Here is a 72,089-nt window from a genome sequence, read left to right on the forward strand (position 1 = left end):
ATTACAGAGGTGTGACTCCACCATCTTCTCTTCAGAGGGATGAGGCTGAATGGCATGAAGACAAACAATGGTAGCGCGAGCTGGGAGACCTGCCTGTGCAGCGCCGAGCCTAAACAGCATTGATTGCCGCGAGTCGCTCTGAGTGGTTTTGATAACATTTCAATAAATATTGAAATGAGCACGACTCTCGGAGGGCACTCTAGCGCAGCTGGATTGACAACAGTGTGGAGAGGAGTTTCTGTGCAGCAGCACCGGGTGTGCTTGTGACAGAACAAAATGTCTTTTGGCACAAACACCTCAGGTCACATAAAATGCAAATGGAACAGTTACAGCTCATGCAAAAGTGAGCATGGCAGCGATTCAACAAGATAATGTTCAGAATAGTGTTAATAGAGCTGGAAGGGTAGCCTCTGAAAGCATAGTGACCACAAAGCATCAAATCCAAATCTTTCTGGGCAACTTTTCTTCACTTCTGATCATTTTCTGTTGACAGGCCATTGCCTGGATGCTTATCTCCTGCCTCGCAGTGTGCACACGGCTCTGCATGTTCAACTGGTTTGGCAGCCCTGAGGTCATTGCCAGTTACTGAACCATGAACCTCTCCAAGCACTGCATGCTTAAATAAACCACACACAGTCGTTTCTAACCCATAGAGCTGTGGTGTAGTGCACTTTGTTGTACATGTGTCTGCACAACATTTTCATTCAGTCAGTGGTGTGACTGTGATTTGCAGCTTGGCCAGCATCCATGACCGCCCTCTGCTTTAGCACTGATCAAATAGCCTCACTAATGGCTTGGGATGATGACACTGGATGAAATTTCTTTCACTGCTGTTCCAAGACAACTTCTTTTAAGACAACAATTACTTGTAGCTTGCACTTGTATTATTCAGTCAAACAGTAGTTTAGATAAAAGCTGTTGGAGGAATTCTGCTGGAGTGATCTCTACTCCGCTACGTGACAGATAACATGAAGTTTTTATCCGCCAGGTCGATTTGCATTGATCCTTGCTGTTTTGGTAGCATGGCTGGTGTTGGTGTGGGGCCTTGGAAAACCAGGGAGACACTGGTAAAGCAATGAATGATTGATGACAGTAGAAAGCCAAGCTTTGATATGGAATAAGAAGGAAAAGGCAGCAATGAGTCAAAGATTACAGGTCTGACCTGCAGGGATTGGGGAACTCTGATCTTGGATTGTTGAGCAAAGTCTATATTTTGTGACAAGACAAACCAAATCTGCTGCTTGTTTATTGATTTTCAAGTCAGCAGCTGAAAGAGGGGCCTCAATAGTACCAAAATTGCAGTTCAGTCCTTACCTAGGTTTCGCTTTTATCTGCAGATTGCGGTGCTCTTTCCAGCCTGAATGGTGGAATTAGAAATCTAATAAAACCATGGCACACAATTGCTCCTCTAAAGCATGTTCTCTCAGGAGTTGTGTGCCTCTGGCAAAAACATCACAACAAGCAATTTCAAGAAATTATTTCCCCCAAAAATATGCTTTGCAAGAGGTGAAAGTTGTTCTGTTTGGCACGAGCTTCACCTTGAAAAGGAGCTCTCAATCACTTTATGTATCTGTGTAATGAGAATTTGTTAAGATTATTTCTCACCTTTCATTTCTTTGTTAAACTAGGACCTTCTGCATAAATACCTTGATTCAAAGTAGGCGTACTGCCAAAATAAAAGATTGTATGAGTCCTAATGTAGAAAGCACTGGTCTGTATGACTGTCAGTATGTAATATTAAAGGAAAATTCAAAGAATTCATCAGTGCTAACTTTTGTTTGATTAAAGTCAGTGACACTAACCTTGATCCCAGATCTATGTTTTGCAGTGGCACTGCAGTCAAATTCTTATCCAATGAAATGCGTGGTTTTGAACAAAGTGGATTTTACCTTCAACCCTGCTGCTGACCAAAAGGATTCCAAGTTCTAATTCTGAAAGAAAAACTAACATCTGTGCTCACGTTCTGTTTACCAGTTCATAAGTTTATGCATGTATCTCAAACAGAATTTTGGGGAAAAAGTTCAGAAAATTACGTGCAAGACATCCACGAATATATCGAGGCACCAGATTGATGCATAAACTACAATAAAGAGAACAGAGTATATTTGATGCTTTTACAGAATATGATTGTTTCCCTAGCAGACAAAGACATTTGAGAGGGAAATGTAACTGGAGAATGTGTTAAATTTTTGCATCTTCTCCACTGGTTGCCTGGCAATTTCATTTACGCTGTCGTTTTTGGGAGAGATTAAGCAACCGACGTGTCAAATGCACCCCTAACGTGAGCCCTTAGGAGATTATAGGATTTGGACGGAACCAGGATGGCAGATTTTATCCCATTTCCATCCTTTACATAGAGCTAAACTAAGTGGCTGCTCGCTGGAGCTACATATTTACCGACAGACATGCGAGTGGTATTGATTTTCTTGTCTGACTCTTGGCATGGAGCGATTCCTCTGAAGCACACATTTACTTTAATGTAGGTTAATTAAAGTGGAGAGGAGGACTTGTGATATTATTCCTTCCAAAAAGCCAAACTTCACAGCCGATGCATGCTGCTGATTTCACTGCGATGTCGGCAGCTTCATATTTTTTCCCGTGTTCCCATACAGCGGTAGACTTCTCATTTTAAAGAACTGGGAGGCTGAAGTGTTCATTGAGGAAAGCTATGGCAGTAGATCAGTCATATTCATTCTCTGGCAACATTTTGTGGCTTGACCCTTCCCTGACTCTACTTAATGTCTGAACAATATAGAGAGATGGGCCATAAGAGTCACTGCAATCACACCGCACTGACAACAACGGGCCATAACTTCACCAAATGACCGGCCATTTGGACCAATAGGGAAAACCTTCCTTCGGTGCTGTATTTTTACCTTCGGAAATGGATGTTGCAGAACAACACAGATTGCTGCTGCAGCGAACAAAGCCCGACCCAGAAGCTTGACTGGTCAGGACGACATCCAAAAATATTCGAGATAATGGAATATTTTGTCAGGGATAATGGGATTACGAGGGCAAACACAGCCTGGCCGGGTGGGATAAACATTAATTGTGGAACTCGGAGGTCTGGTATGGCAGGTTAATCTGCCGAAATGTGAAGTCCAAGTTCAATTGGAGGATAGCTTTAGAAATCTTTATTCACCCCCCTCGCGAGTCCTTGTAATGCACCGAAGTATTGCACATAAACAAATTGAACAAGACACACTACAGTGCACCAGAACACAGCAGAGGACATAACACTCGCTGCACAGCCTTGCACTTGCCTAATGGCTGTCATGTCATCCCTCTCTCCTTAGCCGAGTGTATGTGTGTGTGTGTGTGTGTTTTTTTTCCCCCAAGTCGTGAGAAAGACTCATCCCAAAGCATTCACTTGGATGGCCTTGGCACACTCCCCAGGTGCTCGGATTCCTGTGCACCCACTGAGGGCCCCTGCTTGCTGCATATCCACTAAGCTTGTGGAAAATTACAAACACACACAAGGTCACAGTGGAGCCGAGCCAGCCTCCCACAGAGCCCATCTGATCCAGCCTGAAACGCAGCAATTACCACCCTCTGTGTGCCTCCGTGTGGGGCTGCAGCTATTTCATTATTTATTTGAACAAATAGGATTACGGTTGGTCTGCGGTGGATTGATTGTGACGAGGGATGAGAGGCTCCGGAGAGGGCTGGGTGCCGCGGCCCGGATTTTTTTTTTTGCCGAGCCGCTCTGCTGTGTCAAGCGCACGGTTGATCTCCCGCCTCGGTCTCGGCGACTCCTCCACTTTTCCTGGACAGTGGAGCGTCGCAGTGTTGACATATGCCATCCGCTCTGCTGCGTCCTCCCTCCTCCCGCCACCGATCGACGTCGCCTGCTCGGTTTGTGGGGAAATATACGTTTATGAGACCATAAAAAGGACCTATCTGTCATATCCTCTGAGGTGCTGCACTCACATTCGAAGGAATCAAAGTGTTTTTAGGTGCTCTTAGAGAGGTTGTCACTCACAACATGGGCGGTTTTAATCTACTTGAAAATGAATTTGCATCTAAATAATGAGGGAACAAAGTGACACGACAGAAGTTTCAAATTACCCTCAAATTAATTGCTTTAGAAGAGCTATTAAGTTAGCGGCTAAATGAAAATGCCGTGATTGAAAGGGAAATATGAACAAAATGTGGATTTTTTTTGGCTTCTGCATGGCTTATTTGCCGAATACAAATGCCTTCCAGCCACATAGCACTTTGGCTTCCTTTAGGTCATTATGTGATGATATGTTAGGGTGCTAACATAAGATTAGACTCAGGTGTGTGCGATCTCATGGTATGGGAAATCAATAATGTGGGGTTAAGGGAGAAAATTACAGAAAAAATGTAGATGCTGCTGTTTTGGGAAGCATTACCATCAGTGATCATTTTGATGCAGTACAGACTGTGTGGTCTCTAATAGCTAATAGCTCATCCCAGATGGAATTTGACCGGGCATCCTCCCCCTCTAAAATACCCTCCTTTGAAGTGACGAAGCTGTGGGTCTCTGAGGTAGACTTATCTGCTTCTGGAGATTGATCGAAAGTTGTTTTTTTTTTTTTTTTGCCCCAAGATAAACCAGGGAGGAACATGATAGATAGCTCAGCCCCTCTATCTCCCTGATGGCGATATTAGTCCTGATTAAGATGAATGGGCCTCCTCTGCCTAACCATGCAAATGCTTACTGCTGCTGCCATTTATCTAAGAATGTGAAATTGCAGAAACAAGGAAAGTATGCTTTTCTTCACCTGATCTTTGGCTAGGAGCTGTTCTTGCCAGGTTGAATCGCACCAGCTTCTGCCATCACAACAGAACTGCTCAGATAGTCTTAAAATATGAGCGGTCATGTCTGTGCGACTTGATAACAGGGGATTTGAGGCAGAACAGGAAACAGGGCTTTTATCCTTGTATATATGAGCATCTATCCAGGCATACGGTGAAGAGGGCATTTAGTGGGCTCTCCCTGCAGGCTGCCCTAAGCTGCTCTAATTGATGTTGATTAATCAAATCAGCTGTAGAGAGGGCAGAAGGACGACCTCATCAAGCAGGAGGTGTGACCTCTGTGCTATAGAGCAGCTTAATGAATAAACAAAGACAACAGATATGCTACAGTAAGCATGCTATGGGCCTATATGCTAAGTGAATTGAACTGCAAAACACAACAAAACGTGTTAATTGATGTTAAGCACGATTGATCCATATAACAATGAAAATCACTTGGACTGCGCATTTTTTTTAATAGAGTATTGATATTGTTAATTACACTGCAGTCTTTGAATCTTTTTAGCAGTGCTAGGCTCCCTGTAGGGATGGCAGTTTACTACTCTGGTCCAGACTGAAATATCTCAGCAACTACTGGATGAATTTGCACAAAGTTCTGAACAAACATTCAATGAATCCTGATAATCTGATAATTCCTTGTATGTCCCACTATAAGGTTGACATTTATAGTTTTAAGTGAGATGTTTTGACAGCTATTGGATGGATTTCTATGAAATCTGTAGTCTCCCTTGTGATAAACTAGAATATCTTCAGTGATCCCAAGTCTTACACTGCCAGACTTTTCTCCACAGTAACAATGCAAACACCAAATTATGCTCCTATACAACTAAATCACACTTACATTTACATCATTTTTTTTCAGTTTAAAGGAGCGTCAGTACTGCAATGAAATCAGTGGTGAAGATATGTTGATTGGAAACATTTGGAATACTTCACGAACAAAAGCAATCCAGCTAAAATACATATTCCTGAAAACATAAATGGAAATGTTTAGTTTAGCTGTTTAGGAAAGCAATTATTGGGAATTTCTTCACAGTGCTGGAGAATAGTCTGACTGCATTTTATTAACATTCTACTATATGGAAAAAAAACACTGCAACAACAAAAACACATCTTGTTTGTAATTCTTTAAAGGAGTCATAGTCGTCTCAGGAGGTATTAACCCCAGGAAACAGTGACGGTGCCCCTACAAAACTGTCAGCGGAGGACTTGTTTTAATGGATTATTTGTAAGCAGGGAGGATTGTTATAATTTCACTAAAATTATCAAGCAGGCCTGTCTTATCCATATCTTTGTCAAAATTTGCCATTTCCAGGATGTAGGTTGTTTCTGTGGGTTTGCTGGGACTGTCTCCACTAGTGAAGCACATTTTTAAAACAGAAAAACAGAAGAAAGAAGAAATGCATTGTGGAAATGTTAAGTTTAGAACCCACAGTCTACATTTAGTGAGTCAGGCTAGCCCCAAAAATTATCATCCAGTGCCAGTCAAATAATCCTCCAAACCCCATGTAGTATCTTTGTGTTTTCTTTATTCCGGTCACATTTTTGCTAACTTTGGACTCATTTTTCACTATATATAAAGTCCTACACCTCTAAGGAAACAGAACAACCGTTTCTAGAAGTACAGAGAGCTCAAAAATGTCTCTTGTTCCATATAATGAAGTTACACCAATGAGCCACAACATTAAAACCACTGACAGGTAAAAGTGAATGAACTAGATTTTTGACTAGACGGTCATGCAGAGACTGGAGATGATTTAACCTATACCTTCTGTTTTGCAAAACTGTTATTCTATTTGAGAAAGTGCAAATGCAGTAAATATTGGTGACGTCACTGTCTTCTTTTTAATGCAGACCACACTGAAACAGGTCCAGACCAAAAACAAGTGAGTTTAGGTTCATCGAATCATAATAGATTGCTGTACAAAGGCTAATGACTGTATCAAACCTAATTTTTGATTTGGAAAACCATTGTTTTTTTGTGTTAGAATGTAAAACATGGAGATTTTAGTGCGTTTCTTTGCTTCTGAACCACTTTAAATTCAGGTTCATATCAAAAACCTCTGGACTGGCACAATCCTGATCCATGAAGGCCCCTTCCAGTCACCCAGCGGACCCAAGGGATCCACTGTCATGTTCCCAGTGCCAGACATTACAGAACACCCACAGAGGTCCCAGTGTGCATGGCCCACCGATAAAAGCTGTTTTGGCAGCAGGTGGTTTTAATGTAGTGGCGGATGGTGTATATTTTCATAGTTTCTCTTCCAAAAACTCCAAACACCTGGGATCAAACATTTTCCAAATGCCCACAGCTTTTACCAAGACTGGAAAAAACTTAAGGCTCCTTATGTTAAAGATATTTTTCTTCATCTAAAAACGAGATGTTTTTCACAGTACTCTGCACATCAATTTTTAAAAAGTTATTTCACCATGCTGAACATATCTTCCAACTCTCTTCTCTGGTCTGTTTAAACTCTAGCTGCAGTTCACCTGAAAGTTTTTGTCACATTACAGAATAAAAGAACTTCTCTGTTGCAGGAGAACTGCAGAATTTTAGGGGCTTTTGCTGGATCTACAATTCTACAATGACATTTCTTATCGCTTTTATCCAAAGTGACGTACATTTGAGAGTAGATACAACACAAGCAAGGATCTAGTCAGGAGAAAACAACCTGGATAAAAGCCATAAAACAAGTCCAAGAGTGATAATAGGACTGTGGTGTCTACAGGCAATGCAGATGTAATAGGATTATTTTTTATTTTGGGATTTTTTGCAGTCTGTCAAGTGCAAAGGTGTTCAGTGAAGAGCTGGGTTTTTAGTCTTTCCTTAAAAACTCAGAGAGACTCTGCAGATCGAACAGAGTTTGGTAACTCGTTCTACAACCGGAGAACCACCGAAGAGAAGAGTCTGGCTATCGACCGGCCCTGTTTTGGTGGTTGTATGAAGCGCCTTTTGGTGGATCTAGCACAGATTTTTAAGTTTTGGTGAAATTATATTACCATTTTAAGCTTAGAGTTGCCTAATCTGACTCTTGATGTGTTTGCTCTTTCTTCCTAATTAACAGGGATGTGATTTTTCCGCTTTTTATCAGGGATGGGAATTTACCGCGGATCCGCGGATTTCATTTATTTGAACACTGATTTCACAAGTTTGAACACTTTATTGTCGCTGATACTCCCGCGCGATGTTAATGATAGCTTGTTAACGACGATTGTACACGGCCCAGCGACTAGAAGTCGCTGCGCCGCCGCACCCCCCCGCCCCCCGCCCCCCACGGTCAACAACTTTCCGCTAGAATCAGAACTTGCTGATCCCATCCCTGAATTAAATGGCGTCATTTTGGCAGTTGTTTAAAGATAAAATGCCTTTCAGATTAGTGGGTTTTGTGGTTCATTGGGTTAAAGAGGAAATATCTGCAGAACCAATGACATTTAATTCAACATCAGATTTCCCTTGTGTTTTGGCGGCAGTTAGCAAACATTAGCATACTAATATGCTAAGCTAAGACGGGAACGGTGGCAAACATTAAACCTGCTAAAACTAGCGTATCAGGATTGTCAGTGTGAGCATTTAGCTCAAAGCACTGCTGTGTCTGCCTCACAGAGCTTAGCATGACTGGAGACTGTTCATGTTCCTATTTTATATCAGTATGCTATAAATGCCATATTCCTCCCTCCAAATCATTTGCATTTCCTGCCAATAACCACATAACTCTCCCTCTTAGGTTAAAAACTCCTCTCCGAAACCTCCCATCTGCAACCTGTCAAGCTTTTGTTAACTAAGAAATGCCTTGTTTGTTGCTCGAGATTCTGTGGATTCTTAAGTGGTGTAATTAGCCAGAGTTGCAGAAGCTCTCAGTGCAGAGGGCTGTGCAATGTTTCTGTAGAGGTTAACGCGTGAAAAGCATCAAATGACCTATGTGACATTTTCATAACAAAATGCACTGATGCAAAAAATTTTAATTGTGCTCAATGCCTGAAATTTCCCCATCAATGCAACCATATCAGAGCGCCTCCTTTGTACACGAGCTTGCAAAAGCACAATGCTGGCATCCATTATATACCTTGCTTTGTTATTGCAATTATGTCACTTTTAGGTCTGATAATGTTCCTTCCCGCTCCACGTTGAGAGAATACGCAAAATTAAGTCAACAAATACTGGGATCATTCGAAAAAATGTGTGTTTTTTGCTGCAGAATCTCACAAGGTTGCCAAAATGCTCAACTCCTCTCCCAATACACAGCCGAAATGACCTCAGTGTCCTCATCGGTAGCTGCAGTCCTGATGATATGGAAATGTTCATAGCAATATCCCAAACCTGGCTGCATACATTTTTAAATTTCGCCCAACTTTTCCCTGTCCTCGCTGTGGTCTGAGGAGCTCAATCAGCGGAGCACTTTGACACACGATACTATGTTACCCTGCTGAGTGGTGCAGAATTGAAGCTGCCAATCAAGAGGTAGGAGCCCGAAGCTAATCAATCCAAGCAGGCCATGATGTGATTTTTTTCCTTGTCAAGGCTTGAGCAGTCTGACAGCCTGTTGGATGGTTGGATTCACCCACCTCCTGCAGTCTGTGTAAATCACAGAGCTATTATAACACATGTAAATGTCTCTTGCAGGCTCTGTTTAAAAGGCCGCCTTCGCCGTCACTGCCAAGTTTACATAAAAATGAGAAGTAAATGATAAGCGCAGACTGTTATTAACCTAACAAAAACACTGCCTGCTTGAATGGGACCGGGGATGGTTTGTTTGGCAAGAAATTCTAATCACATTGCTTGCCTTTTTCATGCAGAGCTGAATTAGAGATCCATGTTTATTTAAAAAAAAAAAAAAAGAAAGGGAAAAAAAACCTGTCTACAAGCATATGAAAGTTTGAAACATTGGCACCTCCAAACGTCGCCGCAGAATTGAGCAGAAAAACCTTCAAGTGAAACAAAAGGCATGCCAGAAAGAGGACTAGGGTGTAAAACAGAGATGTTCATATAAAAGATCTAGAATTCAGATGACTAAAGCGAATATTCCTGTTTGACTCCAAGAGCGGAAAAATGTCCTGAATGTGCCATCTCGTCTTACGCATAATCACACCCAAATTGCATTTTCATGTTTTATTTCCAAGGAAAATAAGGCAATTTCGTAGAAACAGTGTTCCTGCTCTGGACTTTGATGAGTGCTTCTGGTTGGCATATAAAGGACATTTAGAGAAACAGTTAGGGAATTTGGAAACAAGCATAGTTTCTTTTTTGCTGAGGGTTAGATGAGAAGCTCAGCATTCTAGCAAGCGGCGCATGAAGATGTAGCAGCCACTTCGCTTCGTTTAGCATAAAGATGGCGCCAGCTAGCCTGGCCTCTATCCATCCATCTACTACAGCAATTGTATTAACATGCCAGGACATGCTCATGATGTTTTCCTTAATCCTTCCTCAAATCAATGTTACAGCTTTGTGCTGAGTGCAGGAAATGATATGCTGTGTCATGTTTGATATTTTCATAACGAACAAAAGAGCAAATCGACATCTTGTTTTTGCTCCTACTTAGTGCTTTGATTTCTCAACTTGCTGCCGGGACTTAGAGAAGTGTTTGTCGGCATGTTAGCGCACTGTAACCAGTGTTGGGATGACATTAAAGTTACTGATCAGCTACAGTTATTTTGCACATGTAGTTCATTCTTTTTCTCATTGCAGTATTTTAATGTGAAGTTCTCTTTCAGCTGGTTTTCGACTTTGACTTTGTCCTAATACTTTTCTAAAAAGCAAAGTACAAATATGGTGTTTATATCCTCTGTGTTAGGATGAAGATTTGTACCTGCATGTGGGGATATGTGAAATAAAATGAAATAAAAGTAACATCTAGAACAGGCCATCAGTCATTTCAAAGACTGGTATTTGCCAATATAGTCATATTTGAAAAAGAGTTTCCAAGGGCGACAGATCGTGTATCCATTCTATGATTTATTAAATCTAAGTCAGTCTGTCTGCTCTTAACACAATGCAGTCAATCTCCGAAACTCAACTCTTCAATTACGTCCTTATAAGCATTAAATGTACCATGTTAAATGGCTCGTAGGTCTGAAAAAACCTCTATTGTCTGAACCATTTCTGCAGTTCTGAGGAGATTCAGACAGACAAATCATAATGTTGCATGCACTGGGATTTTATGTCTTTTTCTGGGGCAGTGAATGAGGTACAGAACATTTGGAGAACTGTTATTGTCAAATGTGTGTGTATCTACACCCCGTATGGCTGATGACAGTAACTTTATCACCTCTGTTTGCATGAACTTCACAGTGACTGTAGCTACATGCTGCTAAGTTACTTCACACGCTCGCAACTCCAACTGCTAGTTCCTGGCAGTGAACACTTTGAACTGCGTTTTACAGGTTAATTATGTGCCGAGCTGAAGAGAAACAGCTAAAATTAGGTGCATAAACTGACAAAAACCTTGGATTAAGCTAACAGGAGACAGCGACAAAACAAGTGTCCCATATGTAAGGTATAGTGTAATATTGATAATTAGAAATGAGGTAACAGTGATGTGTTATTCCTTGTGCTAAGGCCAGGATTAGTTCTCTGGATAAATCTGCTTTTCGACAACATGTACACCTGCTGCTGAAACATCACTCTGAACTTCACCATTTCATGATTATAATGATTTCGTGTGAACTGTTGAGCCATTTTTACTCGTTTTGGCGTATTATTTACTCAATATTTACTCATTTTACTTCTTATTTACTGAAAGCATGCCTTTAGCTGATGATAATGGTTGTTGCTAGAGGTACGGACCCGTACCCGTAGCCTGTGGGCTACGGATACGGCACTTGCCATTTGCCAATCAGATATGCGAGATCTGGTCACGTGACTCCCGGTAGACGCTAGCGGTACGGACCCGTAGCATCGATACTACAGGTATGGACCCTAAACCTGACAGTAACACTAACCCTAACCTTAACCTTTGCTTACCTTTCAACAGTTTGCAGTGGTTAGCAGCTTCTTGACTGGCGAGACTCACGTACCGGTCCGTATCTGTCTGGCAAATGGAAAGTGCCGTATCCGTACGGGTCCGTATCTGTAGACACTACCGATGATAATTAGTAAATGTCTTGACTAGTGATTGCTATTGATTACATTCTCATTTAACCTTTATGATGGTTTGATGTTCATATTAGCAATTTAACTCATGTTGTGAGGCTTAAGTGCTCACAAAGGACGGAATATGTAGTGGAAAATAAAATGCTTCAGAATGCTTTGTTGTTGCACATATAATGCAACATCTGTACAAAACTCTCAGTTTACTGCTCTTGCATTTAAATGTGTCTTAATTTTGCTGTACCGTCAAACAAGGACAAGAATATGATCTGTGGAGTTTGTGTAGTCTTCAAGGTCGTTGTGTTGGCTATCAGCTAAGGACACAGAATAACTTGTGTCCTAATAACCTTGATGTATAAAGCCCCTTTGTACTTCTCTCTTTAGTTATTCCACTCAGCTCAGTTTTAGCTGTTTGTGTGTGCAGATTCTGAATTAAACTTACAAAAAGACAAACTTTTTGAGCTTTGCTCAGCAGAAATCGCTGCCGTACATCTCAGGCGATGCCGCAGTAACACTAAAGTATTGCAATGAGCTTTGTGACGAATGACTTTCTACAGCGTCCAAAGTTAGATTTCAATCTATTTACTAGTATGAAGAAATCCAGCAGATTTAAAATGTCACATCTGACTCCTATTTCGTTCCTGATGGGAGGAAATGTCTTGGACAGCTTTCCTGTCAACAAGGCACAAGTGGCCGTCCAGTGAAGAGCTCAGCAAAAAAAAAAAGTAAAAAAATAGTCAGAATTTGCCAAGAACGTTTCAGCAACCAGAACTGAGCATTTGTACATTTGTGTTTGTGTTCGAGGCAGCATTTCTCAGCTCGTGCTATCATAAATATGGAAGGCCCATCTCTCCAAGTCATTACATAAGTTGTAATTAGCACCAGCTCTGCTGCCAGGGACGAGTGGCAGGAAGAGCTGCTGAAGTCATCTGCAATACAGATCGCTGGTTTATTCATCCAGACACTTCAGTGTATCATTGCACATTTGTGGCAGCCAGCCACTTACTTTAATGTTTAACCTTAAGCATGCACTGACAGAAACTTTTCTCATGTGTGGGCACCATAATGCGGTTAAATCGGATCGGTGGCATTTTACGACTGAAGACATGCCCTTAAAAGTCACCGTCAAACGGATGTTCCCTGCGAGGGGAAAGTTTCCGTGTTTTTAAAAGAAACTTCAGAATTAATTAAAAATCACATCAGGAGATGTCAAGGGATTTACTTCAAGGCTCAGGAAGGCAGCTCTTTTTCTGTGGAGGCATCCTTCAGTGAGGACAAGCCTGTGTTCATAATTCCATTTTTCATCAAAGTGTGTTTTAATCTCAACATTCTCAGTATGCTGCAGACACATCTTTACAGGGAATCCACTGTCCTTATCATTTATTTTATTCCCTACCGGCCTTGCCTAAGCAATTTTAAACTTCAAAAATTATCGATTTTCTCCCACAAATTGCAAGACAAGACTGCTTACTGTGCATAATTATTTCTCAAATGTTCATCATTTTATGATTTGGCCGCTGAAGCGTTAAGCATTTCAAGTATTTTCAAAAAGCATCACTTAAAGAGCAACGCGCTGCATTCTTGAGAAAAGCAGTAACAAGGACGCGTTCCAGACAACATCACACTGCCTCGGGGTCGGGCTTGCAACCTAAACAAAGCAGGGAACATGATGGCTCAGGCTTGCCAGAAAATTATGCAGGGAACATTCAGCTACTGGTCACTCCTAATACAGGCTCCCTTTGAAGTCAGAGTCTCTGTGGCCTGCAGAGCTGCTTCTTCAGGCCTGGCCTCTGAGCGCCATTCTGTGTCTGCCAGGCAGGAAATTATGGAAGTCTGACAAAAAGGACAAGTTGAAAACCTCAGAGGACAGATGGAAATGAAAACAGGTCGATGGGTTTTATGCTCCAACAGGCTCACACGTGACAGAGCCAACACACCGGTGCAATGTTTTGGTTTAGCATCTAAGCTATTTGCTAATTAGCTCTAATCTAAAAGTACAGCTGAGGCTGAGGGGAATGTCATTAGTTATGCAGCTATTTGGTCATAAACCAGAGTTTTAAGCAAAGTTTTGATCTTGGATAGACAGGCAGAAAAGCAGCTCAGTATGAGCCACATTTTAAGGAAATCCTTCCTATAATTGTTGAGACATACCAATAAAATCTCTGAAAGTCAGTCTCATGTGTAAGAGGATTACCAAAGTCAACGTGATACAACATCTGGGAAAAAACTTAAAGCCAATTCATCTAATATATCTTGAGATATTTCATAAAATATATGAAAACTTAGATTTGCTGCTGGTGCAATTCTAGTAATAGTCAAGAAGGGAATGAGTTCTTGTTATGGCCCAGAATCATAATGTGTGATTTGGATTTGACTATGTGATTTTCTTTTGTGCTGTATTTCTTCCTCCCGACCAAAGGGTGGTGATGTTCACCTCAGACCATATGACTAAAACTTCCAACCTGAAGTCTTAAGATAGAGTTTTTCCACATATGGTATATCACAAGAAAATCTTGACTAACTCTAGAAATTCTAACTTATCTTATGACGTCCTGTTTTTTCTGACATTAAGAAATCCTGAATACTCAAATACAACACTGGATCTCAACTTTTATGTCTGTTACTGAGCAGTCAAAGCAACTTTTCTCATGTCAGCTAAACAGCTTAGGAGCCTTTGTCAGTTTTTCCCATTGAAATACATTTAAAACACCGGGCTAACATTGTGTAGATTCCCTCTTACTCACCAAAACATTTCTGACGCGTTGGGTGTCCTGTGCTTCTAGAGACCAGGATACTGGCAGAAGATCCTTAAAGCTGCTGTCCGGAGTTTGAATCGCAGCATCTCCCAAAACGCTGTTGGTCCCTCCCTCCCTCTGATTTCGCCCCTTTATTTGTGCACGCGCACAGTACCTGAGAGTGGTGCCCGGAGTGCTGCAGCATCTCGCCTGTTTTGTTGTTTTCCACTCTTCTACATTTAGTACATTTAGTAAATAATAAAGGAATTACGTTAGAATGCTGTATTGAGTCTAACTTGTCCTAATACCAAAATAACATGAATCTGCTAGGACGAACGAGTAAAGTTTCAATATGTGATTACACTCGTGTATCCCTCTCGATGACGTTGTTTATCAAACTTAGTGCATTTACGCGTGTATATGTGTTACATTGTTTATTTATTTCTATCTAGAGTTCAGAATTGCATGACTCCTCTGAAGAAGAGTATGTCCCAGACGCCCCAACATCTTCCTCCAGAGGTCGGGCATCTAAACGAAGCCGTCAGGCGGGCTATGGAGGCCGTGGTCGGGGAGCGACGCGAGCACCCCGAGCCAAAAACGTCCTGCAGTCTCTTGGCCTGACAAGCCGTGGGATTGGTAACTTTTCTGGAAGTTGCTGATCCCTGATGCTCTCTCCTCCACAAGCAAAACAAATGTGCGCGCGGTTGCGTAGTGCGTAGCTCGCCCACCTCTGCATGGGCTTGCTTGCTGTGCGCGTAACCGTTGATTGACAGCATGACAAAGCTGAAGCTCGAACTTGATTGGTCGGCAGCGACCGGCGCTTTTTGGAATAACATGGGGGTCTGGTCTATGAGAGGAAGGCGGAGCTCAGGAATAAATTTTCATATCGCGTTATACTAACTTTATATTACAGTATCGAACTAGACTAACACATTCAAGCTTTGTTAAAAAATGATACATAAATTGAAAACAAACGGAAACTCCGGACAACAGCTTTAAGATTTAGAGTCAGCCACCTGATCAGCTTGGGATTCGGTCAACACCTTCGGTCTTTTGCTGTGTTCCTCAAGCTCTTCCTGAGCAGTGCTTTTCGGTGTAGCAGGGCGTGTTCTCCTGTATCAAAAACACAAATGGACACCTAACTTTAAGACAGATTAATGGTACACGTTCACACCTATTGGCAAGTTAGAATCACCAGTTAGCCAGAGAACCCGGTGAAAACCCACAGTGCACAAGAAAAACATGCAGACTTCACACAGAAAGGTCCCTGGTTCTTCTTGCTGTGAAGCAATGGTGCTAACCACTGAGCAATTGTGTAGCTCAATTCAAAGAGCCTCTTACAGAAAATTTAGAAAACACAGGAGGCTCCTTCACTGACCTCACCTGAAATCTGAGGGTCTCTTCAAGAAGGAAGCAGCCATATTAGCTCATTCAGTTAGCTAATAGTATGTGGTGGAAAAAAAGAGGTTAATGGTTATCCTGAAGTCAGAGTAGTTTCAGTAGGGATGTACAGCTTAGAAAGTCTCTGTGATATGTGATATTCTGTGTGTTGAGTTGCAGGTGGCATCTAGTGATTGTACTGGAGACTGATCAGAAAGACTGACATGCTTTAAAATTGGCACCTGCCTACGTTGGCTTCATGCCGCCTCCTTCCTGGCTCCCAACCAGACCATGCAATGCTGAGCTGTGACGTGCCGTGCTGCCAAGTGATCGTCATTTTAGCAGCATTACATTGATCTGTGTTGTAAATAATGTAAATACCTTGTAAAAGAGCAGCCCAGGTAGCTGCAAGGCCGGGAAAGCCTTTTTACCGACAATCTTTTCTCACGTTTATATTATAGATACCGGTAAAATCCCTGTTTTCTTTTTTTGAGGTAGGTAAGTTAGTTATTAATATCTCAGTTTGTTTTGTTTGTTGCTCACCCCAATGCCCATTCTACATAGAATGATGAATAAATCAATTCTGTTTGGACTGCAGATCTGTTGTGGCACAGGTCATCTTTGGTAGTAGAAAAAAAAAGGGGGAGTAATTGCAGTCTTAAAGCTGCTGTCCGGAGTTTCCGTTTGTTTTCAATTTATGTATCATTTTTTAACAAAGCTTAAATGTGTTAGTCTAGTTCGATACTATAATATAAAGTTAGTATAACGCGATATGAAAATTTATTCCTGAGCTCCGCCTTCCTCTCATAGACCCCCATGTTATTCCAAAAAGCGCCGGTCGCTGCCGACCAATCAAGTTCGAGCTTCAGCTTTGTCATGCTGTCAATCAACGGTTACGCGCACAGCAAGCAAGCCCATGCAGAGGTGGGCGAGCTACGCACTACGCAACCGGCGCACATTTGTTTTGCTTGTGGAAGAGAGAGCATCAGGGCTCAGCAACTTCCAGAAAAGTTACCAATCCCACGGCTTGTCAGGCCAAGAGACTGCAGGACGTTTTTTGGCTCGGGGTGCTCGCGTCGCTCCCCGACCACGGCCTCCATAGCCCGCCTGACGGCTTCGTTTAGATGCCCGACCTCTGGAGGAAGATGTTGGGGCGTCTGGGACATACTCTTCGTCAGAGGAGTCATGCAATTCTGAACTCCAGATAGAAATAAATAAACAATGTAACACATATACACGCGTAAATGCACTAAGTTTGATAAACAACGTCATCGAGAGGGATACACGAGTGTAATTACATATTGAAACTTTACTCGTTCGTCCTAGCAGATTCATGTTATTTTGGTATTAGGACAAGTTAGACTCAATACAGCATTCTAACGTAATTCCTTTATTATTTACTAAATGTACTAAATGCAGAAGAGGGGAAAACAGCAAAACAGGCAAGATGCTGCAGCACTCCGGGCACTTCTCTCATGTACTGCGCGCGTGCACAAATAAAGGGGCGAAATCAGAGGGAGGGAGGGACCAACAGTGTTTTGGGAGACGCTGCGATTCAAACTCCGGACAGCAGCTTTAAGGATTCACCCTATGGGGACGATGAAGGTCTTTTCCAAATTTCATGGCAATCCTTCCAACAGTTGTTGAGATATTTCAGTTTAGACCAAAGACCAAAGTGGTGAAAAGATCACGCAGAGCAATGCTACTGGCATGACTGAAAAGGAGGAAGGAATCTACAGGATGTGGTGATATTCCCTGACGGACAACACCACCTAAAAATCAAGATACAAGAAACACAAGCTGAGGTTTAAAATCTCTGCAGCATGACTATGCACTTAAAGAATAATTTTCTTGAAGGGAAAGATTATTCGTAAACCAATAATTTTGCCCCGTAAGGCCACAGCTCAGAATCCGCTGGCTGTTACAAGAACACAGGAAATCAATGAGACATTTTGCTGTGAACTGCAGATGAACTTGCACTTCACTTGTTTATGGATTTTAATTAGGGCCAAACAGTCTCATGAATTTATGTAAAGCTCTCATACACACTGTGTGTACATCACAGACGGAGCTGGGGGAAAAGAGGCAGCGGTGCAGGCTGTGGAAGGGGTCTGTGCTCTCCTGCCAAAACGCTGCATGATGTGAAGTACACAGCTGCACAGTGCAAGGTTATCTCTGCACTCCGTCTCATCTTTTAGTCCCTTTACAGAGACACTGCAGTTTCCCACCGGATGCTGCCGTGAGTGACACTAGAAACTCATCTCCTATTCCCCTGCTTCACACAGACACGTCAGCCGCAAAAGCTGACAAGATGTAGAACCCAAACCATAAGAAGCAAGTTTGCCCATTTGAATAATGTGCACCTAGGAGAACAGAGATTCTCTTCCAGCCTCTTTGATGTGTTTCTGTGGAAAGATGACTGCCGACAGTGTCAGATTAAACCCCAAACTCTCTGAAAAACTGAGAAATAGTGAGAAGAAGAAGAAGAAGAAGAAGAAGAAGAAAAAAAGTAAATCGCCACAGTTGTAATCTCACCCTGCAAAGACCTAAACCACAACACTGGCAGTAAACGATCTATCAGTCACAGTGGGATGTTTAATTTGGCGCCCTCGGAGAAAATCACATGTCACTCTTTGGGATTGGGAATTAGTTTAGAGGGCTGTTTATTCACTTCTTTACAGAGTCAATGTGTCGTGTTACACAAACCAATATCTGCATGGCTGGATCAGCAAAGGGGGAAACAGAACAAAATCAATTCTAGCATAAAAGTGTATTGTTATGGCAGCAGGGAAGAGGAATATTGTGGGCTTCAATTGGGTGTATGTTTGGTTCAAGCTGTTTTTAAATAGATTTTACAGTCTCCATCTCTTTCCCTGTCACCTCTCATAAAAGTGTGCCTCTTTAAAATTCAAATTATCCTTTGGGATGCTGAAATTAGCATCTTGAAATATTCATGGCAAGTTTCAGAACTTGTATTGTACACCTCGGAGGAGTTGAACAGGTACTGTATCAACACAGCCTGTGTTTGTAAATTTTTTATGGCCGCTGTGGAGCGGTGGATCTCAGATCAGTGAATCTTCAATGTTACTCACACGTCAGATACATAAATTTTCTGCCTTCCTTGTCAAAATGAGCATTTATCAAAATCTTAAAGTACCACAGCCTCCTCAGTCTGTTTTAAAAGGACGATTCCAGTTTGTTATAACTTGTGTTGAATTTTCTACACTTTGGCTCTCATTTGTGATGATTAATGACAACACTGAACTGAAAAATTGTGAGATCTGGCAACAATGGCCACAACAGCATCCAATGAAGCAGGAATTATGAGCGTTAGGCTGATTAGATAGTTCATAAACAAGCCAACAGTTTAGCCTGATTAAACTTGATCTGGAGGTAAATGCAGAAATGTTGCATCATAATCCCTCAGTTTAAGCAGCAGAATATGGCGGAAGGGTAGTTTTAAGAAGGACACTGTTTACGTCAGGTTGAGTCTGAATTCCCATGTGTCTTTATTCATCTAATTCATCCATCTATTTACACTGTGTTCCAAATTATTATGCAAAGTACATTTTACTCAAATTTTCATTAATAATTGATGCAAATATCAGTCAGTTTAATTTTCAAGTCATCAGCCGTTAGAGTTTCAATCAAATTTCATTGAACAAATCTCGTAATAACAGTATTTTTACAATAAATAATACAATAAATAACTCAAAGTCCACTGTTCCAAATTATTAAGCGCAACAGCGTTTCAAGACATTTTATAGGCTGTAAAGAACTCAAAATGGTCACATGTTGAATTTGTAGCATTATAAGACCATATAAAATAAAATATTTTTGATTGAAATAACTTTTGAATAAGCAGATCGAGTTACATGTTAATATAGGACCCCTTGCTTGATATCACTTTCATAAGCCTTGCATCCATTGAACTTGTGAGTTCTTGGACAGTTTCAGCTTTAATTTCTTTGCAGGATGTTAGAATTGCGTCCCAGAGCTGCTGCTTGGATATGAACTGCCTCCCACCCTCATAGATCTTTTGCTTGATGATGCTCCAGAGGTTCTCAATAGGGTTGAGGTCAGGAGAAGATGGTGGCCACACCATCAGTTTCTCTCCTCTTATGCCCATAGCAGCCAGTGACTCAGTGGTGTTCTTTGCAGCGTGAGATGGGGCATTGTCATGCATGAAGACGATTTTTAGTCGGAAGGTACGGTTCTTCTTTTTGTACCATGGAAGAAAGTGGTCAGTCAGAAACCCTACATACTTTGCAGAGGTCGTTTTCACACCCTCAGGGACCCTAAAGGGACCTACCAGCTCTCTCCCCATAATTCCAGCCCAAAACATGACATCCCCACCCCCTTGCTGCCGTCTCAGCCTTGTTGGGACATTGTGGCCATTCACCGACCATCCGCTGCTCCAGCCATCTGGGCCATCAAGGGTTGCATCGGTGAACAAAACTGTTTGAAAATTAGTCTTCATGTATTCCTGAGCCCACTGCAACCGTTTCTGCTTGTGAGCATTGTTTAGGGGTGGCCGAACATTAGCTTTAAGCACACTTGCAAACTTCTTGAGGATCCGACACCTCGAGGTTCGTGGGACTCCAGAGGCACCAGCGGCTTCAAATACCTCTTTGCTGCTTTGCAATGGCCTTTTAGCAGCTTCTCTCTCGATCCGATGAAGTTGTCTGACAGAAACTTTTCTTATTTTGCCTTTATCTGCACGAACTCGCCTGTGCTCTGAATTAGCAACAAATTTCTTTACAGTTCGATGATCACGCATAAGTTTTTTGGAAATATCCAATGTTTTCATACCCTGAGCAAGGTAGTGTACTATCTTACGCTTTTCAGCAGCAGAGAGATCGTTTTTCTTCCCCATATCGCTTGAAACCTGTGGCCTGCTTAATAATGTGGAACATCACTTTTAAGTAGTTTTCCTTTAATTGGGCTCACCTGGGCGACTATTTATCACAGGTGTCTGAGATTGATGTCAATGATCTACAGAGCCTTGAGACACAATGCCACCCATGAGTTTAATTAAAAAAACAAATAAATTTTTTTTGCCTCTTACATCCAATTTGCATAATAATTTGGAACACAGTGTACTAGTTACAACTGCCTAACACTATAAAAGGTTGCAGGGGCCCAGTGTTTGTTGCAGCAATACATGCTAGATAGGTCATAAACTCATCACAGGGCTAACACACAAGACACAGACAACCTTGCATGCTTATAATCACACCTGAAGCCAATTTAGAAACAACATGAAAACTACCATGGATGTTTTCAGACTGTTGAAGGAAGCTCCTGGAGTCTTCTTGCTGTTAGGCGACAGTGCTAACCACTCCCTCACCATGTCACCCCATATCTAATTCAGTTCAAATCAGTTAAACTTTATATTTGTATTCATCCCTGCAAGCAGAAATATATGCAGCAGCTCACCACTCCAGTCCACAAAAAGTACAGGTAAAAAAAACAGGAAGACGTGGAAGAAAACACCTTGTTAGTCACAAAGGTAAAAGCAATTATACGAGCTTAAAAACTACACAGTGAATAAAATAGCTGTCTTTTTTTGGAACAATTTATTTTGCAGATTTTCCAGTTTTTTTTTTAAATTACAGAAAATAACTTGTAAAAATCCCACCAAAAGTATGAATTTGCATTGTAAAAAAAAAAGGCAAAAATATTGGTAATTTACAGATATTTTGTGTTATTTGAAAGAAAAAAATATGTTAAGGACTTAAAATTTTCTATTAATTTCTATCAGATATTTTATTTTCATTTATTTTTTAATGAAAGATTTTTTGAGATTTTTTTTCTCCAAATGGTGACCAAAAATGTACAGTTTTACGATATTTAATTTTATCGTATTTAATAATAATTGCATTTATTTTTCAAACAGATGTATATTTTGTTTCTTTTCCCTATTTTTTTAAACTTGATTTTTTTTTTTTTGCTCATTTGTTTCTGAGTATTGGAATACTCTCCCAGTGTGTTTAACATTTTTCTTTTGGCACACTTGCTGTTGGTTTTTCACTGTTTATTTACCAGATTTTTTTTACTTTATTTATTTAGTTTTGTATATCAAGGTTTGATTTCCAATATTACGTGGAAGTACCATCCACAGTGGATGTGCTGACTGGCTCGGTCAGGGCCAATCATTTACACCAGTGGTAGGCAAAAAGCAGCCCCTGTATGAGATCAGGTTGTCCACATTAACTATTTGGCCTCCGGATGAAAACTGAAATTTGTACGGATAACAAAGTAAACAAAAAAACTAATTAAGGAACTCTCTGTATTTATATACCCATCACCTGTATAACCACAACAGAATGCTTTACTGCTTCGACATGCAAACTGCAGCTACTCTGACTTGTTTTGTACTAGATTACTAAACGGTGCTGAAATGTTGACCATCTTTACCAGACGAACAACACATATGCACGGCAGGATTCGTTCATTTAAATGAAACAAGCATCGTTTGACTTTAGGAAGTGTTTATTCAGATCTTCAGCCTATTTGACCTTCACTAATTTTCTTCCCCCTCACAAATCAGCGGGCCTCTGCTTTAATTTCCCCTCTCAGCTTGCTGTGCAACACTGAACATGCTGTTCGTCACATATATTAGTCAGTTTGATGTTAATTGACTATTAAATAAGGCATTAAAATTGAAGAAAGGCATCAGTGAATGACATCTACCCTGTGATGCAACTCTAAAACATCATATTATAAATTGTAGTTTATTCTTAAACAAGCTACATAAGAGATATTGAAGACCTGGGTCTGAAATTCAGCAATACGGTTTCCTCGTCAGCTTTGAAAGAACAACCCTGGTATACATCTATGTTTTGTGCTCTTGGCACAAGGACATATTTTCCTATTTCACTTGCTTGAATTGCCCTGTTGTTGTATTTTGCCTCTCAGGGCCACTACAGACAAAGGACTCGGAATAGTGAACAATGAAAAGAAGATCAAAGTTATGACAGTTGCAGTAAGTTATCCTTTTGGTCTATATTTTCTTTGAGATTCCTGAAATTGAATGTGGCTGCCTGAAGGGATCTTGAATAACTCTTTCTGTGTCAAATGATCTTGAAGCTTAAACTACTGCACGGCCACTTACGCAACTCTTACAAGATGAGGTAAAATACTTGAAAATACCACATTATCGATGCAAAAGCAGCACAATATGAGTTTTGTGCTGAAAGAATGCTGCCGCATACTCAATGTGGAGGATTTCAAAGCATTAGTGAGTAATTGCATCTGTGAACTGCTATCTCTTGTCTGTTCAGTGACAAGCGATGACAGGAATGATATGCAAAACTCAAACAACTAAAAAAAAAAGATGTGCAAGCAGAAATGCAGAAGTGATGCGCAACCTGAAATAGGAGGGAGGATGAATGGATGAAGCGACATCAGGAAACAGAAACGACAACAGATGTCTGTCCACATTAAGCAGCAGGTATTAAGGACATCAGACAGATGCGAACCCCAGCCAAAGGTAACGCAATGCAGCCATGAACAAGCAGCTCCCAATGCAAAACAATGCAATGAAAACTGTGCAAATGTGTAAACAAGGGTAGCTTTGATATCTGACAACTCTCTACAGAAATAGTATTTTGGCAGAAGAAACACCTTGTATTAATAGTTACAATGAATCATAACCTTGAAGTTGGGATTTGACTGTGAATGCCTCTCAGACAATCAGGCTGCACATTTAATGCTGTTAGTTGCTCTGAGACAGGAGGTCACACTCCTTCAAGTGTTATCAACAACACAAGTGCTTGCAATGAGCCTCTCCAAACTTGAAAATTGCTGGAGTTTACGGAGGTCACATCAGCATTGTTTAATGGCAGATAACTAAAGCTCAGAGATAAACAAAGAGCTATCTGCCAGAGAAGTATCTGCTGCTGTATCCCGTTCACGTGGGGTTTTTATATTATGAAAAACACTTCTGTCTCTCCCAAAAGACCAGCAGCATATGTCATTTCAGCAATTGACCCAAAACCACCTATGATGACATTTAAGTGATAAAGTCATCCAGCAGCTGCACAATGGTGCAAAGGAGGAATTGATTTAATGTCTTTATAGAGGCCACAAATCCTGTGTAGGGATGAGTTTGGGGTGGATGGACGGGCCAGCCAAACATCCATCGATAGACTACTCTTTGTTTTTGGTTTTAAACCATTTCCAGCGGACAGTTTTTTTTAAAGCATGCCCATGGCCATTCCTGAACCCTAACTGCATGTTTATTATTGCAACCACGGCAACAAAAAGTCCCTGAGCTAGAGGCTATAGCATCCAAGTGATGTTAACAAAATACTAATTCCAAGCCAAACCTTGATCTTTTGTTAATCCCAAACAACCTTAGCATCATGTTTTTAAGATGTTCTGCTAATGGGGTTGTCAGATATGGTTTGTATTATTCAGATTTTAAAATCAGGTTCCATCATGAATGCAAGCAGAAACTTCACACATGCTCCTCTCTGTAATCTCAGACATGCACAGACTAGAACATGATGATGCATAGATTATTGGATATTATTCTGATTCTTGTTCTCTGATGGGGAAACAGATGTGAACAAAATGGAGACTGAGGTGCAACAACTTACTGTAACACTAAGAGTTCTTTCAAGTGAGAAAAAAAACAAAAGCTAAAGGCTAAACTAATCTTCGTGAGGCAATATTCAGGTAGTTTTTACTGATCAGTTTTCATATCTTTAGCTAACGTTTGCTTAAATGGCTAAAACATCCAATTCAACCCTGTGGCCCAGATGAGTCTGCAAACATTGGTTCAGATTGGTTTTCCCAAACGTCAGAAGGGGTGAAACCGAGTTAAATTGGCCCAGAACTCTTCTACTCTGAGCCTGGCATAAGTTAGAAGACTTCTTTGCTTCATCACGTAGTCCCTGTTCTCTGGCTGAGCCGATTTAACGGTTATGAGGACTGTAAGTATTCTGAAAGCACTAACTACAACAGCTGCACGGTTTGTTTGGAGATCGACTACTGCGAGTGTGATTGACAGACGGCCTCATAGAAGGCGCTGAGACCAGCTTTGAAACCAGAACAGTTGGAATTTTTCTTGTGCCTCTACCCAGAGGGCCAGATGCAGGACACAGGCATGCTGAGCAACCCGAGACTCTTGGGGGAAATTGAAATTCTCTGCAGGGAAAGAAATAGGGGAGTCTTTCAAAGGCCTGGTTCGCGTCTCCCTTTGCTCCCAGCATGTCATTTTTTAAATAAGGGCACTGGCTGTCAGCGCACACCTCTCCTTTCAATATGGAGGTTTGTAAAACTTAACAAGCAAAGCCGAGATTCGCAAAGCATCAAGCAGCCAGCATAAACAGCAGGAGAGCTGCCGCGGGCTTGGGGACACTAGTTGCCACCTGTCAATCAGCGGGACAGTCGGGATCCATTCTCGGCAATCTACCATTTCTTTTCCCCCAATCAGGTGTGTTTGACATGTTGCTAGGCAACCAGCGCCGAGCGACAACCCGAGGCCCTCCCGCTCAACCAGATGTGGATTAGAGTGATTAGAGTGTTAGTTTACTGCGGCTGACATCGTTCAAACATCTCACCACAGCGAGGCCTCTTCTAATTAGGATGCTCACTTGATCTCGTTCGCTCCAGCACGAGTCCGACTGGGAGGGATTGACATGCAGCGTGTGACGATTAGAAGTTCCTCCAGCTAGTTTGGGAGCAACGCTTCAAAGGGCGGTGGTTGTGTTGCAACAAACAAACATTCCCCTCTTCGCTCGGAGCGGATTCGAGGGGGCGATTTTCCAGGCGGCGGCAACTAAATGAAGATCAAATTAGTCAAAAGCACTCTGCTGAGAAACATGGAGGTTGAGCAGATGGACAGTTAATGGAAGTGAAAGTTTAGGTAGTGCATTCAGCAGAGGGATACAGAGCGCTGCACACTACTAGAAATGTCCATTTTGCCATTTTTGCTCTGATTCAGATTTCAGAACTGTTTCCTATGTGTTGCATTTCAAGATCCTTTAGCTTACTTTACAATGCCAGACAGGTTCTATTTAATGGATGTTTAGATTCAACAAGCCTTACAGGAATCGTACTTGGGTGTGGCTGTTCAAATTGAACCCAGTTGCCAAATTAATCTGGCCACTTGGTAGATTGGTAGCAAAGGGGGGAAATTACTTTTTCACATGGGACAAGATGGGCTGGACAGCATTTTTCTTTCAAAAAATGAGACCATCATCTAAAGGTTTTGTCTTCGTCTCAAATTAAAATTACTTTGATGATGTACAACATTTACGTGTGACGAATATGCAAAAATAGAGTACTGGTAGCTCTGTGTAAATAACTTTGCACGTTTTTTGCATTTGCTAAAATAAAAAATTCAACTTAAAGGTTGATAAGAAAGAAGGAAAAAACCTATTGGGAGTCAAAATCACAAATAAGAGCTGCAACAAGGATTTTGCAAGAAAGAGTTAATCACCAACAAGGGTTGAACTCACTGGGAACCATATGCATGCACGCCACTGACCAACATGTATTTATTTTCAAGGGCTGCCCTGATTACTCACAATAAATGACATGAAGCCTGAGCAGTCAAATAGGTGACGTCACATGGTTTCTAAAAAGGCCTCCCTTGCTGCCTCGCTGCCTCGCTGTTTCTTGCAGGTCTTCATGTAACCCAACATTTTTTTTAAAAAGATGTAGAAAATTGGAAGAGAGAGCGTGAATGGGTATATATTTCTCTGAGTTTCACCCACTTTCGCTTGAACGAGGCAACAATTTTACAATCACAAAGGGAAACTGAAAGGAGAAACATCAGCCTTGACACCGCTGAAGTGAGGTGCAGCCAGATGTGGTTAGAACTCGCAGTCCGCACAAATGCAACAGTACTTCTCTCTGCAGAGAAGTGGGTGAGGAGGGTCAGGTTTCACGAGCAAATTTGATGCGCTCACAAAAGGTAAGAAAAGCCCGTCAGACGCTGAGCAAGAAGAGCTCAGCAGAGAGGCGAGGCATTGTTTTTGAAGCCTCCAAGTCATTTCTGTTCGTCCTTTTCAGCTTGCTGAGCTTCTGCATTTTGTTGGGTTTTCTTTGCAGCTGTTTTTTTCTAAATTAGCTATCAGGATTACTCTAAAGACACACTGCTATTGTATTAAGTTCAAAGTAAAAGTCCTAATTATTCCCAGATATAAACTGCAATTGTTTGTTTTAGGTTGTAAGCCACAGGCTCTGAAAGAACAAGGAGATTGCAAAAGTAAGAGCAAATAAAATGATGGTCTGAATGTGGGATTTGAGGTTATGCCTTGCTGCTACTGGACTGGAAGAAACACAAAACAAAAACACACATTATAGTAAGAGAGTTGCTACCAAGACTACAAGTACATGAAGCTTTTATATATACTGATGTACAGACTTTACAAATACACAATACATTTTTAAAGCCATCACCAGGTGGTCGTTACTTTTACTACAGTACACACTTAAAAACAACCACCTACTTAGGTACATACAATACAACAACACTGTCATATATTCTATTTCTATTTAATTTTTTAACGCTTATTTTGTAAGAGATGATTATCCCACTTTATGTCTGTTACTAAGGTCATAGCAGGTGATGGTTCACTGGACTGTGTTGTTTTAAAGATGTTCCTAATATTTAGTCCCACTTCATTAACATACACAAAGAGTATAGAAGACTTTCTTTCAAACTGTGGAGAGCTCCTACACTTCTCTCTAGTCTTTCTATAGGGTTTCATTCTAATGGAATAGAGAATTTGTGCTGCAGTTCCTATAGAAAGTATTCACCTCTCTTGGAAATTCTTTAATCATGGTCTTTAGAATTTGCTTTATTGCACAAGAAGTTACACAAAAAAATATTCTTTTATGAGCAGTTAAGGAGTCATTCTAGATTTCTACAAAGTATTGTCAGTTAATTAAAAATGTAAAAGGTAAAATAAGTGACTACATAAGTATTTAGTCCCTTCAAGTCAGGATTTAGCAAATGCACCTTTGGCTGCAATTATAGCATCAAATCAGTGGTGATAGGTCTCATTCAGCCCCACACATATGCACATTAATTTTACCTCATTCTTCTCTGTACAACTGTCAGGTTGCACAAGGATCATGAGGGAACGCAATGGTTTTTCAAGTCCAGTTACAAATTTTTAATTGGATTGACTCGGCCACTACAGAACATTCACGTATTGTCTGTAAACCATTTTTATGCACCTTTGGCTGTATGCTTCAGGTCAATGGCCTATACTTTATAATTTCGCTATTATACCCTCCACCTTTACAAGCCCTCCAGGGCCTGCCGCAGAGAAGCATCCTCCCATCATGATGCTGCCACCGCCATGCTTTAGGGTGGGCATGGTGTGGTGATTATAATGTGCTGTGTTTTGTGTCTACCAAACATAGTGTCTAGTCTGATGGCTAAAAAACTCAATTTTGCTCCAATCAGACCAAAAAGCTTCTTCCAGTTTCTCAAATGTTTCTACTGAACTTCAGTTGAAGTTTTTTTGTAACTTTATGGCTTTCTTTGCCATTCTCCCATAAATCTTTGACTGGTAAAGAACTTAGGCAGCAATTGTTGTGTGTACAGTCTCTCCTGTCTCAGTAGCTGAAGCTTGGAACTCCATCAGAGGAGTCAGAAGTATCTTGGTAGCATTTTCTCACTATTCTCTTTCTTGCAGTTACTCAGTTTTTGAGGATGGCTTGCTCTAGGCAAATTTGCCCATGTGCCACATTCTCTCCACTTTTTAATGATGAATTTAACTGTACTCCGGGGCACTTTTCAGAGAGCTGCTTGGACATTCTTTTTGTCCTCATGGTGTGGACGTTTCCAGGAACACTGATCCACCAGTAAGTGGACCTTCTAGAGACAGGTGTCTTTAGACTACATTCACTACTGATGCAATCACTTTTTTACATTTTGTAATTTAAATTAATTGACATTACTTTGTAGAAATCTGTCTTGACTTTGACATAGAAGAGTCTTGTTGGTAAATTCTTGTCAAAAAAGGCAAATTAAAATGACTAGGAGTCAAATGGTGTTGCAGTAAAAGGAGAAAACTTCAAAGGGGCGAATACTTTTTACAGGCATTGTAAAGAAATAAATCCTAGTCACCCTAGTGGCTGCCAAAAGACGCGTACAGCAACAACAATGCTCTCTTTAAAGCTGCTACACACATAGATCACACAATTGTATGGACTGCAAGGCTAAAACTGGGCTAGCAAGTGGCGAGTTGCTTTTTTAACAAAATTTAAAGCTTCTTTTTGAATCACAAAGAATTATCTTCATGCCATGTCAAGGAAGCTGGCTGATGCTAGCTGAAGATTATAATCAGTGCTTATACTGAGCCTGTGTTTTTGCTGTGGCTCTCCTCTCCGTATGGAAAATTTTGGTCCTCCTGGAGATTACTGTGCGTGTCTCCTGCAGAGATCCAGATAAAGACAACTGTGTGCCCGTAGCATGCATGTGCTTTCAAAGTAAAAAAAAAAAAAAAATACACACATACCATGCAACAGTGGTCCCTGTAGGATAGCATGCTGCAGAACACACGTGAGCTGGGTAGAGAGAAAGCAATCCATCATTAAATGACGATGCTGCAGAGAAACCTAATATACACAGAATGAGTTGATCAATGAGCCCATGGTTGCACACGTTAGGACAGGCAAATGTCACACATTTCTCGAAGGGGAGATGTTTTCTGAGGTTATTGGATGCCTTTTCTGTTGCCTCGGGAAATGTGGTGCAAAGGCATGCAATGGAGACCGAGGATAAAAAGGCACAATTAGACATTCTGGCCAAAGTATGGTTAATTTCAAATGAGATATTTATTGAGATTTCTCCTGTGATGCTTTTCATTTGCTTAATCGTACCAGTACAAATACAGGAGTAAATGTCAAATTTCCACACAAAAAATTAAATAAGAGTAATTATAGTCAAATTATGCAACTTCTAAAAATGACTGTGGTTTTTAAAGAATGGTTTGACATTTAGGGGGAAAATATTTTCTTGCTGGAATGTAGATGAGAGCATTGATATGTCTGCTTTGTGCATCCGTTTCAGCCGTTCTCATGCCATTCAATAAGCGTTATCACTGTGCATCTTTCCCGTACCGATGAGCCGGTAGGGAGCTCTTCCATTTTGTAGTAGGCTCAGCAGGGCGTTATCAGCACATTTAATGGTGATAGAGTCACGATTTGGCCCACACAAAGAGGAACAAAAGGCCGCACCGGGAGCCCATCCTAATGGGCTGGTGGTGTAATTCGGCAAACTTTCAGCCCGGAGAATTGACGTCAAATCCCATTTTGGTTGAGTTATTATTATTATTACCCTGCCAAGGAACGCAGTGGAGTTATGAGATGATGGGTGTACATTTGTCTGTCTGTTAGCAGCATTACTCAGAAACGGACTAACAGATTTGGATGAAATTTTCAGGGAAGATCAGAAATGACACAAGGACCAAGTGATTAGATTTTGGCAGTCATGCGGATAATAGTCTGGATCCACTGATTTGTTAAGGATTACTGTATCATTGTGAAGATAGCGGCACAGCTTCACTGTAACTATGGCAACAAGTAAACACTACGTCAGCTGCCTGCTGGCGATGACACAGGATTGCAATCCTACTATATATCAACCGTTGCGGATTTATCGGGACTTTTCTGCTGGGACCAACACAAGGAACAATTGATTCAGTTGTAAGGGTGTTTCGGAGTCCAGTCACTTCCTGCTGCTGCTACATATTTAGGTCATGTGATTCGGTATTCGTACATAACTTACACATGCATAACACACCCCTGTGCTCAGACAAGGGCATTGTTTTGGGGTACACCTACATTAAATGGCCTCATTCTATGGTGCCGGGATTTGTGCAGCAAATTTTTTCAAGATTTCATCTGCCGGAAATGATACAACGACTGAGCAGCCTTAGTACTGCGCTCTGTGAGTGCTTTTCTTGTTTGGTAGATTCGGTATCATTTTGACTTTCGTTTTCACTCACTGTTGTTCACTCTGCATTCGCTTGCTTCTGCAGCTGGTGTTAAGTTACGTTTAGGCACAAAAAAATTGGCTAGGTTGAGAAAAAGATCATGCTTTAGATTAAATTACACCCACGACATGTTAGAAATCCTTTTGTACAATTTCAGGGTTACAACTTCAGAGGTTTCACATGCAGTCATTCACAAGACGTTGCCTACATTATCAGGATTACTTCCTGCTCACAAGTGATCAGAATGGATACAATTGCAAATGGAAGAGGCCCCTGCTTACCCATGTGTATCAGAATGATGTGCAATGAAAGTTTAATGCTGTGTTTCTGAAGTAAATATGAAGCTACAACTTGTAGATTAGCCAAGCCTGGAAACTGGAGGTACAGCTATCCTGGTTTAACAGTCAGAAATTTCTACTAGCACCTCACCTTCACCTGCTAAAATTTGGGGTTTTATTTGGCTCAGGTGGGAGATCATATACCTGACTCTTTCTTGGCTGGCCACAGTCATACACCCAGCTCAGATACAGCAAACTTTCTCAGCCAAGACACATTCTGGCACCAAACCTGCATTCAACCACTACATTTTGTTGTTACACTTCAAGTACTTGCACAGATTAAACAAACTACATAAAACTTGTTAAATGATGGAGTTTATAGGAGTTGTTGAGCAGAATCTGTTCCTTAAATGGAGCAGGGGTAGCTGTTTGGACAGTGCTCTACTGTTAAAGCACCAAGAAATGTACAAAAAAAGGATTTAGTCAGACTGTTTATATATGTAGTAAAACATTGAGATTGTAGTTTCAAAATACCTTTACAACTAGGCTCAAGAATGATAGAAAACCATGCCAAGGTTGCCAGCCATCATGCTTTCATAAAATGAGCAATTTTCTGTCTGTCACAAAAAAAAACCCCACCAACACTGATCCATAAACATCACAGAAGGCACAAAAGACACAGTTTGCAGGCCTCTTTTATTGGGAGTTCTGTCTGATCTGCTTTGCTCTACAACTTGAACAATTTTCACTGTATATTTCTGTTTGTTTTCTATCAACTCCCAGTCAGTTTTACTGCGTTGTTCTCATTCAAAGGGCAGCGCCGCCACAATGTAGACCTTTCTTACAAGACGATCAACAGTGGTGGAATGTAATGAAAGTGCATTTACTCGCATACTTAAGTACAAACTTGAGGTTCTTGTCTTTATGTATCTCCAACTAAACTCATCAGCAGCATAAAAAATGGTTAACATTAGCTAAAACCTAAAACATCTAAAGCAGTAGACATGACAAAGTAATGGCTATTTGAACAGCAATATTAGTACATATATTTCTGTGTTACACAAACACAGAGACATCTGCACAATCCACACGCTTTTATGCATGTGACACAATAATGGCAGCTTCATTAATTAGGCTGCTTACAATTCTAAATGATCCCCGTCGACAGCATCGATCAGGGTGCACTGCTAAATGATGCTCGGTAATTGTCGTCACTTCAGACAGGTGAGCTGTTACACACACAGTCGTAGTTTAGAAGCTGCAGCCTGGTCATTTGTTAAGGACTGAACCATCTTATTAGAACCTCAGACTGGTAGCTTCAGGTTGGCAAACCTGGCATCCAAACATGACAGAATAACCCACAACTAAGCAAAAGTCATCATATTGACATTTATTTTGTCTTGTAATCCAAAAACCCCCAGAAAATAATCCAGTTATTTTCTGATTTTGATACTTAGATCAAGTTACTGACTGCAGTTTTTAAAGGTAAATCGTAACTGTGGTCTTTTTAGGCAGCAAATAGTATCAGTATTCTCATTTTTTCCAGAAGAAATTGAATAAATGTAGGTCTAAATACACTGAACTGTTTCTTTAAGGGGCTGTAATCTCTGCTGCATCCTTCTTATTGCCTAAAATAACTTCCTGTAGGCAAGGTGTTTATTAAGTGTAGGCCAATGCATACTATTCCTCTCCAGATGACTGTTTTTATTGCATATCCTTCTGCAAATTGCTTCCTTTCTCTTCCTGCCATCAGGCTTGATGCACTTTCAAATATATATTTTCTTGCCAGGAGCTTCTTTTTTTGTACTTTCTGCAAACTACTTCTGTTGATTTCTGTTTTTAAAAATGGAATTAAATGTCACAGTGGATGCACATTAAGAAAAGGGTGCTCATCATCATTAGTTTGAATTAGTTTTTTCTGGCCTCAGCCTTAAAATTAAGCAAGAACTTAACATCAATCAGAAACCCTGTTAGGAGAACTGAAGGGAGGAATTTTTTTTTTTTTTCATGAAATGAATATGAAGCCTTTCCCCTCTTTACAGTGCAATGAGAGAGGAGACTGGGCTTCTGAAGTCACGGCTCCCTCTACAGTTTGTACAGTGGAAATTTTTCCATCCAGTGCAGGAAAACAATCAAACTGACTGTGTTGAACAGTCGAGGAGGACACAACGGAGACGCGTCCGGAGATTTTTACGCACGTAGACATCCCTTTTTTTTTTTTTACTTGTGGGATGTGCGTCTCAGACAGCAGCAGGCAAACATCCCTACGGGAGATTTCCATGTGGACTGTTCATCATTCAGAGGGCTGATTTTGCTCTTTGCTGCAGACAATCGGAGGGGAAAATGTCTCATTCTTTGAATACTTGAGGAGTGACGACAACTTTCCTCCTTTTTTCGGACTTGGACGCGCAGAAGATAAAGCGCGGAGAGGGAAGAGACATTTCAAAAGGAATGAAAGGAGTTCGGGGTTTGTTTTCTGTTTTTTTTTTAAACAATGCAAACTGATCAATTGCACGATCGGGGTTTGCAAATTTAAGCACCACGGCTGCAGCGGAGATCCCGAGCAATGTTATCTGCGGAGATGCGTGGTTCGCTGAGGTTCCTGCCCGTGGATGTTGCAGCTCGGTCGGGCTGCACACGGAGCCTTTGGGTGGCTGTGATTGGACCGGACACAGACTGGGGCTGACTGATGTTTGTCCGAGAGGAAATGTTTTTGGGGAGGAGATCAATATGAGTTACTGGCAAGGGGGGGAGATGCCAGTCTTTACCCACATTACCGTGAGGACGGACATGCAGCCGTGAGAATTTATTTTTTTCCCCCATTTTCTTGGATTTACACTCAAAACAACCCAGAAAACTAAACCTTCTTTCCATGAGACATTTCTCTGTATTTAATGCGATGTGTTTTGCCGCCTTTGCAAACTGTTCCAAGATTGTTGCAAGTGGATATGGATAGTTTTTTGCTCCTGCACTAAAGTTTTTCCCCCCCCCTTTACTTGACTATCAAGCACCAGGTTTGGATGTTGCATCATCCTGTCTTATAAAAGATCAATTTCATGGACTGTTGCACACCTAACTAATAGATTTCACCTGGACTTTGACTCTGAATTCACTAGGGGACTTTGCAGCAACATGTTTGAGGAAGAAAACAATCAGCTGCTTGCAATCCAGTAAAATGTATGCACAAATACCTGGCAACATGGCAGGTAGCTGGGCTGTGCATTTGTTTTTTTTACTGACACTGTTCGCAGTGGGGACAGCTTTCTCGGGGGTCTTCAACACCACAGACAGAGACATTTTCACGGATGACTTGCTGCAGGTCAAGCTCACACAAGACAGAGCAACGGAACAGTGGAAACTCCAGTCTGCTGATTCCCATCCTAACCTATATTTTAACCAAGTAGACGTGTTGCACTTGAGGCAAAGGTCCTCCACCACCCACAGTCACATATTTAAAGTCATCCGGGCGGCTGTGCTCACCATGTTGTCGAACGTCCCCTTTTACATGCCCCCTGTGAAACATGAGGAGTTTACAAGCAAGTGGAATGAGATTTATGGGAACAACCTGCCTCCCCTGGCTCTCTACTGCCTGCTGTGCCCGGAAGACTCGGCCGCCCTGCAGTTTCTTATCAAGTTTATGGATAGGATGGCTGAATATCCAGACTGGAAAGTGACTAGCGCGCCGAACGATGAGGTCCCTGTGGCGCACTCTCTCACCGGGTTTGCCACTGCTTATGACTTTATTTACTCCTACCTGGATAAGGGCAGGAGGGATGTTTACCTGAAGAAAATTCGCTCTGAGACGGAGAAGCTGTACAAGCTCTCCAAGTACAGAGGCTGGGGGAAAGAGTATCTCCAAAATCACCAAACCACGAACATTTTAGCTCTCCTGATTGGTGCGATCGTGATGGGATCGCATAATGATCCAGAATCAATGATCTGGAAACAGGTGTCTGTGAACTACATGGAGAAAACTATGTTCCTCCTGAATCATGTTGTCGATGGGTCTCTGGATGAGGGAGTAGCTTATGGAAGCTACACAGCCAAGTCCATCACACAGTACGTCTTCTTAGCTCAGCGCCATTTCAATATTGACAACATGCAGAACAACTGGCTGCAGAGACACTTCTGGTTTTACTTTGCCACCCTGCTGCCCGGCTTTCAGAGGACAGTTGGCATCGCGGACTCCAACTACAACTGGTTTTACGGGCCGGAGAGCCAGCTGGTGTTCCTCGACACGTTCGTCATGAAGAACGGCACGGGGAACTGGCTGGCTCAGCAGATTAGAAAGCACCGGCCCAAGGACGGTCCCATGGGGCAGTCTTCTGCCCAGCGGTGGGCCACGCTTCACACAGAATACATCTGGTACAACTTCCACCTCACGCCGCAGCCCCCACATGAGTTTGGTAAAGCTAGGATGCATATTTTCTCAAACTGGGGTGTGGTTACCTATGGAGCCGGGCTTCCCAATGGTCAGAGTAACACTTTTGTCTCATTTAAGTCTGGCCGCCTGGGTGGGCGTGCAGTTTATGACATTGTTCATGAAAAGCCTTACTCCTGGGTGGACGGCTGGAACAGCTTTAACCCTGGTCATGAGCACCCGGACCAGAACTCCTTTACATTCGCCCCGAACGGACAAGTATTTGTGTCCGAAGCACTTTATGGCCCAAAGTACAGCTATCTTAACAATGTTCTGGTGTTTAGTCCGTCTCCTACTAGTCAGTGTAACAGTCCGTGGGAGGGTCAGTTGGGGGAGTGTGCTAAGTGGCTGCGATGGACTGATGAGGGGGTGGGTGATGCTAGAGGGGAGGTGATTGCAGCCTCCTCACACAGGGACACCATGTTTGTGAGCGGGGAGGCCGTGTCGGCTTATTCCCCCGCCATGAGGCTAAAGAGTGTTTTCAGAGCTTTGGTTCTGCTCAACTCGCAGACTTTGCTCGTGCTTGACCATGTGGAGAAGTGGGCTGATTCACCCGTCACGTCCCTCAGCGCTTTTTTCCACAATCTCGACATTGACTTTAAATACGTCCCTTTCAGATTCATGGACAGATATAACGGCGCCATGATGGATGTGTGGGATGCTCATTACAAAATGTTCTGGTTCGACAGCCAGGGTCACAGCCCTGATACCAGGATACAGGAGGCAGAACAGGCAGCTGAATTCAAAAAGAGGTGGACGCAGTATGTCAATGTCACTTTTCAGATGACAGGCACAGTCAGCAGAGTGGCTTACGTGTTACATGGGCCGTATGTCAAAGTGTCCAACTGTAGATTTATGGATAACAGTAAAAATGGGGTGAGGCTTTCTTTAATCATAAATAACACGGAGAAGATTGTGTCTATTGCTACAAATTATAAAGACATTGGGGCAAGGATGACTTATTTGGGGTTTGGAGGTCATGGTAAAGTTGAGGATAGATATCAGATCACTCGCTATGGCCTCGGGACACAACTCATCCCGAAACAAATCAACAGTGATAATCAGCTGTTTGATTTTGGATTCACAGTGAATGTGATCGCGGGGGTGGTTCTCTGCGTGGCCATAGGATTTTTGACCATGCAGAGAAAGTTTTATGTTTGCTTCAGCAGGCTGATGCGCTACGCCCTCCTCTCTGTGCTCATTCTGTGGATAGCCGAGCTGCTGTTTGTGTCTAACAGCTGCGATCAGCTTCTCTGTGGGGTAAAATGGAAAGGTGCGGGTGCCAAAAGCGAAGTAAACAAACAAATCAGACTGTACGAGCAGCACCGGCTCCCCCTCCCCACCGTCGTCATAACAACCCTTCCCGGTTCGGGATCGGAAATACTCAAGCACCTTTTCTACAACAGCTCGGACTTTGTTTACATAAGAGTTCCCACCGAGCATGTGGACATTCCTGAGACGGAGTTCGAGTTCGACTCTCTGGTGGATGCGTGCGAGTGGTCAAGGTCAGATGCCGTGCACGGGCGGTTTAAGATTATTCAGGGCTGGCTGCATTCGCTAGTCCACAATACCAAGCTGCACTTGCAAAATATTCAGCTCGCAGAGGGTAGCAGGGTCAAACTGCCCCAGAGAGTCAGCCCCTCCAGGGACAGAAAGAAAAGATCCAGGAGGAGAGAGCCGGCAGCCGAGCTGAAGGGCAAACTGAGGGCCAGCCTGGACAGAGATGCAGAGTATGTTAGGGAGATGAGGCGCCATGTTGCTGAGTACCCAAACGCCCGGGTGGTCCTCAACATGCGCAGTGGAACCTGGGCTGTCAAACTGCCTTTCATTCAGGAGGTGGTGGGGCCTTCCTTGAGGACAATCTATTTAGTGAGAGACCCTCGAGCGTGGATTTATCTCATGGTCTATAACAGTAAACCCAGCCTTTACTCCCTTAAAAACATCCCACAGCACCTTTCCTTGATATTCAAGGAGGACGCCGTCAGGGATGGGTGCCCAGCTGTTGCACCAGAGTTTAAAATAATCCAACGGCTGCTGTCCCGTTCAGAGACAAACCCCGTTCTGATTCTGGCTCATCTGTGGCTGGCTCACACTGCAGCAGTGCTAAGAATCAGCGAGAGCCTCCCCGAGGAGTCCTACCTCCAAGTGAGGTTTGAGGACGTGGTCAACTTCCCCCAGGAGACGGCGGAGACCATACACACCTTTCTGGGGGTGCCGGTGTCACCCGCAGCCCTCAATCAACTCATATTCACCACCTCCACGAACCTGTACAATCTAATGTACGAGGGAGACATCTCACCAGCCAACATTAACATGTGGAGACAAAAAATGTCTCGAAAGGACATCAGACTGATTGAGGATGTGTGTGGAAGTGTAATGAAGAGGCTCGGATACACCAGGTTTGCCAGTTAAACGCTGCTGGTCAGCTGATATTGATCTGTCTTGTTTACTGTAGCTGCCAGTCACAGTTGTTGTTGTTGTTTTTTATTGCACTGACCTTAAATTTTAAAAAAGAAATTGGGGGTGAAACTGCATAGTCTTTTCTGGTTGTGTTATTTTCTCTTATTTGTATTTGTTGTTACATAAAGATATGAGGCAACAGATGTCTGTGAGGGAAGAATATTTTATATTAAAATGGGTGGAGGGGAGCTTCTGTTATTGTTCTTTTCCCCCAGCAGCCCTTCACACTTATTGTAGCACTCTTTTATTGAGTGAGACTTTAGACCTTTGTGTCTTACATGCAGACGAATATCACTGAATTTCAGAAGAAATTTTTATGTTACTGCCCTTCAACAGTGAAGTTTCTGAGTGTCTTAGAAAGAAATTGCTTTGTTTTTGTTTGTTTTTTTACTGCTAATATGTGATGTCAGAGACAGATTTGTGCAAAATTCACATCTGTATTTACTTACTTGATTTTTCTTTTCTTTTTTTTGGCATTTGGGTGTGTTTACCTGTTTGGAATAAATATGTTGTGAAGCTCATTAAGAAGTTTTGTACCTCTGGGAAACTAATTTGGCAGTCATTTCACTATCAGAACTTTTAAGTGCTGTTTCCCTTTAAAACTGTAAAAAATAAAATAAAATAAAATAAAATAATGCTGCAATGTATGGGTTCAAAAGAAAACCAGAGAAGAAGAAGATGACAGTAACCTTCAGTGACTCAGACATATAAGAGATTCAGATTGTATTTTTTATTGCAGCAGTAGAGAATTTTTTTTTTTTTGAAGCTCAAAGATGTCATGACGGTTTGGTGGCTTAGCACTTTCACAGGGACTCTTTTGATTGTATGTGGGATTCAGTGCATTTTCCGAGGCTAGCTTTACTGTATGTACTTGATTAGCTGAGAAGTATGACAAAAAAAAACAAAAAAACTCTGAAGATATATAAACCTCTGAAGACATTATGTCTCAAAGAAAGAAAGTTTTGAAGTATTTATGGGTTTCCAAAGACATGTATCCCAAAGGATCAAGAATGAATATGATTATTGTAACTCCCTTCAGCATTTATTGAATTAGATCAGAGGGAAGTGCTTAATAGGTATCAAACTGAAAAAAAGAGAAAACTGTCAGCCTTGACACATTTCTAGTCAAAGCAATTTCTGAAGCACCCCCCTCAGCTACTCATATTAATCTGCGAAATGCCATAACTGCGGCTTACCCTGTGTTTTATTGCTGTGATGTCTTCACTAGAAAGGGCCTGGAGGAAGTGTAAACAGCACAAGTTTCCATTTCTAGTTGTGGTCACTGAGATACCCGATGATCTGTTGGGGTTTTGTCTTTTTTAAGAGTACAGCGAGCAGTGCACTGAACAGGGGATGAATATTAAGTATAGCTTTTTAAAAAAAAAAAGGGGGGGGGGGGGGGGGGGGGAGTCAGAGACCATTTCTACTCTGTGATGTTATGCTCCGTGGCCTGGGCAAAAATGTACGCTACTCAGTAACCTTTGATGCTGTCTTGCTTAAACATTTCTGTACTGTAAATGGATCACATGTACCATGTAGACGGTGCGCTCATGTATGGACTCTCCATTGCACCTGTACACACATAGAAAAAGAAAAGAAACATACAGTGTTCATTTGGAAATATCCATTTTTTTTCCCTCTCAGCTAGAAACAGTCCTGTTTGTTTTGTTCTCTATGAACACTGAAACCCTTGACTGGCTGGAAAACCTGTTTGATGTTTGTGGTCTTTGAATGTGTAGACTTGGCAGACATGCTTTCACTTTGGTGTTGCAATCCTGTTACCAACTCTGTTTTGTATTTGCTCTTGGGGATATGGTTCCTTGCTTCTGTGGCCTTGAATTACAATCATTTCTTTATAACGGTTCTTTTTTTTTTTTTTTTTTTCCTTGTGGGCTCTGGAGCAGGAGGTGGAGGTAATGTAAAGAAAACAATAAATTGATAAATATATTGGCAACAAGTCTTTGTTGTGGTGAAGTGAATTATCTCGAGCGGTGCTAAACGTATGCACCATGTGATTATGTGACACCATTAGCTGCATGTTGAGCCACCTATTATCCACAGCTACAAAAGAGAACAGAAATATTAATTTGTACACGCTCCCTTTCACTGTGATTGCTGCTAACCTGCTAGTAATGCGCCTGCTTATGCAGATGTCTCTGTGCCGCCACAATTATGCACCAGCAAACTCTCCCATTTTATTAGACACGGATGACAGGAGCCTAATTGCTTATACGGGTGATGCGCATGACAAGGAGGAACCAACAATTAAAAACATGTCAGGAAGTTCTTACGCCATGCTCCGACTGCGATGGGAACTTAGCGGCAGCAGGCTTCCAAAGTGCACATGCCGTGTCTCATGTCTCAGAATGGTGAGTCAGTCATTTCATTACTCATTTGTTCTTGATCCCTCCTGTAACACTCTAATGCTTGGCAAGGTCCTCTGTGCCTAATCCTTCCATGGAAAGGCACATTATTCATTGGGGAAAAGAAAAGAAAAAAAAAACACCTTAAGGCGAATGCTTTGGAAGGGAGGTTTCTACAAGTCTGGGCATGTACTTGGTGGCAGTTAAACAGTCTGTTTTGTTTAATTCTGAATGCACCAGTGATTGTTAACATCCGTGCATGAATATATTGATCTCAAAAAACCCCATGTGACCTTTTAACTATTCAGATTTTAGAGAGTAGCTAATAACCACAGTTTCATACAACCAAAAAGAGAGATGTCCCCTGTAAACTTCTAAACTATTTAAATACTGCCTGGAGAGGTATTGAATACTGTACTAAAAAAAAAAAAAATAGAAGCAAAGGTTCAACCCAAGGTTCCTAAAATGAATATAAACCGATGGAGCAGAACTTTGCTTTTCCTCTTTCCGCTAAAATTTATCATCTTATGACACCTCAGATTTATTTTATCTTAGGTTGGGAACCTTTCTTTCACTTGAAAAGGAGCATCTTTACGGTGTTCTTTACTGCAGAAAAGCATCGGAATACTTCTTATTTCACCTATTCAGGACATCAGCACCTTTATCCATTTTTTACGCATTTATTAACACTCACAGCTGCCCTTGACGGATTACTGCGGCAAAACCATTTATCAATAACATTAATTTATTAACTAATTGTAATTGATTACAACTGACGTCATTAATGACTTGTGACTGCACACTTGATAGCTATCGTGACTTATTCATGATCTGACAATTAATGTCTTACAGTCTAATGGGACTTTTCACAACCTGGAAATCCAAGTTGCACTTGTTAATGTCTTATAACTAATCTAAACGAAGCATTAATAATAAATTATTTATTCACGCTAATGAAGCTATTCTTCAGAATTTACAAAACCCCCATATAAAGGCTACTTTGTGATAAATGGACTGAATTTATAATGCTACTTTCCAGTCCGCGTTTACATAAGGTTCACATATTATAGCTCATATCTTTAACGATTGATTATATATTTATGTATATACTTGAGATGTGAGAGCAGCTTTTATGTTTCCAGGTTGTGAGAAATCTCTCTGAAGCAGCAGAATAATTTAAATTAATGACCCACCTAACTGCAGAATTGATGTTTATGAACCCTTTGTTAAGGACTAATTATTAATTGATGACAAGCAGCAGCTACCCAAATTTTGCCCTTGATATTGGCTAATAACTAATTTGTAAAGGGATATTAATAATCTATTAAATAAAAATAGAATTATTTATAATGTATAGGAGCTTCATAAATGAGTGGTTTATATACATGTAGCACTGATTTTATATTTGTAGAAGGAATGCAGATCATCATCACAGATTATCTTTGAAATTGATGTCCTTGCTTCTCCCCCATAGAGCTCTATCTCTCTCTCTCTCTCTCTCTCTCTCTCTCACACACACACATGAAGAGAAAGTCTGCATAGATAATCTGCGCCAATTAAATTTAATGGAATCGTACAGACGGGATAAAAACGTCAGAGAGTCTTTCTATAGAATTTATTTCCCCCTGTCTGAAAATAACACCGCTGCACAGGAAGACAAATATGCTTTATGAAAACCTTTTTGATGTCTGATCACAAGAAGCAGATTTGCGGAACTAATTTAAGTTGGGGTTGCCGCCGAGATTATCTTTGATGTCTGATAACCAATACGTAATCATTGCATGAAATATGGTTTTACACAGGAAATGATGAAAAGCTGCATTATAATCTAATTCCACGCGTCAAGCTTGGCTAAGTGATCAAGAGGCTTTCTGCCGCTATTAAGAACACGGAGGTTATCCAGATAGAAAAGGGGGACTCAATTTCAGCTGAGTAGTCATACCCTTTCCTTTTCCACCTTTATCTGTCACCACTGGTGGATCCAAGTCCCAGGAGAGCCTCTCCCTCGCCGCCAGCCATCGCTCCTGCCACTGCTCATTAATTAACCTTTGCTGCAGCCGCCATCAGTCAGAGAAGAGGCTGATATTGTGGAGAGGAGTAATCATCGATACTGTACGGGGGCTTTTGTGCTGGGGAATTAGCTCGCTAATGGAGAGCAACGCAGTCATTGTTGAGAGTTTCAAAACTTAAATGTGAATTTGATGTACGACTTGATGTGTCCTTCGGATGTCAGCTCAGGAGGAGAGGTATGGGGATGACTTTAGGTGCAGGCATCTGGCGACGCCGCCCGCCTATATTTAGTCATTTCCACTGCGGTAAACAAAGCCTGTGAGGTCCTCAGATCCCGACTGTTCAAATTTACCTGCTGATGACACTGCTGTGTTTGGATACGGAGGGAGAAGGCAGCAGATCCCAGGAATTGCTGTTAATAAGAGTTGACTCGCGAGGAAATATGGCGCATTGTCAATTTGCAGCTGGTGGCAAGTCATTTCTGTAGTGAAAATGGGATCTTCCGTGCCAATAAAGCACAGCAGCAACTGCTAATGAAGGCCAGTCTGGTCTTATAGCGCAGGGAAATCAGGCCAGATGAGGCATTTGGAATTTCACTTCAGGCTAATCTTTGCACCGAAACACACTCACAGTCGAACATGAAAACACTCCTTAAGGCTTGACACAGTCCTCGCTCCCATTTCTCTTTTAGTACATGACTGCCAGCTGAAGTTTTCAAAATCAAATACTTCCACATTAACCGCTGAGCAGGACGATTAACTCAAGTGTGTTAGCTGAGGATTTGTATGTAAAATGTTGGGACTTTGAGCGTCCTTGATGGATTTTAATTATACTTTTTTTCCATTTGTTTATTCTGCAAACATGATTTTTAGAGCCATTTCCTGTGCTTCCAAAAAGCTTAGAGTTTCTGTGACCAACCCTCCGCCTGAAAGTCAAATGAAAGTCTGTGGAAATTGAATTTTCTCTACTTAGCAATACGACACGACTGAATATGACTGAAGACTCCCGCTTTGAGAAGTTTTGGACTTTTTGACTTTGAAAGTGAGACCCTTCAATATAAACCAATATGCTGTCAGCTTAACCTGCCTCTCTTGACATTTTGGCTAATCCCCGCTCTTGTTCTGTATATCATGGGCAGTTTGCAGGGCAGGCAGGGCTCTCTGACTCGTGGAAATTGAGCCACTGTAGTATTACTTTGCGCTGGGCTCCTCTCTGTTTCTCTTCTTTCAATCACTGCGGTTTGCTGGCCGTGCAAAAAGCAGCAGAATGATGTGTAAGCTGGAAAAGGAGATAAAAGGGGGGGGAAGAAAACTCAAACGACTAAATGATTTAGCCGTTGTCTGACAAATGTGAGTTTACCAGTTCTGCTATGGAGAGGGTTAGCCACTGTTTTGATTTAATGAGCTGTTTCTGTCTATTAAAGCAAAGGGTGGCCATACTAGAGCGTTTGAGGCCTGGTGTTATTCTGAGGTGTAGGATTGAATCCAGCTGGCTGGTCGTCAGACAGACAGGGGAGAGGCCCTTTTCCTGGATGACACACTCAGTAGTCCTTCATTACTGGGACCAGAAACCATAACCCGGCTGTCAAAGTGCTGCCGCGGACACCGCTCTCCTGAACCATGTCTAGGCAGGGCATGTCTGCCAAGGGGATCATTTTCATGTTTTATGTTATACACAATAGAACTGATAGGGGAGATGGGAGGGGGGAAAAAACAGATGAGCACACGTCTGCATTCTTGTGGGGACGTCCCATCCGGCCTAATTACATCAAGCATGAGTCATTGATCTCTAATTAGTGGAATTTATGTATTATGGAGGAGCAACGGTCTCCCTGACATCGGTCACAGCGTGCCTTGGAAATCACAGCAGAGCAACAGCTTGGTGCTAAGTCACTGGAAATGAAATAACTAATGCAGGATTTCTACTCCCCGTCCTCACTTACATATTCTCATCTCCTCGGCTTTCAATAGAGCAGAAACAGAAAGCTACTCCCCACAATAAAGAATTGACAGGAGACCAGACGGGGTGAGGGATTCGTGCTCTGTGAGCTTCAGAGATAAGCCAATCATTATACTCCACACAGATTTTATATCATTCCCATCCTATAACTGTCCCACCCAGTGTGGCTATCTGCACGTCTGGAATCAGTCCAACAACAGAAAAACTCAAAATGAGTTTGCACTTTTTTCCCCCCCTTGTGGTGACTCTCTATTCTTTCCTTTTAAAAAACTTCTCCTTCAAGAACGGCCTTACATTTCCCTGCGATCACACTATTGGCTCTTAACAGCTTCTGACAACAGTGTTTTATTTTTAAAAGAGACATCTTGACACTGACAGGCGGCAGGAGCTGAGAGACATTCGTCAGTCTCCTTCCGTCCCCCGCGATTTTTAGCTGCAGTGGAAGCCAGATGGTCAGATTCTCTGCTCATATGGTTATGTTCCTTAGAGATCACCATTCTAGGCCTGATTACAAAAAATATAAGAGCGAGGAGATGTTAAGGAACGATCGCTGAATGAGGCCAGGACAAGAGTGGCGCCACTTTGCAGAGAGCATTTTCGGGGACGTTTGTCGCCCTTGCAGAGCGACGTATGTAAAACACAAGAGAATACAATGTAGTTCACAGTTCTCTGGGGTTGAGCAGAAGCTTCTTTACAAGGCATCTTATTAGAAGTGACAGCAAGAGGTGTCATCAGTGCCAGTGCAGAGCGGTGATGATTTGTAGGATACAGCAACTGCTAAAGGAGCTGTGTGTAGGATTTTAAGGGGATCTATTAGCCGAAATGGAATATTCATAATGATGTTTTCATTAGCGCATAATCGCCTGTAATTAAAAATCGTTGTGTTTTCATTACCTTCAAAGGAGCCCTTCCTGTCTGCAGAAGGAGCAATTCCTCTTTCATTTCCTGCTTCCTACAGGAGCCTGGAATGGACAAAGCAAACACTGACTTTACAGAGGGCCATTGGTAAGTTGAAGCTGGGTCACTGTGGGTTTCCTGGAATGCTAGCAAAGAGGTGCATTTAGATGGCTGCAATCTGCAAATTCACTGTTCGACACTGCTAAAATCTCATACTTGTCCGTCAGATTGACCTTGACGAAAGGCCGAAAGTGTAGCAGACGACCTAAATGCGCCACAAGGATATGCTTCCTTGTTTTTTTTTTATCTCAAAAGGCACTTAACTGTGCATCTTGCAGCAATTAGTCTCACTTAGGCAGCCTGTTTTGTTGCACATAATGGTCCGGCTGCACTTCATTATCATTCTGCTATAGGGTGGGGGGAAGGTACTGGCTTGTTGGTGTTGCTGTAAACCAATCATAATTGTCTTAGGTGGAGCTAAGTGAAGGATAAAGAGTTTGTGTTTACTCAAAATGGTGACAAGCGGAATTATTATGGTGCAACATTTGCACACAGAGAGATGAGCACTATGGAAAAAAAACTCTCTGCAAAACTTGAATTTTTTCTTGTTTCCTGTAGTAAGGATTAGTTGTCAAAAAAAAGAAACTGTAACATGCACATAGAGGAAGGTAAGGAGGAAGTTGCTTGAAATAACATGACCAAAGTTCAGGTTTATACCTGCAGTCTACATCCGCTGAGTCATGCTATACCAGCAGAGGCATAGTGACATGACTGAAAACCAGAGGGAAAAAAAATCATGTTGCTAGAACTCTGTTTTTACCTCCTCGCCAAGTATTCTGTGTGGCAATCCAATTCAATGCCAATGAAAACAGGTATCTCCACAGTATCATTGCCATTTTGCAGCTAGATTTTGACACAGGACCTGTCTTCAAGTTAGAATCCCAGGATCAGGTAATGAAGCAGGACTCATCTGACAACATCTAATTGGACAACTTTGTTATTTGTCAATTAGCAAAGGCAATCCAACCTTGACCGCCGTTTGCCGTTTACGTTTGGGTACCTGGGAAATAATTGCAATCACTGATTAAAATAGCAAAGCAGAGCTGATGAAATCTTGCGAAACGGTACAGCTGATTTAGAGCATTTTCCAAGTAGGTTAGCTTTGTTTCATGCCCTGAGACACACGCACACATGCGAGCATAATCAACATCTGGCAGGGTGAACCGCAACATCCACCATCAACAAAGGGAAGGAAAAATGGAGGTTCTTATGCTTCTATGGGGAAGTTCTTTAGATGGGAACGCACAAAGCCCCTCAATGGCCTGTAAGTTCCTGCAGTTGAATAAAGACTTATGGATGTAAACAATGCAAGCTTTAAATTTAAAATACAATGACTTTGTAAGTATTTTATAAGGAAGTAAATGCCATATTCGTTAGGCCTTGCTGTCTGTTTACTGAGAAGTAAATACATTTCAAAGGTGGTGCAGCAATATAAAGTCAAAGGAAGGACACGATGACGTAAAGATGAGCTCAGTTCGTCTAAAAGTGTTTCTAGTGGTGCAAATATGCATGTGTCCTGCTTTATGAAGCCACTTCATAAACATATGGAGTCAAGAGGGAAAAGGGGAGAGGCTGGGAGTAAAAAATAGAAAGTTCCTGGTGAGTTCATCAGAGGCTGAGCTGAACACAGACGCAGACAGTCGGAGCTCAGAAGACCTGATTGGCTTATAAATGAGCCTGCACAGTATCCGAAATTTGTCTCTGTGATCAAATTCAAGCCTCAGCTCTGTGTTTTTTATTTGCTCTCAGAGCTGTCTCACTTCTTAGATCTACAAATGCGGTTCAGTTTCTCTTTGATTTGTCACAAGACTTGTAAAGAGCACATGTATTGCCGGGCCTACTGGTGTTGCTATGGGGTTACCCAAACTGCCACCTGTATGAAATATAACTGGATGGAGACAGAAGGTATAACCAGATTTCTCCTGCCTTTCAAATGGCTACATGTGGCTATTTTCAAGCCTACTTTCAACGCGAGAAACCTCCAGGATAGCAACCTACCTCACTGAAAATTTTGCAGTCCCACGAGTGTGTTTTTGGAGAGGGAATTAATCAATTTAATCACAGCTCTTATCTCCCTGTGTAAAAAATCCACCAGAACAGTCCTTTCTATGCTGAACAATGGCCTGGCTAAGGCAAAATTTTATGGTGATCTGACAAATACAGTTACAAATAAACCATCGTTTGGTTCACTTAGAAATGTCCTTGTTTGTGAAAGAAAAGCAGTAGTTTTTCAATGAAGATAACATTAAATTTATCAGTAAATGACTATTCTGGCTGGAAACGGCTGATTTTTAATAGAATATCTCCATAGGGGTACCAGGAACATTTCCAGCAACCATCACTTCTGTGTTCTAATGCTACATTGTGTTAGCTAATGGTGTTGAAAGGCTCATTGATGATTAGAAAACCCTTGTACAACTATGCTAGTACATGAATAAAACATGAAATTGTCTGGGTGACCCCAAACTTTTGAACTGGAGTGTTCCAGCTGCTAACAGACCAACAAATCTTTCACTTCAAGATCCTTGCAAGCTGAAACCCAAAGCCACCTTTATTTACTCTCCTTCTACATTCTCCACTAATAACGCAAACATCCATTTGAATCTAAATGCCAGATTTATGGATATTCCCATTTGTTCATTGTCCCTACATCGATACCTACTTGGCATTTTGACAGTTTTGGGTAAATTGTCATAGGAGGAAGAAAATTAGGGCACTGCTGGTCTGTTCAGTGCATGCTCTATGTCTTTTCCTTTTCAGAGCACATGTGTTTGGATGGAAGTTTTGCTCATATTTCTTTTCAATTTTTAAGGATAAAGATTTTGCACAGTGTGATAGCTTTGGGGCAGCACAATGGTACGGTGGTTTGCACTGTTGCCTCGCAGCAAGAAGGCTCTGGGTTTGAGCCTCCTGTGGAGTTGGCATGTTCACCCCTGAGTGAGTTTTCTCTAGGTGCTCTGGTTTCCTCCCACAGTCCAAAGACATGCATGGTAGGTTAGTTGGTGATTCTAAATTGGCTTTAGGTGTTATTCGAAGCGTGCTGGTACAGGCTTCAGTCCACCATGAATCTCTGAACAGTAAAGTGAGTATAGCTGATGTCTGATGGATTGATGATAGCATCATATTTATATTTATATCTTAAATAATTTGTGCTCTGTTTCCTATACGATCACGCCGAAACAATTAATCAGACACGCACAAGATGTACTTGATACCAAAGTTAGAAGATCAAGAGATCTGAATCCTGCAGTTGTGCTTTTGCCTCTAATTTGTCTATTTCTTGCACTGTTGTTAAGGTTAAGGAGAAAACTCTGAGAAGCCGACTGAATGAGATCAAAGCAGCAAAAGAACTCCTGTTTTTCTTCTTTTGTTCCTGTTATTCTCAACCTGGACAGGATAATTTGTCTTCGATTGATTTATTCTTTTCCACCTTATTTCTCCAAAGAGGGGAAAACAGGTCAGAATTCAGTAATCTCACAATAGGCTGATGATTTATTTCATGGGTCAAATAAGATCGAAAATTTCCTTCAGTTTCTGTCTGAGCACACCGACAGATCCACACAATGCATTTAGGCCTGAAATGAATGTACCTATAACTTCTTCACAAAGTCTCAAAGTACCCTTTTCTTAAAGTTCGCAACCTTTTCCTCAAATAACCCTAATTTCTTCTCTGACTTTTATGATATCATTGGACTGGGGTGCAGAAAAACTCCTCTGGCGCACATTTGGTGGTGTCTTTAAATGAAGAAGTTCCATCAGTTGGTTTGGGGGTAAATGGAAGAAGTGGGTAGTTAGCATGAGGAGTGCACTGCTGAGGGAAAAGCACGTATGCTGCAGTGGAAAGTGACAGCCTCCGAGCCAAAAACAGTGCAGATGTCAGTGTCTCTCTAAGATAAAGCACTTCGAGGGACTGAGGAGAGATGCAGATGTGGCTGTTTTAAACGGTCCATTTATAGATACTGCTAGCTAACGCTGGGTTGAATAAGTCATTTCCAGCCAGCTGGTTTGTCCAGTAACTTCAAATTGCTGGCAACAGTCTCATGCAATGGCAAACAAATTGAAAGGAAAACACCAAAGCAGTCTTTTTCCTTTTCTTGATCACCAAATGTATCAGTGAAATCAAAGAAAACGGGAACCTAGTGGATGTTCATTGCCAGAATCCAGTTTTGAAGTTTGAAGCAAGAGCACTTTATCTCATCACTTTGCCTCCAATGCCAAAAAGAAGCAAAGAAAGAAAAAAAAAACAAGCGCTCTTGTACAAGACTGCTTTTAATTTCGAGACTGCACAGCTGAAAAGCTCTCAGATAATCTATTCGACGTATAAACCAGAATGTTATTTTGACAGCTGCTCTCCTGACTCTCAGGGTTGCGTCTTAAATCAGGAGCTGCAATTTAAAACAAAATGTTATCAAACCAGGACACTCTCCTCTGTCACCGCAAAGCCGCTTTTAATAATTCATCTCTCCTGACAAACTTCCTCTGGTCTCCTGAGCTCTTGCAGTGGATTTTTCAGCAAACCTCAGGATTTCAATGACTGCGAGGTGACACGGCAGCACACCGGCTTCCAGGCTGTTTACTTATTGTCATTTGTGTTCCTTTGCAAACAGTCTTTGACAGGTTTTGATTTGACTCCAAGGCACAAATGATGGCATTACTTTAATAACCGTTCGTGGTCACAGTGGCTTTGCTCCGGAGCATTTACTATAATAGGAGTAATGTGTGGATGGTGTCCCTCTGGCTGGGCTGCCTCATTAAATGGCTGGAAAAGAGTGACTGGCTGCAGGGGTGATGCATTATTGATGAGAGAGCCTGATTAATTGAAAATATCCTCCACGCCAGGGGAGGATGTGTGCGTGCGTGGGCGAACACGCGGCTGGGGTGCGTGGCTTCATTTTGTGCGAACAACTTAATCAGTTGATGCATAGTGTATTTTAAAACAATTGTTATTCTGCACAGGCACTCGCAGCCAAACATTTACTGTATGTGCAATCACAAACGTGGACGTTGTAAATTACATCGCTGATATGAGCAGCGTCCAGGTGGGAGTCATAATCTTAGGCAATCTGCAGAATGTCAGTTGGTATTAAACAATAGCAGATATTTGCGTCAGGAGACTGAGAGCATTGTTCATCCCCCTCGATGTTGGTCTCCTGCACCTGCGACACCGGCTGAGTGGTGTAAATAAAAGATGAAGCTGTCAGGAGATGAGCAACAGGACCAAAATGAATTAGCAAAAGTAATCACTTGCTAACAACACCGAGGAGGGTTTTTCGAGCTGCGGTTCAACTGGGAGGCTGGATCAGAAGGCGAGGCCGAACCTGCGTCTATTCCTCAAATGAGACAGTTTATCCTCGCAGAGACTGAAACTAATGATGCATTCGGGCGCTCTTCATCTTCTCGTTAAGTCGGATATTTCCAAGTTAATCACCAGAAAAGGGATCTTCAAATGGTCTACAAAGTGTAATACAACTGGAACAAGTTCCGTGATGCCGGAATTTAAACTGCAGTTTGAATCAAAATTTGTCCCCAAAGAGGCAACTTGTGGAACACAAAAAATTAATTCACACAAATACGACAGTCAGAGGCCAATCTGCAGCCTGCATCAGTATCCAATACCGCACAGGCACATTATGTCAAAGACCACCAAAGAGCAAGTACAGATTCTGATCTCATAATGCAAATAGTGTTTTTCAAAACATATTTTTCCTGCAACACCACATAATTCACAATATATAAAGGCTAAGATCAAACTGGCCGATGCCTCGGTTCAGTATTTCACATTCTGTACTTGCTTTTTCGCAGCTGAAGTCCAAGTGTCGCAAGATGATTAACTGCAATGAAAAAACTCTGAAATATTTATTACGTGATTTCTCTTCAGCTTTCCCAGTTAAATATTGAACTCACTCACCTATTCTGGCCTTTTTTTTCTGTAAAGAAAAAGAAGAAAATAATACAGCTCATGTCCACACTAACGCTACAACCTGGGACAGTCGGTCAAATGCTTGTTTTAAGGGATCACAAACCAAAAATGGAACCATGATTGTATGTGACAAACAAAAGCAAACACCAATATAAAGTGTCTCTGTTGCCACGAGGCCATCTGGAGCTCTGAGATGGAAGAAAGTAAGTACACTTGTTTTGAGTGTAAAACCATGTAGTGTGTCACGTCTGTGAACCGAAGGAATCATTCGCTCGTTCGGGCTCTCTGGTGTTCAACTCCCCTGAGCGCTGGGAACCACAAAGTCCGTTGCGTATGATTCGCATCCTTTTCACGCTCATCAGGCTTCACTGACCTCTGCTGTCCATTAAACTATCGACCTTGCAGAGCACATCAGATTAGGGATGGTAAAGACCTGAGGGTGCTTCAAGTGGAGTGCTCGAATTGCCAAACATTGCTGAAACATCCCCTCCTCTGCGCTGATGGTTTCAGTTTCAAACAGCCCAACAATCACGGGCATTTTGATTGGCTCGGTATGTTGGAGTACATTGAAATGACTGCTTTTGCTGTGTTTTCCCTACGGGACAGGGCTATTGCGACACATCCAATCCAGAAGTGTGGTCTTAAGAGGATGTATCCTCCGATTTGGGACACGGCTTCAGCACCTCCATTATCTCGTTTCCTTCCCATCCTTTGTCAACATGCAAATTCAGTCCATTCTCCGCCACTGAAGTGCCATTAAGACCCATCAAGGCTTCCATCAGGATTCTGTCTGAAGTCATGCCAGGGGAAATTACAAACCCTGCTGGCAGCTGCCAATAACAAATGACTTATATATAAACCTACATTAATATGAAATTCATAAAGGCAGAATATATTCGGGGCTGAGTCACTTTTTGAAAACGCTTAAAGGACATAAACTCCCGTTACCCCTCAGTCTGATGAGACATTAACTTGCTCGAGTCTGAACATCATTGCATATTCAGCGATAGCTTCTCTGCCATACATCAAGGTGTTATAGAGTGTGAGGTAAACCTGGCATTAAGCAATGTCCTGAGGCAAGTACTAAAATATTATGTGATAGGTAGAAATACTGCTTTTCTAAAGTACCGCTTTATAGATGGGTGCTGCAAATCCAATCCTGTCTCCAAAAAATTACATTCCGAACAAAGTTTTATTTTGAAAGAAATGCGTTTTCTCACAGAAAGGTAAGACTGTGACAGCAGAAGAGGTTTGCAGTTTGAAAAGGCCACAAAGTCCACATGAGGAGGAAAGAAAAGAGGCATAAATCAGCATCAGGAGGCTGAGGTTTGTGTCCTGTGTCAGACCATCACTCTGAGTCTTAAGTTTTCTTGTTTGGTTAGGTTTTCAGCACCAAAACGCTGCGGTTGGGTTCAGGAAAATTTCACACTTTGTTTGCCACTTTCACAACGATAACTACACGTTAGACGCCTGGTGCAAGTTTAGCCACCAAAATTGCTCGGTTAGGTTGAGGAAAATAGCACGGTTTGGGTTAAAATAGGACTCTTCCACAGCATGTTTGAAGCTTCTCCTCCATTTTCTGGCTTACCAGTGTGATGAGTCCTGTCTCGTGTAATATACGATTGGTTGTCTGGGAGAGAGAGGCAGCAAAGCAATAAAACGAATGTGCGAAGATAAGTCGATTTGAAATGCAGTTGCGATATGTCCCAAACAACAAGATATGATTCCCCTAATTGAGAATGAAGTTTAGCTATTGAGACCCATCATTTTTGGGCTGGCAAATCAGCAAACTTCATGCTGCAAAGTAGCGAAATGAGGAGTTTAAACTGCGGGGTGCAGACAGATGCAGTGTTCTGTTTCTCTGAATGTCTGGCTCTGTGGCAGTTAGTGTAGCATAATGAGAGTGGGAGCTGAGACTGCAGTCACACACTGTTTACACTCATGTTAAAGGTTGGAGTCTGAAGCATTTTCTCAGCCCCCTCTGGAGACATTGCAGAGAAACAGAAAAATATTACTATAGAAACAACACGCCGCACTCATTTTGCTATCATGACGGGGAGCTGAAACAATCAGTCTGCGCTTATGAAGACTGCAGTTTCACATATTTACTTGCCTTGCAGATATTTGATGCGAACGCCTCCCACGCTGTCGCAGATCGGCTCGCAAAGACCAGGTGGATACAATTAATAAGCTTTTCTTTTTCCTCCCCAGACAACAAAACAGGTGGGTAACATACACCACGTGCTGGAAAATCCAACTGTGTCAATAAATTGCTTTGTTCCATCAACATATTGTTGCAGAGTCAATCAAGTCATCCTGCAAATCGCACCGTGGAGATCATTCCTCTTTCACGCCCTTTGGGGCCAGACAATCCGGAGAAGAAAAAAATCCATGATGCCTCAGACTGAAGTGAAAGCCTCTGCTGCTTGGGGCATTAACTAACTTCAATACCCATATAATGTAGTTCATTAACCACATGTCCACGTCTGCTGAAATGCCCCCCAGTGTTTGATTTCATTTGCTACCTCGAACGTAGCATTTATAGCCCCCCAACTTCATGACTTCAGCTGTTTCTCTCTTTTTTTTTAATGCAAAACTTTTATCAGGTTTATGGATGAGTAAAAATATTCCACTTTCCTGTGCTGTGAAAATGAAAACAATTGTCCTAAAAAAAAAGAGTAATGAAACCATTTCAGGCATTTTTTCCCCTAATCATGTAAGCTTATAGGCATGTTGTTATAAAAATCTAGCGAAAAAGAAAAGAACACTGGAACTGATTAGATATGTAATTTTTTTTTCTTCCAGATCTTAAACTAGTAATGAAATGGAACTAATGTGGAAAATGCTGAAGCACTGAGTGGATTTCACTGTGTTTGAGAGAAGAATGCAAAAATCTTCAGCATTTTAAAGGATATCCTCTTATTATCATCATCAAGTTGAATACAGGACATTTTGTTTCTATTATCTGAATATAAGGAAGTTCCCACCACATAAACTGAGCCTAAAAATATCAAAAGTGATTACACACACACACACACACACACACACACATATATATGTAAAACTAATATATGTAAAACTTATATTTTCTTTAAGAACATTTGGAAAACAAATCAACCAAAATCCAGCAAAACTCGCTGGATTTTGGTTGATGTTGATGTAAATGTTCTTCAGAAACTTTTTAATTATTTTTTTCCACCAAAAAATGTTCAAAGATTTCCCAAAAATGTTGAAAATATGGACATCAGAAGTTTCACTGTGAAAATAAATTTTTTTCCCCCACTTTTTCAAACTTTGAAACGGCTCAATATGACCCGCAGGACGACACGACGGTTCAGCTTGTTTTGAGTTTTCTTGTAAAATTCAGCTCAAAACAAGATAATTACCTCCGCCAGGAGGTTATGTAATCACCGGAGTTTGTCAGTTTGTCTGTTAACAGCATAACTCAAAAAGTCATGGACGGATTTTCACCAAAATTTTACAGGATGTCCGGAAGAGCAAAAGTAACAATCGATTAGATTTTGGAGGTGATCCGGATCACCATCTGGATCCAGGAATTTTTTGAAGGACTCTGTACAATTGAGAGATGGCCGCCAGGCCTCCAAAATCTAATCGATTGTTACTTTTGCTCTTCCGGACATCCTGTAAAATTTTGGTGAAAATCCGTCCATGACTTTTTGAGTTATGCTGTTAACAGACAAACAGACAGACAGACAGACAGACAGACAGACAGACAGACAGACAGACAGACAGATGGCCTGGCGGAGGTATGCGCTCTCCGAGTGCTTTTCTAGTGAGTGATTTATCTTAAATCAAGTGGGATGAGACATTTTGACTAAAAATAAGAAAAATAGACTTGGTAAGAGTTTCAGTTTTTGCAGCGTGGTTCTCTCCCCAAAAGAAGTAGTACAAATGTAACAGCTTCTATAGTGAACTCAAACTCTTTTTTTATCGATTTGTTGTAAATAGGTTTTTAGTTTAAACCTTACGGTACAGTACCGTACAACACCATATAAGAGGTGTATAAACATATCTTCTGAGGTGTGCCTCAAACCTTACCCTCTACCATATTTATGTATGAAATTTACCCTTCCAACATGAAATAGTTCCCAAACAACAAAGGTGCATGAGCATTATACGTAAAAAATGCAACCTTGGAGCTCACAGTTCAACTCACTTTCATGACTGCTGTGTGGTTTTCTGTACTAGATCATAATGTCAGTTTACCAGTTGATCTACATTCCAATGATTTTTCCTTTCCTGTGCTGGACGACACTGTCAGTTTATCAGTTGATCTCCAGTCCAACCATGCCCTGTGGTCATGAGCTCTGTGCAGTGAGAATCATTCACAGACGCTATTGTTTCCTCCGTATGGTGGCTTGCCTTTTGAGGGAGCTTGGGGTAGAGCTGCTGTTTCTTTTGCGTCAGTTCATGTTGTCAACGAGGGCACACATGAAGTAAATTTCATCATCTACCCAAGTCCGCAAAAGTGTTTTTCATCTGTGCATGTACCAGGAAAACAAGTGCTGCTGTAAACGGACATTTCATAAGAGGAGATTCTCTGTTATCCATGTCTTTATAATTCATCATTAAAAGAGCTGCAGCTAAGGTAGTTGCTGTCAGACTTTAGAGGAGCTTTGTTTGTACATGCAGTAGCCCTTATTTCTCCACAAGTCCTGTGTTGAGGTCATGCACAGCATCCAGCAAACCTCAGGGATAATCACTGATACGGTGCTGTAAGCAGTTGCTGTTTAGTCATTGTTTTTCTGTGTTGCATATGAAAGGAAGACCAACCTGCTACAAAGAAGATCAATGTGGCTATACTGTAGCATGAACAAAGCCACAGTCCACTTTCCAGCCAGCGCACATGGACATGGAAAAGCAGGAATTGGCCATTCCAGTGAAAAAGCTCAGTCAAGGCGGTTAAGGAATCTGATTAGGATGTCTACTGCTTTTCCAGGCACGCCCAACTGGGAGGAGACCCCGCAGCAGACCCAGAACTCACTGGAGGGATTACATATTTCATCCAGTCTCACAATCCCTTGGGATCCCCCAGGAGGAAGTGGAAAAGGTTGCTAAGGAGAGGACATCTGGAATGACCTGCTTGGCCTCTTGCTATTGTGACCTGACTCTGGCTAAGTGGAAGAAAGCGAATAACAAAAGTTGCAAATTAGAACTAGATCTTACAGGTTGTATCTAAAGCACATTTCACCTTCTGCCGCAATGGTGTTAACAAATAAATCAGATAATGTGTGGATAATTTAATGAAATCCCTACAGTTGTGATCTTGACAGGTCATGAAGCTAAAGCCTGAGTCCTTAGACTGAGACAAGATTAAGTAAAAACCCTGTAAACTCTGAGGCAGAACTGATCCTCTAAAAGTGATCTGAACACCTCAAGAACAGTCTTGAGTACTACAATAAGATACTCATGCATTTAAAGGGAAATACTCAAATACTTGTCATGCCATCGTGCGACTTCAACAGATGTAGATTTTGGATTAATAAAGCGTGAAAATTAATTGAGCGTCACTAAAAAGAGTGTTTCCTTTTGAAAATAAATTAGTAGGAAAAGAAAAACTAAAGCTGCACTAGCAGATTTATGATTCTGTAGTGAGCCCAAAGCACAGCAATTATAAGTGCTTTGCCAATGCAGCACCACAATGTGTTCACAGTAACAATGCTAAAATGTTATTTATAATGTTGGCCAAGCTCAGCATTTTGGTTTAGAGTGTTATTAGCAGTTATATGTGGTGATGCTTTGACCTGATGGTGGCGCTAACTGTAAGGTCAGTGGTTAATGGATCTGTGCAAGAACACAATTATAACTCCAATGCACATTTTTACATTTTATGCTTATAGTTTTCTACTTGTGTTTATATTTATAGGACATATTTTTCTACTTATGTTTGCACTTTTTTTCTACTGCTTAAATGTCTAAGCCTTGAACAGGAGCAACTGTAGCATAAGCTGCACAGTGACTCGGTGGTTAGCACTGTCGCCTTGCAGCAAGAAGATCCCCGGTTCGTGTCCGGCATGGAGCTGGGATCTTTCTGCATGGAGTTTGCATGTTCTCCCTGTGCATATGTGGGTTTTCTCAAGGCACTCCAGCTTCCTTCAGCTTCCTCCCACAGTCCGAAAATATGCTGAGGTTAATTTATGACTCTAAATTGTCCACAGGTGTGAATGTGAGTCTTTTTCGCCCTGTCCAAGTTGTCCCCTGCCTTCACCGTAAGTCAGCTGGGATAGACTCCAGCCCCCTGTGACCCTAGTGAGGATGAAGCAGTGCATAGATAATGGATGGATGGATATAACATAAGCTGTTTCAACAAAGTATTTCTGACTCTGACACCTTACTGCGATGGAAACGTGAACGTCATCACCAAAACCAATGGCAAAACATCCGAAAGCTGTCGAGACATTTCACTCAAAACGACAAATGTCTATGTCCTTTGAGGAAAAGCCAAAGGATTGCTGGATTTATTGAAAACATTTTTACATTTTTCATCCGCTGGAGACCATGAATTTCAATCCATCCAGCAGTTATTGATGTTTCATTCTAAACTAAAGTGGCAGATGAACCAATAAAGCAATGCTAGAGCCTGTGCTACAAGAAATTCACAAATAGAAATTCATCAGTTAAAGACACTGTAAAGCTTTAATAGAAAAGTTTTCCGAACTAAACAGATTCAGTGTTCCATTCATTTCTTTTACTTTTTGTTCACCAACTTATGTAATTAAACTTTATACTGTCGCAGCTATGAGGTCAATTCTGAGTCGCAATGTCTTAAAAAATTCGATGATCCCTTGAATTGCCTCTTTGTCCTTGACACGCTCGTGTTCTGCTATTATCTGTCAAAAAGAGCTCCAAGCCGTTTGTAACTACCCATCACATCAGTGCCACACTTTGTTTTGTGTATTCACCTCTGCTGTGTCCTCTTAACTGACCCTTTTTCATCTGAAGACCGCTGATTGTAGATAATAGCTTATTCCCGAGAAAATCAATCAGATTCCCTTTAAAGATTGTCGGCGTGCATGTTGGTTTGCTGCTCGTAATGGTGTTTGCTCTTCCCAGAGTGTGGTCGTATTAAATGAGAATCGTGCCCTTCCACTGGAAACTGGCTGGATTTAATTTACTAACATTTGATCATCAGGTAGCTAGATAAAGGCCATCAATATGTATTCTCTTCTTGACACGAGATGCATTTTCTTTCAAGGACAGCTTAATGTGAATGGAGAGGAGGAAAACATTTTCCATTTCCAACAACGCCTGGATGATGTTGCTAATAGAATTTGCTTCCTGTTTCAAATGAGATCCAAGTAATTGGAAAATAATAACCCACTATAATAAATTAGAATTATTTCAAGGTCTTGTAGCCTAAAGGTGCACAATGCAAAAATTCATTTGAACATTTTCTACGCTGCTCCATTGACGATACACCCTTTGACTCGCAGGCCGGTGCAGGAACTAGAAGGACTGGAAATTAGATTTTGTGATTTGATGTCATTTTTGATCAAGGTTTCTCTGCCGGGGCCGACTGTGGTGCCAAGGTTTGGCAGACGTAATGTCAATAACAACCCGGTTAGCTGTGTTTTCCTTGGTCGGCATGCCAGTTTACTGTAGACTTTCATTAGGGTTATTGGCAAGGATGCTGGGTTAATATTTGATGTGAAAAGAAGAAGAAGAAGGAGAAAAAAAAAGGGGGTCATCTGCTTTCTCAAGAAAGTTCTCATTAGGAAAATCCAATATTTTGCAAGTGATGGACAGGGAATGTGCTGAATTATCTAAATCAATCAATAGACACAACCTGATAGCATTTAAAGATACATAGACACATATACTATGTAAATATCATCATTTACTATTTATTACTCCCAAAAATGTTATCTTTAATAAATGTGGAAGTTAGATTTGCACTGAAGTACATTTTCTCGGCATGTAATGATGTTTTTACAATCTGCTGTAATCTAGTTTTTTGACTGTCAGGTTTGGTATTTGCCTTAGAACCCTGTGAAAAGACTAGATATTCAGTATCCAGGTATGCAAGTGGTTAAACCTGAGCTCAAAAATGATACCACAGTCTATTAGAAACAACTCAAGCCTTTGCACCCAGAATGCAGATGATGAATGATTGAAGCACCTTTTTTTTTTCCCCTTGCAAAAAAACTAAAACTCATTCCTCAGACGTCCATCGGGGTCATATGCTCGACCCTCACATCTTTCAGTCCGTATAATCTACTCCTGACGAGAGCAGTTTCATGTGCCCAGTGATCACAGCAGCGCACGTGGCTCAGGTCTAAAAAGCAGGAGTCCAAAATTTTCTCTGTATCGTTAGAGAGGCTTCAAAGCGAGACATCAAACACAATCAGAGCAACATTCATAACAACTCTGATAAATAGGGACTCTTAATTGCATTAATTCACTTTCAAAAACACTTCAAAACTCGAAAGCTTTTCAAAAAACATGCTCCTCATGCTCAATGAAACAACCTCGGGCAGCAAAACAGCAGGAAGCAGAGATGGTAGTTGAAATCAAGGAGCCACAAAACAAGGTTGCAATTCGGACTAATTTGAAGCCTGTGACAAAGAATGAAAATACGGTGTTTTAAACAAATATTGGTGCTGCTTCTGAGGTTTAGCTCTATCAAACAGGTTTATGAGCTTCCTGTCACATTGTCTGATGTGAACGTAGGCCATCATTAATGGGTGACAAGCAGTCAATGTGTGCTATTTCACTCGTGACAGCTGTCTAAGGTGGCCTGATACTGTTTCATGGTCTTGTGTGAGGCTGTCAGGAAGGCCATCGGCTGGATAGCTGCCACCTGTGCTGAATGACTTCTCAGCTTTATGAGGAGGCGGAGTCAGTCAGTCAGTGTTTCTTTAACGTGTAGGGCCATAAATATTTGTGCTCCATGACAAGCTTGTAAACATGTGCAGGAAAACAACATAAATATACCGGTATATTCTTTGGTTTTCAGTTCTAAGATACTGAAGTAAATATAAACTGGTGATTTACTGAATGACAGATCTTTCCATCCTCGGAAATCGAGTAGACATAAATTCAATTTGCAGGATTATTTGAGTACTATATTAAAGACCACCTCCAGTTAAACTCAAGTTTTATTTTTTTTTTTTTACCAAATACAAATTTTTTTATGGCGTTGTGGTTATTTATAGGTTTTGTGCTGTGATTTTACAGCTCTGGCCCACTTGAGATCAAATTGGGCTGTATGTGTAGCATGCAATAAAATTAGTTTGACACCCCTGATCTAAGCTATTTTAAGGCAGGAATAGATTATTTTCATGAAAAAAAACCCTTTGAAATAAGTAACTTTGATACACAGAGATGAGTTTTTAGAGGTTAAATCAATGAATGGAGCAATACTGTAGAAAAAAAGTATGGGAATTATGGCTATGTTTACTGGTGGCCACAAAAAAAGCCACAAAAAGGTTCAAAAATACGGATTCAGACATCTGGGGCTTCATATACAATAAATCTAAAGAACCAATCCTGTCAACTTGTGAACTAGGACTTTTCCTATCAATATTCTTATTCAATATTCAACATGTATGACTGAATTTGTTCAATATCACAGCTTGTCATTATGTAGAACAGAATAGTTTGTGAACTGGTGGGTTTGGACTGTTTTCAATGGAGAGGACAGAAAGCACAATGAAACGTCGCATCTAAGTAATTTCAAAGCAAGATGGGATCATTTTTGTTTTAGAAAAAGGTGTAAATATGCAACTTTGATACACAGAGATGAGTTTTTTTCTGGACAATGGGCAATATGGACATATATTTACTGGTGGATTGTGAAAAAGAAGCCCCAAAATGGCTCAAAAACATGGATTCAGACTTCTGGGGTTTCATATGTAGCAAACCTAAACAAACAATCGTGTCACAGTTGGGGCTTTTTGTGTCGGCATTCTTATTCAGAACCCGGTCTGAACAAGTATGAGTTAGTTAGAGTTAAATTAATATTACAGCTTGCCACTGTGTGTGGTAGAGTAGTGTTATAGGGTTTGAGCAGAATTGATTGGTGAGCTGGTGTGCTCGGGCTGCTTGAAGTGGGGAGGGCAGAAAACAAGGTGTGGAGTTGTATCTGAGTCATTAAAAGCTTTTAAATGTGGAACTTAAGGTTAAATCAACTTTGAAAGAGAAGTATTGGCATTATGAGCATAGAATTACTGGTGCATCTACAAAGAAAAACAGAAAATGACACCTGTGCAGGATGTTTTCCAACTGAAATGATGATCAGTAGATCCAGGACATTGAATCTTGTGAAAACTGTGTGCTTCAGGTGCAGCCATGGCTGGTCTAAAACAGTCTTTCTTAATATGTAGATGAGGTATTCTTTCTGAATCATTGCACAGAATTTTTACTCGCATATATAACAGCTTGAGGGGTAATAAAAAAAAGGAGATCAATGTGTCGGATAAAAAGCAAGTCAAGTAGAATCAGCCTGACCATTAAGTAAAGCAGAAATCAAATGTTTACAATTCTGGATTTACATTTTGTGTTCACTCATGTGAATATTTCCTACTCATTTATGCGGCAGACTCCACAGGTTTGCCACAGATTGCTTTAGTTTCTGCAACCCTTTATGCTCTGTTCTGATATAACTTAATCCCCTGTGTAAAGAAACCTAGTCACGGTCAAACACACTCGTCTGAACATCCATGTGTTGAGTGCAAACCAGTGCAGACACGTTGCAGTAAGTCATAAACCACATTCAGCTGGCGCAACAGGCCGTTGGCCCTTAAAACCTGCAGATCTTGTTTGTTGGTTTTATTAGGTCGTCTAAATGGCAGGCTGTTTTGCTAAATGTCCTAGATGTCCTATCCTGCAGACATTGTGCTGTGGGGAGGGGTAATATAATGCCAAGGCTTACCTTCTGTGCGAGCGCCTTGTCGGGAAACTTGTGAATACATTGAAAGCAGCTGAAGGTCTTGTTGGGGGCATTTAAACAGGATTCTGACAGTAAGTGCTGTTTATCTGCAAGAGGCTTCTCTTCGCTCTCTTTTTTCTTCCACCCGTAAACTCCTCCTGATTCCAGGTGCAGAGCCAGAAAAAAAAAGTGAGATCAAAGCAGCTCCTGTCATCCCTCAGTGTTTTTGATGATGTATGTACATGTTGCCACCGCTTTTATTGCCTTCCAGTTTTGTGGCGCCACGGAGATAAGAAATTGGCAGAGGAAAATATGGATGGCTACGCCTTCATAATGTGATAAGTCCAAACATCAACAACATCTTCCCTCCCGCCTCTCACATTAATAAAGTTGCATTTTGCACAGGTGTCCTGTTTAGAAATGCACTTTAAATGCGATTGTGGTTTCTTTGTGGGAACATTTACCGCACTGATTTCACAGCACGATTCCCGTTTACGGAGCACGTCGAGATGAGAACGAATTGTTCACGAATAATCAAATCAGTGTTTAAAAGGTGTAATTTCATTTTAATTTGTCAGTTTTTCTTCGTAGCTCAAAAACACGCTTTGGCCTCCATTGCTGTAGTAATCAGACACATGAGGCTCTTTATTGAAAGGAGCTAACTAAAGAGAAAAGCATCTCCACAGAACTGATGACAATCAGGCTGGGAACGGCTAAATGAAGACTGCACTCAGTTGTTAAAATGTTAAAATGACCTCGCTCCATCAGAGGAGCTTGTAAAACCTTACGATGCCTAAATCTGATCAATGATTAGTGAGGATATAAAGCAGTTTGCCTCTTTGACTTTAAGGTACCCTGCGGAGTGCTTGACCTCTGGTAACGCTATGGATAGAGTGTGGCTGCACAATTAATCGACTGTTATTCTCGATTGCGACTTTGGCTTCCCGCAGCTAAATGAACATGACGTGATGTTGACATTTAAAATGTAAGCTCTGCTCATAGGAAACTGCTGCATATCAGTCAATTTCTTCCTACGCTAACAGCCAGCCACCGGGGAACAATCGAGATGCTGGCCTTTTTGGGGACCTGCATGCACCCCTGAAATCGCAGCCTGTATAAACATTTACTGCATGTTGTGGCTGCAGTCCAGAGCAGAAGAGTGATATACAATAAAGAGAAGATATCCCTCCATTATCTATACACCACCTAATCCTCATTAGAGGCATTGTTTATTGACTTTTTTGGATGATCTATAAGGCAAAACTGTCAACCAGACGTGACTCTGTGAAGGTGGGAGAAACACTGAACCTGATGTTGCTCCTGACTGTAAGCGGGTGTGTTTCATGGTAGCTCTGACGTTTTATGCATGTGTGAATGTGTGAATGAGAAACACATTATAAAGCACTGATTCGAACCAAACTATGGTGAAAAGATGCTATTTAAACGCAGACTATTTACCATCTTTAAACTCATGTAAGCTTGATGGAGGGTGATTTTAACCAAGCAGCACGCTAACATAGCACACAAAGTATCACCTGTAAACAATTAATCCATCCATCCGTTATCTATACACCACTTAATCCTCATTAGGGTCGCGAGGGTGCTGGAGCCTATCCCACCCTGACACCCTGGACAGGTCACCAGTCCATCATAGGTCTACACATGGCGACAAACAATCACGCTCACATTCACACCTACCAACAATTTAAAATGATCAATTGTAGTATGTGATCTGAGACATGCGTTACTTAATATATTTTGTAGAATGGAATGCGTTTCGTCAGCTCTTGACTGCCTAGAATAGTTCGATGTTGTGTTTAAATAAGGGTCCCAGTCTTCAGGAGGATGATCGATGGGGCTCTTCGGGGCCTCTGTGTCTACGAGGATGATTGAAGCGGCTCTCTGTTTCCTATTTTGGTCTTTTAGCAGAAACCATTTGTTGTGACCTCATACTTGACCTTCTTGTTCAAAGCATATTAAAGTGAACTCCAGTTGCTATTTGGCTGAATCCTCCCGGACAGCCTCTGTCTGATCGATGCTGTTCTTCCTTATAATAAACACATTATTAAGAAAGTCAGTGTCAACGGACGTTTCTTCTTCGCCTGCACGTCACAGACATCAGAGAAACTACGACACAATTAACCTCAGCATGTTTTTGGACTGTGGGAGGAAACTGGAGAAAACCCACGCATGCACAGGGAGAACATGCAAACTCCATATAGAAAGGTTCCAGGAAGACGGGGATGCAAACCGGGGATCTTCTAGCTACAAACTGCGAAGCCACTGTGTAGCCAAGAGAAGCCATGCGCAATGAAAATCAAATATCTGGAATAGAAAGTCAAGAGCTGCTCTCTCTAAACAAATCGTCAACTTTAGCTTGGATGTAGCATAAGTGATGTTAAGCAAGAGCCAATTCTACGCAAAGAATGCATGAACCTGCCACAAAGCAACACAATTAACTTGTTCAGCACTCTGAAAAACAACACAAACCGTAATATGATGAATGCATGAAGGCCGAAGAAGAAAAAGGTCTCACTGTAATGTTCTCGTGCAGTGTGTTGAAACTCTGACTAAACACCAAGTTAAACTGGAGCCAATGAAGACAGAGTTGGAGTAAAGCTGACCGTTTACTGTCACACTTCCTCGTTAGCATGCCGGTGAAAACTGTAAATAAAACATAAAATAATCCAAATCAATGCTATTAACTTAACATCACATAGCAAGTGACCATAAACATAAAATAACTTCACTCGATGCCCCTCCAGTAGCAGTCACATTAACATCGAACATATACTTAGCTAGCAAATACAGGAAAATAAACTATACATTTTAAACACTTAACAACTACCAAAGATTGTTATTTACGTTCCTAATAAGTCTAACATCACATACAATAACTTACAGCATTGCCTCTTTGATGAATTTTAGCTGATGGCAGCAGATTAGATTCAGATCATCCACATGTCTGCCTTGCTGACTGAAGAACCAGGAGGAGGAAGTAAACAGGCACTAACAGGATGTGATGTCATCAAAAGGACGGCTATGAAAATAAATCTCTTTTCCATATACTTTTAACCTTTTTAACAAATACTAACACGTTATCCAACTGAAATTACAAAAATGAATTATCTTAAGGACACATTCCACTAAAACAAAACAAATGCCTTAGTGGCAGCACACTCACTGAATGCCCATCATAAATCTACACAATACAGTTTATCACTGCATCATACAGTGTGAAAGTTAAAGCAAGACTATGCTGATTTACTTTGTAGGAAAAGTTTTTGCACAATTTTATTTGGCTTCTCGGAGACGTACCGTAGAGAAGGATCAGTCTGATTTTGATGCAACGATCTGTATTCTGGCAGCAATGGAGGACATGTAAGTGAAAGTGGTGCTTTGCTTAAAAAGTGCAAGAAAATATTTTGTCCCTCAATAATTTTGACGTTTATTGATCAAAAAATAATCGTGATTATGGTTTTGCCAAAGCTGTGCAGCTCCAGAAAAATTGAAATGTGTTTTTTGCAAAAGGAAACACGGAGGCCTGCGATGTTTTCAGGTTAACAACGATTGTGATTCTGAATCCACAATGCATGTTTAACTGAACTCTCATAGGATTAATTGCCTAAAATGAGATGTAACTGTTTAAAATCACACTGAAAGCAGCAACAAAAACAGGATAATTGTTGGAAATAAACATGCATAAAGCCACCACACTTAACATACGGTATATCAATTTTACATTTTCATATACTAAATTATTCACTGAGCATTTTAAGCATACTAAATATATGAAATTTTCAGATTCCTCTCTATGCATTTCTTCTTCTACTCTCAGTCTAATGATTATTGTCCTTTTAGCTCATCCTCTGTACTAGAAGATGCCCAAACAGGCCTGAATTTTCAATGTGCAAAATGTAAATAACACTTTCTATGACTTTGAGGATCACTGAATACATTTGTTCCACTGCTTTCCCACAGCACCAGGGACAAGTGACGCTCCCACCGAATCCAGCAGAGGATCCTCGCTCATTCCGGCTCAATATAATGTCCAGTAGGGCTTGCTGAAACGACCCATTAAACCTCCCCTCTAGAACTGATAGGTGCTGTTAAATCGTTCACAGTGATGCATTTTGCAGATGTAATTATGTTCCTCAAATAAAATCATTTACTCTGGACATTCCGGCCAGCCAATCTGTAATTATTGCTGAACCCCCGCTCCTGTAATGTTTTAATCAGGCTGTGATATTGAACTGCTCAAGTTGTAATTAAAAAATGAGCAGGAATTAAGCACCGTCATATGCGAGTGGCAGGATTGGCAGGACTGTCAAATACAGGGGAAAAAAATTAGTGCACCGGATTCCTCATTTGCAATGTAGATTACTTTTTGGAGCAAAACAATAGGATTATTGAAATCAAAATCTGACCCAATGAATAAAACATGATAAGCTGAGAAAATAATGGCAAGTGGAAAATAGGCCAAACAAATGTTCACGGATTCAGAAATGAATGCTTTTTCCCACTTTGCTCTAAAGAGGAAAAATGAGGAAGCAGTGCAAGCAGGTTACCTCCAGGGAGCCTTGCATTTTAATGGTGCTTTCCAGAGAGTGTAACATATAGCATGGTTGCTATTTTTTTCCAGCTCCACATGGTGGATTTCTGATCATGTAGCAACCTTTGTTTTTTTTTTCTCTTCAAAGTATAACCAACAACAGGAACAAGGACACATGGGAGAAACGCTCGCTATTTACAGCGGCGCTGCCACTGAGATTGGCCCCAGAGTCCCTGATGCTCACCGAGGCGGGTTGTCCGGGTGACAACCAGGCAAGAAACCCTCGGAGAACTCACAAGAGTCGTCTCCAGGCATCCTCGCAGCACTTTCGTCATACTTCCTGGCCTTTTCTAGCTTTTGATCATCCCCACGAAAGTGATCAATTAGTCCGGGCACGCTGGCGTGGGACTATTATTTGTACACTCAGCTATGATTGAGCTCGAGACCATTTGATCTGTGAAGTGAGGTGCTTGAGGAAGAGTTTGTCGGCGCTCGGAGCATGAGAGGCCCGTGTAATGGAAACACTTGGCAGCTCATCGTGTAGAGGTTGACGTCAATGTCAAAAGTGAGATCCTGTGACAGACATGATTAAATATTTAAAACTGTTGATAGTGCAACCGGAGAGTGTTCCTGCGCTATTGGGATACAGTCGCTTTTAAAGAGGCCTTGTGGACAAGAGCTGTTAATTTTCTCCTGCCACGTCTCGCATCTTCACTCCCGGACTCTTTCACTTGTCCTCTGCAAGTACTGGAGTTTTTCCCGTTTTTCCGCTGTTGGTAATTTCGCCGCAAAAACAACAGCGACTGAGTTGTTAATGTATGGCCAGATGGCAGTTAATCATCTGTCTGTATCGCTCTGCAAACATGTCTGCAATGAATTCTGCTAATTAACTAGAAAGTACGATGAAGGTATCAGGATAGTAGAGCCGTTTCCAATCTAATCAATCAAAGTTGGCAGTCGCTGCATTTCAGCAAGTCACTATTAATTAGATCATATTTTAAAATCAGTGCTGTCAGCTTGTACTGAAACAAAACCATACTGTGCAGCGGTTAATAAAATACTGAAAAGCATGACTCCTGTTGAAATCTGTAGGCAGCTTTTATGTTTCATTTGTTTTCGACTGGTGGAGGCAGTTACATTTGCCATTTGATGAACTATTGGACAGTATTCCATTGGCCAAGAAAGCCTAAATACACTGATAACCAAAACTGAATTATGTCCATTATCTGACTTCTACCATCTGCACAAAAAAGTGCTGCTTAGACAGATAGCATGAAAGAGCCATATCAAGTTAAAGCTAGCTGATTTAACTTGCTAGTCAAAGTTAAGATCATGCTAAAACTTAACATTGGGGGTAAATGTTTTGAGAAAAATGTCTCATTGTGCATTTTTTTGGGGACAGATGGTGTGATTTCATTAGATTTTTTTTCTTACAGTCAAGCTTTTGTTCAATATTTGCTGTGTAATAGGGTAAACATGTGACAGAATTATCAAACCAGACACCTTCAAAAGCCTGACGGTCACACAAGGAAGACGGCTTGAATTTGCAAAAGCATTTACAGCAGTTTAACCCCTGGGTAAGACATCCTGCAAAATGTATGAGGTCTGGCTATAAAATAATGCGACTGGATTTCAGTCAGTCAAACCGCTGCATGCAGCCCAAACTGCACAGTTTCTATCGATCAGTTGGCAAGCAAAACAATCCAATCCATCACTCTAATCTAATTAATGCAGCATTAGTCTCATTATTTATTGATCATGCCTCACATATCGTTAATGGCAGCCTTTTTGATTTGCTAATTGCGTTGTATCAAATAGCAGTTTTGATTTGAAATCGACTGATTCTGCAGCCCTGCTATATGTACCTATTGATGTTTAATTAAGTGTTTACTCCAGCAAGAAATGTCAGTTTTGATGAACCAACATCTTCAGTTTTTGATTGAAAATGAGCCTGAAGCTAAATGCAATAACAAAAGCAAAAGAAAAAATAGTTGAACTAAACTAACAGTGAGAAGAGTGTCAGCTTTTATTCATGTGAATGAAAGATAGCATTATGGTTAAGCAAAATTTGAACACATATCTCATTTGTGAACTTGTAGATTAACCTGTGCGTTTAATTTAGTGCCATTAAAAGACAAACTAACATAAATCCATTCATTCAGTCGCCATGCAGACTCATAACAGCATTCATATTCACACTTAAAACCAATTTACAATCACTGTTTAACCTACAACGACTGTGGGAGGAAACCAGAACTGATGAAATCCACATTAATCACAGATAAATGAATGAATGATGAAGCAGAAATCTGAAATAATGCTTCTTTTTCCAAACAAAGAACACATTTTGTTCATATTCAGCCCGCTTTCCCTGAAGATTATCCAAAGGTAGAGTGCAGTGTCTGCATTTTTTAGCTATTATGATGGTTTTAGAGCAAGGATTTGGGGTAATCAGCCTAAAAAAAAAAGAGAGAGAGACAGAAAACGAAAGCATTACATCAACCACAGCATTGCAGGTCAGCTTGCAGTGCTCAAGACGTTTCTTTACATCCTCTGCCTTTGTAGATCTACTGCCGATATTGCAGGTGCTTTTCCTCGGACACATCAATACGCAATCAATCTTTAATGATCTCAAAATCAACACCTTTCAACATTTTCTGTCATAAATTAATTATTCGGTTCCTCACTGTTGTGCGCTACCCTTCTGCTCTGACAAAAACAAACTCTGTGAAGGCGATTTAAGGCTTTTCATTCCTTCAGACAAATACATTTCTCTAGCTGTTGCTTTACGCTTAATATCTCTGGCACAGAAATGGCCAAAATAAATTAGACTTAATGTAGCCATAAAATGTATTGACAGCTTTAGTACAAACACACTTCCAAAATTAAATTCATTGTCGTCCCATATTTTTTCATGTCAGGTTGAAAACTCTGGGGTCCTTTCAAGCAGTACTTTGACATTTATAATTTAAACGGATCCGACAGTTTTCAGTTGCAATAAATACAGGGCTAAATCTTTTTCATTTAGAACTGCTTAATTTCCATTTTAATCACGAGTCAGTGTAATTTGTGTGAATCTGATATAATGAAATGAAAGTGAGTAATGAATTCCTAAATTCTACATGATTATCTTTGGCAGTTTTCCAAAGCTTTAATTTACAGAAACCCGAAAGCAGCAATGAAACTTATTTCTATTTTCTCTTTACATGAGACTTTAATAGTATTGCCCTACCTGGATAAATATCTGTTTGTAAAAGAAGCTCCTGGCTCTTTACTTCATATTAATCTCAGGAAAAACATTTCACACGCAACACAGTTTCTTCCCCCTGTCTTCTCAGAGTCACTTACAGCATTACAAACGGGTATTTCTCTATTTTTATTCTTTTGTCTAATGCTGATGAAGAGCAATTTATTCATGATGCATAGTTACAGTCTCATTGATCAATTATACAAGAGAAAATCTTCAAGAGAGGGAGGAAAAAAAGAGTGAAAAGTAGAAAAGCAAACTAACTTTTGAGTTGGATAAGGGGTTTTTATGGAGTATCGAGGAATGGGAGATAAGCTGGGAGAGGTAATGGAGAAGTCCCCCCGGGAAAAAGCCGGCCTGGAAGCCAAACCACCTCCGCAGATTGGATTAATATTGCATGGCCGCTTGTGCAGGGGCTCCCTCTCCAGAAGGAACACTGATTGCCTCATTCGCTCTTTCACATCCTTCAAAAAGAGGAAAAGTTATCAAAATACTACAAAAGCGGAGGCGGCGGTGAAAACAAAGCCGGCCTCATCCGTTGAAAAACATCAGTGGCAAAAAGCTTTCAAATGACTCCTCTGAAAGGGACAATAACAAAGAGCAAGTGACAGGGAGCATTTATCCTTTATTTATCTTCCTCTAAAGGCAGCACTTGAAGGTTTTTGCTGTTCTTGAGACATGGTGTGGTAGTAGAAGTGAGGTTGCCACACACGTTTTTTTTTTAGACTGTAATTTGTGTGAATAATGGGTTTACCAATGTTTGTGCACTGGCACTTTTCAGAAAGAGTTGCACCCTTGTGAGCAATGCAGGTTTGTACCTGTGTTGCTGTTGCAGATGTGCATATTTCACAGATTTGCAACGCCTACTTCCCTCAACAGAGGTTAAAGTTATACTGACATCTGTCGAAGCAGCATGGAGCTGAAACATCTCGCTTGTGAAGAGATTATTTGTGGTTTGAGTCTCGTTGCTCGGATTTGGTGAAGAGCTAACGTTTGAAAATGTAGCATTGGGTAGCTAGCCAAATCGGATTGCCACCAGATACCTTTTATTTTATTTTATTTTTTTCAATTTTATGCTGCAGTGTTCATCAATTTGATTGCCAAAGTTTGCAGTTATACAGCAGGGACGGTCATCAAACACACCTGTAACTCTATTTCAAACATTAAGAGGCTCCACCTGATGGTACAACCAGGTACAGCAAATTTGCACTGTAATATCTGACATGCATGACTCTTGTCATCTGGTCTGTTGTTTAATATATTTAGTGTTAAAGATGTACATATTTCACAGATTTACAACGCCTCCTTTCCTCAGCAGAGGTTAAACTTCTATTGACATCTGCTGAACCAATATCGAGTCAAGTAACCTCACTTGTGCAGAAATTATTTGCCGCTTTCAGTTTCTTGCTTCGGTGGAGAGACTTCAGCAGACATGCAGAACATCTTGCGAAGTGACAGAGCTCCGATTGTCATTGAAACAGTGTTTCAGGCATTGTCTGCGGGAGAGAGATTTATCAGTCTGGAGTGAGATCATGTGTGTAAATGAATCGTTGACTGCAAGAAGCTGACACAAGGTCACGGTTCGCATCCCCACTGTGTATATTTCCTCTTCTCTGCTCTCAACATGTTCCTACCTCTCTGGTTTTATGACCTTCTTTGGCCCAAAGGGATCCGACCGAGGATGGCAGGGAGCGGCCAGCAGCAGCGGTTGCCCACCCCATTTGTCAAAATTTTTAGTGTGTCTGTGCTGCTGCAACTTTTGATGAATGAGAGGAGCAGTTAGGACACCTTTCCCCTTTCCTCCGTCACACACAGTAACCGTGCAGTGAAAACACATGGCGCTGACCGGAGGCGCTTTCTGCAGACTGGAGATGGGTCTCGCCACACTGGACGATCGCCTAATTATCCCGATTTTTTGTGAAATGAGCGTGATAGGATCCTCCACAGAGTGACACATTTGGAGAGAGCGGATCCAGCACAGTAGCAAAAAGTAACTAATTTTCATCGTTATGGATTCTGACAGATGTTATTTGTTTTCAAGTGGCATCCGGATGCTGAGAGTTTCTCTGAGCAGTGATT

At 41.2% G+C, this 72,089-nt stretch overlaps 1 protein-coding gene across 1 annotated transcript; it reads left to right on the top strand.

The window, feature by feature from the left end:
• The first annotated feature begins 33,320 nt into the window (after positions 1 to 33,320).
• On the top strand, positions 33,321 to 38,713 carry LOC110950933 (dermatan sulfate epimerase like). Its single transcript, XM_022193799.2, has one exon. The coding sequence runs from the start codon at positions 34,407 to 34,409 to the stop codon at positions 38,061 to 38,063; it is 3,657 nt and encodes a 1,218-aa protein (XP_022049491.1). The 5' UTR covers positions 33,321 to 34,406; the 3' UTR covers positions 38,064 to 38,713.
• Positions 38,714 to 72,089: the final 33,376 nt, after the last annotated feature.

This window comes from Acanthochromis polyacanthus, chromosome 20 (genome assembly GCF_021347895.1).
Source record: "Acanthochromis polyacanthus isolate Apoly-LR-REF ecotype Palm Island chromosome 20, KAUST_Apoly_ChrSc, whole genome shotgun sequence".
Lineage (NCBI taxonomy): Eukaryota > Metazoa > Chordata > Actinopteri > Pomacentridae > Acanthochromis > Acanthochromis polyacanthus.

Bases quoted from the DNA above. Each gene is read 5' to 3' on its own strand.
- LOC110950933 (XM_022193799.2), top strand. From the start codon at position 34,407: ATGTATGCACAAATACCTGGCAACATGGCAGGTAGCTGGGCTGTGCAT.